Source organism: Serinus canaria, chromosome 2, assembly GCF_022539315.1.
Source record: "Serinus canaria isolate serCan28SL12 chromosome 2, serCan2020, whole genome shotgun sequence".
NCBI lineage: Eukaryota > Metazoa > Chordata > Aves > Passeriformes > Fringillidae > Serinus > Serinus canaria.
Window position 1 is genome coordinate 61,737,449 of NC_066315.1, and position 72,089 is coordinate 61,809,537.

The following is a 72,089-nucleotide window of genomic DNA, read 5'->3' on the forward strand; positions in this document are numbered from 1 at the left end:
TGTTTGCTATTACAGCAATTGCACTTATTACACTACACCTTTTTCACAGTTAGCATGGGAGAAGGCAAAGAAAGAAAATCCTCCCTTCAATCACTGACACCTCAGCTGTTTTGACTGCAGCTGTTGAATCCAACGGATTTTGCATTCAAAAATGTGAGTGAAAGTTGTGTTTGGCAAAAAAGGGCACAGCCATTTTGAGACATGGGAGATCCATTGCCTTTTAGCCACAATTTCACAAGCTGTGGGTGCTCCAGTTTTCAAACATGCTTGTTACAGTTAGCTCAGATCCCAAGTTCTCTGGTGTATATAATTCCTGAGAAAGCAGTTCTTCTGGCAGATTAGGGGAACAGTTTGCTTTTGCCTGAGGCCATTAACATTTTAATAAAATGGTCGTCAAATGTGATAACAATTTATCTTTAGGGGACTTTATCTATTATTAACCTTATTAAGTAACAAGTTTATTTTTGCTGACATGTAGATTTTCCAGTCTTCATAAGACTGATTCTGGTGGGGCTTTTTATTTTCATGTTCCATTATGTTGTGTTCTGTTGCTAAAAGTATGTTTTGTGAGTCATTTTGCCTTTGCACTGATTTTTTAATGTTTTCCATCTCCTCTGACTTAGGAGAAATTTATGATCTCGTTAGAAGTAGATACAAACAGTCTTTTACTTCTCCGTCAGCCATTTCTATACAGGTAAAATTCCAGTTCTTCACACCCTGATTTCTAAGGCACTGGATTGTCTAAAAATTATTTCTGTCCCCTAAAATCAAATTCAGAGAACTAAAATTTGTCTAGCAGAAGCTATAATTATCCAAGGTTTCAGATGTCTGCCAAGATTACCAGGGTTACCATTATTCAGTGTAATTAATGCTTTCACCAATTTAGAAGACTGTACAAACACCGTGGCCTCATGCTACTAGACCATGAGCACTTTCTATGAGATGATAAGTGTCTTTCCCTCCTATAGATTCGTCAGTATCTTGCAGGTTCATGATCCATGCTGGTCACATTTAGGAAAGGTTGAACCCGTTAAGAAAAAAGCAGCTTTCAGCCCCAAGTCTCCAATGTGCCCACTGAACAGAAACCAGTCTATTACTAGAAGTAAACACAATCATTTTAAAATATTTTTTTTAATAGAAATGGGATGATCTGGAAATTTTACAAGAAATAAAAGTGCAAATATATGTTATGAGCTCAAAATGACTTGATAAACTTCAAGGTGTTTATCTGCATACCGTTTACATTATTTCTATCTTAATTGACAACTACTCTTTCTAAATGCAGCCAATAGGGAAAAATAGGGAAAAATAAGCCCTGTGCAGGGCTTGTTGTCAGTGAGTGTACTCCCTCCCCCTTGATTTACAGGTGAATTCAGTATCTGCTGCATGCCAGACTTGGTTCTCCTAGGTGGAAGTCTGCACTCTCCAGAGTAGGTCTCTCTGCTCAGCCATGAAGGCTGCAGTGTAAACTGAGCTGACCCTCTGCTACAACTGAAAAAGAAGGTAAAAATCACCAGTTTCTAAACAAAATCCCCTCTCCTACACCATCTTAACTTTTTGTAACCTGTCTAATAATAGTCCATGAATCAACAGCAGTGGAATGAACAAAAACAGTGAACAGGTTCCTCCATAGATTATAAATAGAGATGAGTTTGAAAAGATTTATGGAGGATTTTGGGCTTAAAAATTCACAGTGATAATGATTTGTTATTAAAAAGTCATAAACTGTGACAAATACACAGGAAGCTCATTCAAACACATTCCTTTCAAATCACTCTGCATGAATCACTGACTTTGCAGAAGATGGCCTCTTGAGTCAGTAATAAAAGGCTGAAGACTGGGATGGCATTCCTAAATCTACCACAAAATATGTTTCTGGCATTACTTAAAAATTGCTCTGTGGGCTTCCTCATCAATCAGTGTTGGGTGAACCAAGCCTCTGCCAACACTTTTATAAGAATATTAGTTCATTTGTGTCATTAAAGACTGATCTAAAAAAAGATCTCTGAATGAAAAGCATTTATAACCGTCCTAAAAATCCAAATTAAAAGCTAAAGTCTTTTCCCCTGAAAAGATTCCTGAAATTGTTTAGGTCTGAACATATGCCTGTTCCCTCTCAATCTCAGGAGACAAGTCATGGGTCAGGTCCGTGTCAGCCATGAGCTATGAAGGAAGTCTACGAGCAAGCTCCATGGGCTGTCGAAACTGCCAATTTCAGTTCTGTCATAAATTACCAAAAATGAAGAGTCTTCAGGGTCCTCTCTAAGAGGACAATTTAGCAGGCAGTCCTTCTCTTGGCAGCACTGTTCCCTAGGAAAGTCCTCAAATGGAAGCTGTTGAGACTTGAGTGCTTGGCCTGTCTCAGGAGAGCGATGAGCGGAAGACCTCCCTGCCAACACTCTTCCAGACACAATTGCTAATTGATATTATTTGCTCTTTAAAATTCAGTACCAGTGAAGCTGCCCTCACCACCGTGAGCAGGCAGAACAACCTACATCTACTTGATTTCCTGCTTTATTGCCCATTGAAAAGAAAGGCAGTTTGCCCTGGTGCTGTACAACAAGTGGCTGCAAGAGAGCAACCGCCCATTTCCATGCAGCGCTCAAGTCTGATTGTGTTTGGCTAATTATCTCATTAACCTGTGCCTCAAGATCTGATTACTGTAGTGGTGGGTGACTGAATAAAAGGCAGCAGCAGTGGGCCTGGACTGTGGGATCTTTGCATACATTCTTTGGGGTGTTTATGTCTGCCTGAGCCAAATCATCGTTAAGAGAATCAGTAAAATTTAGATTTTTATTATGATCAGCAACAAATAGCACCTCTCCCTCTTTCTCTCTCTCTCCCTCACCCCAAAGTCATTCCCCCCACTCCCCTTTATTTTTTAGTTAAAATTTTGCTAGTGTTGAATCCCTCGAATAACAAAGGCTTGAGTTCAAACGCAGTCACAACTCGTGTGCAAGCGTGGCCTGAATGGCTTTGTGGCAGAGTCCATTTGTCCATAACATTTGCCAGAATAAGGTTGATGCCACTTGAATGGTAGATGTTGATCCCATCACTCACACAGAGTTACAGGAGGCACAACACTATGAAACTACCTGGTCTTTATTTTCACAGCAAGTTCTAGAAGATTGTGAAAGAGAATACAGGTGCAAAATGCGTGTGCTAAAAATCCCAGTGGTATAAAAGATTCATAAACCTAACCAGTGCTCAAACCTAACCAGTAACAAAAGGTTGACATGAGGACACAAAGGGACTGTCTATAAAATCAGTGGTGAGGAGTAATTATTTTGAATAACACTATAGAAATTATTTAGACATAAAAGAAGAAAAAAATACTAATTACAATCTATAAACTGTTTAGGGAGGAAAAGGTTCATGAACAACCAGTATTACCTATAGGAACTTTTAAACCAGAAAAGAACAGGGCTGGTGGAAAAGCATACTTGAGATTAGCTTGAAGAAAGGGTTCATGATTTTTCAGAAAATATCTTCAATGCCTTACTAAAGAATATTCTGAGATAAGGAATCCTGTTTCTCCAGATAACATTCTCCATTGCAAAGAATATTTATGTGATCTATTCAGTCAGAGACAGAGATTATCACTACCAGAAACCTTCACAAGTGATTCTGGGAATTATAGCCTGGGTATTCAAAATTTGGTGGAGTTTTTCTTATTTGGCAGTCAGCCTACAGAGATCAAATAATTTACCCTTCCCTATTCTTAACAGCAGAGAAGGAAATCCAGACAATAAGCAGGCTTCTCCTTGAGACAGTTATTTCTCCTTGGGACAAATTGGAAATATCTTATTTTTTGCCTAAATAGGGATCAGCAAGGACCTCAAAATCTACATTCCAGCAAGCAGCTCTTTTAATTAGTCTTCTCTTCTGACTATCCTTCTGCATTAGTTTTCAGAAAACTTAGCAGACAGTGTTTTTCATTACTTGTACTCTCCCCATCTGTCCTTGGGAATAGGATATCTGTGCAGGAAAAGAATTTGCAAGGCTGAAGCCAGAGAGAAGCCTGCTTGGAGATCATTATATTGGCAATTGTGGACAAAAGAGAGGTCTAAGTCCCTTCTATAGGGTGAGAGTTATCTGCGGGTTGCTCAGTGACAGCTTGATTGACTGATTTTATTTCTCTTTTGGTAATGTTTTTGTAAGTTCTGGGCAGTGTTTCTAATATCACATGGTCACAGGTTGGTGATTTTTTTCACCCTTGAGTTCCATTTCTTGTGCCTAAAGGCCACAATCTGGGCATGTGTTAATTTACAAAACAGCTGAGAAACAAGATTTGCAAATGAAACCTCCCCTCTTCTACTTTGTATCTGGATGCTTTTGTTGGGATGCACACAGTGTGGGGTTTTTTTTATTATGGGCAGCAGGGATTACAACAACTGCACAGTCCACCTTTCCTACCTGCCAGGGGCTTCCTGCGAACACAAGGTGTCACATTTCCCACTCTCACCTCCCTTGCTGTCCCTTGCTCGTCACTGCTCAAGATGTCAGTGATAACCCTGAATTTTTCAGAGTCTGCTGTAGGAAGGACACCACCTTTGTCTGTACATCTGCCACCTTCGCCCCCCAGCCTTCGAGATAAGTGCAGCTTATGGGGTCCGGCTGTCCGTCTCTGCTCCCACACACGCTTAGGATGATTTGACAGGCTGGGCCTCAAAAGATGAGTCTGGACTCCAGGGTTTTTTCGGTCTTCAGAATTGTTTATTATATCCTATCTATAAAGTCCCTTCTCTGCCCAACTGGGATCTGACCAGCATGGCAGCCAAAGGCACTCTGACCTTCCCCCAAGGCAGGCACATCTTTTATATCAAAAACTACGTATATCATATTTACCTTTTACCCCCAATACCTATCACCCTCGTCACCGGATACACTCTCACCCCAGACCAATCCCCAAGTGCCAACACCACACCAGAAGATGGACGACAAGAAGAAGAAAGAAGAGTCTTGTGACCTGCCTTGTTTCCTCCATCTTGTTTCCATAACCCCCCTGTACCAACACCCCAAAATCTGTAACTTACCCTATAACTACGTTTTCCCTTCACCATTCACACCCGGGTAATTTCCACAGGTTCCATCTCCTCATACATCGGTGGCACATCCCTAGATGGATCAAAATCAAGCCATCAAGTGCTTTTGGCAACATTCCAAGGCCTCCGAGCCCCCCAGGGGTTCTCTCGGTAGCTCTGGACATCAGGACTGATATGCTGGGTTCCCACACTGCTGAGTAGCTCTGGTTGTCAGTCCCTGGAGCTATCAGGCTCAGGGACAGTGCTTCCTTAGGCAAGGACTTCTGTCTGGAAGGCCTCCCTTTGATATGCCTATTGATGCACATCTTCATGAGCTTCAGAGCAGTTTATATGGTTTAGACTACCATGATTCTGCAGGGACTTCTGCTGTTTGGTTTTTAATTTATCAGAATGTAAAGCAAACAGAAGGGGGACAAATTTAACTGTGGCCATTGAGTGTGATGAGTTTTTGCACTTCATTGTTTTTATGTGAAATGTTCATATTCAACCAATTGCTCTGCCAAGAAACTCTCCAAGTCTTTGAATAAGAATGCAGCAATATATCCAGGTTCAAGGGTGCTTGTCTCTTTTTATTTAGAAGCCGAAAGGTTGTTATATTGCACAGTGACCCAGGGCATGTCACATCATACTGTATGACATCATTTGACTTAACCTCATAGCAGCTGAGTGGCATTATCCATGAGCCAGCACAAAAGAATTATATGGGATATTTGGGATAGTGCAAGAGTCACTGGTCCCTTCAGTATTAAAATAAGTATGTGATGGACAATAGGCTAGGGATTTTGCCAGTTCCTACTCACCTATTGCTTTAAAACCAACTCTATAGTTTGCCGCATCATTCCTCCTTTATCACGGGTGAAAGAAAACCTGATATAATTTGTAACACACAAGCTATTCCTAGGCAGGAAAAAGGGAAAAGCTTTTTGTTCATGAATTTTTTTCTGACACTACCTTGAAATTTTCTGACCAGGGTAATCCAGAAGTGGCAATGGTGTTTGGTAACACCTAATTGACACAGTTTTCCTGAACTGCAGTTTAAGCTTTATCATTATGCATTTTCTACAGGGGCCAACACAAGTCTTTAATTTCTTTTTTTTTTCCAATTTACTATTTCTTTCTGGCGCCAGACATACAATAGCACTTCCATGAAACAGCTCATACAACACTTACGGAAACAGTGAAAGAGTCCAGAAATATCACCTACAGTGGGGTGAGCCCTGCTTATGCTGGAAAGATAGATCTCTTCTAAGTGAAGATGTCTGTTGTGAAGCAGCAAATTCCTGCAGGACATCAGCATGCCACAAAGCACCCAGGTGCTGACAATCCTCACCATGTGTGCTTCCATATCTAGGTTCCCTCTGTTCTTTTCTAGGCTCATGGAAACTGATGCAGAAGCAAGCTTGGGGGAATACAGAAAGATGCACACCTTCCTTCCAAATGTCTTGAAATATTTAGGAACTGACAACAGACATGCTGTTATGGCAGGATTTGATACTGAACCACAGAAGCAGACACCAGTACAGCAGCTTCAGAAAATTTTCCAGTGAGCAGTACAGGCAACAGATCTGCTAGACATCTTCATGTTTCCATCTATTTGGACCTGGGCCATTTGATTCAGGTAGCCTTGTTAAAAAGGGATTTGCAGGTCTTTGTGGTGTTACATCCCTGCCAAGCTGGAAGCTTAGACAAGGTCAGTGTCTAGGACTCTCTTGTATTAAATGAGCAAGTAAGCTTATATGCATTGCAGATTCCCTGCCCATGAGATCTCTTGTCTGAAGCAATCTGCTGAAAGGTGATAGGGTTGAAGTGTAGGCTAGACAACATGCATATGGCAGAGGGTTTGTAATATTCTAAATAGCATCCACTGTGTTTTCCTGGGTCAACATACAAAGGGTGTTGGTAAATCAATAGTTTAATCCAAGTGTGACAAGACAATTTATCAAATCCCTTAAAAAATTGCTTCTCTGTGAGACAAAGCAGTGTGGCTGGCAGAAGCTGTTTTACACCACACGGTGTAACACAGTTATAGCCAGTGAGAGGTGCCTGCAACCTCGCCTTTCTGTGCTGAGAGGAGGACGAGCTGGGCCACCCTACTGTTTGTGCTGGGGAAACACTATTAAGCACACAGTGACATCTTGCATTATAATATTATAACACAGAAGGGGTGGAAACAATGGCTGTGTATTCAGCCTTAATTACATGGGGGAATTTGTTTTGCTTTCGGTTGAAGAACAGGAGCAATTGCTTCCTGGGCATTATAAAGACACAACTCACAGATCTGAAAGACTTCATCTCTTTCAAAGGCATAGTAGGGATGCTGCTGCAAGCAAAGGGAAGGATATCACTGTGTAACTGTGACACTTACATCAGGGAATAAAAGAATGGGGCACTTGCATTTCACCATTTGATAGCTTTGTGTGAACCAAGAGCAGCATTCACAAAGCCTGGGTTCCTCCAGTTCAGTCCCGAGCTCTGTATTCAGACATTAAATTCCCTCAGCTTCTGAAATCAAAGGGAACAATAGGTACATGCAAAAATTAGCAAATGTGTGTGATCACAAGCGTAAGGCCTGCAGGTTCGAAAGATCCAGGCTGAGACTTTGCAGGCATACATTTCCACATATCAAATAGAGGTGCCTTTCTAAATTCCCAGATTCAAAAATGTGCTCAGAGCCCCCATCAGGATACATATATTAAATGTAAAAATTCTTTGACCTAAGGTCTGAATAAAGCAAACTAAATTAAAGCCAATGGAAAAGAACAGTAGGGGAAAAAAGCTCCTATCCCTTTCAAATATATGTGTAGTCTGATAGAAGCCAAAGCTTTTATTCTGATAAAAGTCTGTGTATTTTTTTAAAGAATTCTTGAAAACAGTTTTGTGTGCATCAAAAAGGGGTTATACCTTGTGCACATATAGAATATTCTTATTATAAAATAGCTGTTATAAACATAGAACACTGAGAAAAGATTTTTGCAAGACCATTAGAGCCTAACAGCTACTTTAAACCCACATATAATTGCTCACAGGATAAGAGCCTCTATTCATATTACTCAAATACCTTGCCTCAGCAGGAGACAGTTGAAAAGAGTACAGTGTGCCACAAGACTGAGTGAGTGAGCTCTAACCTTTCCTCACTAAAGCAAAGCAAAAGATACCAGGCTTGTTTCACTCTGTGGATAATGAACACAGTTCAATCTCTCCTTCAGTTACCTTCCTCATACTCCAGGCTATGTGTCATTGTGCAAAAGCTGATTTTTGATTATTTTTAGTGGGTTTTTTTCACTTTTTCCCTCAGAGAAAATTATGGATGAGAAGGTAGGAATTCCATCTAGGAGAACACCTTGTTCTTGGCTCCTTCTGGTTCAGCATTTTAGCAGCAAAAAGCTATAGCTATTTCAGCATCCTTTACTGGGATCAGCTGGTGTCAATGCACTTTCTCTGAACATACTCCACCTAAAAATCTGTGTCTGTGCTGTGGGACAGGTATGACCCACCCCATTCTGCAGAAGTGGTCACCAACTTTTTGGAGGGTATCACAGTTCTTTCCCTGGTTATGCCCCAAATTTCCTTCCAAAGGAAGGCAGGGTGAGTGAATGGAGGCTGAGCAGCACAATGCCCCAGAGCATCCCTGCAGACACTGCAGACAGAGCACGTGCACCTTAAGGAGAGATGTAGTTCCTCTTTACCACAGTTATGAGTTTTCTAGCTGGTTAAAACCTAACACAGTATGTAAAAGTTCATCATGATGAGTTAGTACAGAGTGAATAGGAAAAAAAAATTCCAGGATGCAAAAAGAAAACACCTTGCCTTAATTTTTTCACTGAAACTGAAACACCCCAAGTAGCCAGTTGTGATCAGTGTGATTCTGTACAGCTCAGGGAATGGCAGCAGTTTTAGTCTTGAAAAGGTTATTAAGGGCTTTAAAAATAGATGCTTCTTGATTCATGTTAAGTTTTTCCTCTTCCTTTCTTCTTGATGAATGTTAAGTTTTCCCTCTTCTTTTTAGTTCACAGATGTGAGCTAAATGTGCAAGGAAGAAGCCTCCTATTTATTTCAGAATCAAATTCTAGTTGAAAATAAATTTCTTTTCCCTGTTGTTTCCTAAAATGCACAATTCAGCTTGGAGCAGAGATCAGCTGATGATCACTTTCATGTTTTACATATTTCCTCCAGAAAAACAATTTAGTATTAATGGATATTCACGCAGCACTATAGAATAACATTCAGGAATTTTACTTTACTGAAATCAAGAGGACAAATACAATCACTATTTATTTTGCACATGTTACATATCAACCACATTAAAAAATCCCATCATTTCCCAACATCCTTCCCTCAGAGGAAAAATCTATATAGATAGTTTCTGATTGTTTTTTAGTGAACCAAAATATTTAAATTCAGCTATACTGCATTTAGCATTCATTGTCCTTGGGGAAGTGGAGAAAGAACCCAAACTGAAAGCACCAAGAAATGGAAATACTTACTTTTTGTAATTCCTAGTGCATTCAAATATCATGGAGCAAGTGTTCAAATAGTCAGGTATCAGATTCTCATCCCAGTGAGGAAAATGGAAACAAAAAAAAATAGGCAGGAGAAAACCAGAAAAAATAAATGGAAAGATGGCATGAGCAGATAAAACTAGATAAGGAGAGAAGGAAAAATTGTGACAACAGGGGAACATCCTGTGAAATGACATGTGGAATTTTACATGCTGGCCTCAGAGACGAACAAGTCCCGAGATGGTTCCTGGGGTACAATTCTTCTCCACCTCCCTGCTACCACAGTCACCTGGTAACATGGTAAGTGGAAGAGTTGATCCCTGTCATCTTTATTTAGCAGTTTTCCAATTCAGTTTGTATGCAGCTGCCTCAAAGAACAAAGCCTCTTGAAGGACAACACTGCAGAAGGGTAAACAGAACTTTTTGAGGACCTAATTTTTGGCAATATCTTTCACCTCTTGAGTAAGATTTCCTCAGAAGCCCAAAAGTTTTACACACAGCTGCTACTGCTATTGAATAGCTAATGGAAACAGCCACAGTCACCTAAAGAGATCTCATTCTTGGCTAGGAGGTTGTTGGAGAGGAAGCCACCAAGGTAAACCATTCTGTTATTTCACCCTGGGCAACCTGATCCAGTGGGGGGCATCCCATGGCACAGGGGTTGGATCTTTAAAGTCCTTTCCAACCCAAACCACAATATGATGCTTCTATGCTAATTCCTAAGACAAAGGGCTGCACTTTCAGAGAAATAGAACAAGTGCAATGCCCTGTCAGTAATGACATTTTCAAGAGTGTATGAAACAGCAGGGAGGAGAATGGGAGACTGAACAAATACTGATCAGTTTCCCTCTAATAACTATGCAGCAGTAGTTCTTCTTTTTGAGGAATAAAATAATTTCTGGAAGTATTTTTCCCTCATAAGGTCGTAGTAACCATAAGTATAAATTCAGTGATTTTTCCACTGTTTGTTAAGCAGGACAGATTTTTTTCCTTTCCCTGAGTCCTAAATAGGATGTGTAGTTTCAGCTCCCATGTGTTCCAGCTCTAGAAGCAGTTGCTCTAATCATGGGATGTGCTAGAAGCCAAGGTCATCAGCAGAGAAAGCCTGTGCCTTTGCAATCCCTCACATGTGTCCCTCCGGCTCCTGCAGCTTCCTTTCCTGGCAGCAGCTGCTCCTGCTCTTCACACTGCTTTTAAAAGCAGTAAGGAATGGGAGAGTGAGGGTAATACAGGTGAACAGCAGCAGCACAGTCTTGCAAATGAGCCATCACAACATGTCCAGCTATCATGTTCTGTGTAGCTCCATGTTGGATACACATCTAACAAATAAACTGGCAAAAATCTAAAATACCTAGGAACTCCTTCTCCTACATCAAATTCATTTGAAATGAGCAAAAGTTATCGGAGGGATGCACTGACAGGTAAACACATGGAACATGATTCTATACGTTCTGTAAATGGATGTACAAACCCAGTGTTACTGTGGAGCTGTTGAAAGGTGCTGTCTTGGTTTAGCAAGTTCAGCTGGGCAGCCCCAAGTCCAGCTTTCCACACACTTCAGTGTGACAGCTTGGTTGAGGCCAATATTTCCTTCAGAGGCATCTCAGCACCCTGTGCAGTTCTTGTCTTTCTAGCTCACCCTAGGAAAGGGAGCACAAGACATGGCAGGTTTTTCTCCACCCTCCAAATTAACCTCCTCCCAGACTCTCCCAATGGATTGAGGGCAATCTGAAGTGGTGCTGCCCTGAAATTTGCAGTTTCTGCCCATAATGATTTACCCCCCTGTGCTAGTCACAGTTCATGTTTCACCTCTGAGGATGAGGAGGGGTTAGAGACCAGGCTGCTGAATAAGATAGGATCTAACTCTGGACTTTCTTCAGCACAAGCAGTGTAGCCTGTTGGATTTCCAGGTTCTCTACACAAACTCCTCAAGTCATTCAGATAAGTGCTTCTCTAAAGATAGTTTTGCTTAGGCTGTGTCATACAGAACACACACATAAGAGTGAGTGGTGAGAAAAGACTCTCTCCATGAGAGTTAAAGCTGCAATGACAAGTTCATCAAAGTTAAGGCTTATCATCCTGAAGAGTATCAAGATGGTGGCTTGGTACCATTTGGGATAAAACAGGACCTACACCTTTCATTGTGCAGCAGTTCCAGCTTAAACCAAAATGCACATTGCCTCCCAAGAGCCCGTGCCTCCAGAGATGCCCTTCCCAGCACTGTGGGAGTTTTAGCTCAAACAGGAAATTAGTCCCTTGCAGGAAAAGTGGAACCATAATGCTCCTCATCTTCAACTTCACCACACCATGGTCAGAAAATCTGTTTTTCTGGTGACCAAGAGTGGTTTGGTTCTGTTTAATTTATCTCTCAGCTTGTTTCATGGTTTTTTTATGATATAAAAAATGTTCCAAAGGCACTTTTCTGAGAAAATTCTATTGGACTTTTAATTCCAAAAAAAGCTCAATTTCTTCCCCCCCCCCTTTTTTTTTTCCCTCCACTTTTTTTTTCCCCTCACTTTTCAAAAATCGTTAACACTAATATCAGATTTCTTTTTTTTCTGTGGGTTATAAATTCCTGGCTTTTTTCTGCAACTCTAACTACCTGTTAACATTTTCTTGCAATATTCCCATCTAATTGCCTTTCTGTAATTAAATATAAAATTTTTCCCACATGAATTATCACTAGGACCTAATCCCAGATCCCCAAATCCCATAGTAAAGATCTGTTCTGTACAAGCTGACACAACAGTAGTCAATTCATTGAGCACAGACTCATCTTTTCCACGAAGGCATTTAGCATCTTTGCTAAAACTGTCTCACTGGCAATTTCAGCTAATAAGAAAATGAAGTTAGCGCAAAGCTCGTGAAAATAAATTCTGCAGAAGACATCCCTCTGCTTTAATAGAGATTGAATGGAGTCCATTTCTCTTTCCCTGTGTCCCAAACAACACATCAAAACAACATTTAGCAAGTGAGCTGCATTTCACAACACCCTTGCATCAGAGGTGGACTTGGCAGCATAAATGCACTAGAGAGGGGAAAGTTGGTTGTTTGGGGTTTGGGTTTGTTTGGTTTTTTTCTGTCCAGCCTGTTTTCTCCCAGTACTTTAGGATTACCCAAGATTACTCCATTATCTCACTTGGGTCTCCAGTGGCTGTTAACCCTCTATGTTGCCTAAGTGCCAACACCAGAGACCTTTTCCCCTGCCCCTTGAACTCAGGTTGCAGAAGTGCTGGGGAGCCCTGCTGTTAATTCCTGGCATATCCCAACCTAAGTTTGGCTCAAACACCATGAAATCACAGGTGGGAGAGAGGGAGATGGGTGCTTTTAAAAACAGGCATTCCAAGTCCTCTTTAACCAAGCAAGGGGAGAGAGCTGGAGACATCACTCAGAGCAGGTCATCCATATGATGATTTCCCCCCATTTTTCAGTTTGCTTAATGGTTTCAGAGCTACTATTTTCTCAAGTGCAGTGGTGGTTAAATAGTGTATGGAAAATGTTATTTAACTTGAAACGTCCTGCAGGTCTTTCTAAGTTCCTCCTGTGCTCTTTGGTAGGAGTAACTGCAGGCCAGGTATCACCCTGTTTGGTGTGACTCACGGAGATACATCTCAGAAAATGTGGCCCATAAAACTCCTTCTCAGATTTCTTAGCTTTTCTGCCCAAGAATATTAGAAATGTGACACTTGAAACCCGTTTTCCCTAAACATTTGGTCTCTTCAAGCGCCTTCACACAATGTATGTGGCAGGCAGATGCAAAGGGGACACAGACATGGCTGAGACAAATGCTTCCCCATTCAGCAGGGGATGTGTGGATTTTTTCCTTTACTTCTGCTAGACTGCTCCACACTCTGCTGGTAATGACTGTATCTGGGTTTTTTGGGGGAATTTTTTGTATGCTTACTTCTTATCCAGTAGCTTTGTTCATGGAAATAAAAGTATTCTTAACAGCTTGGAAAACTTCCTTTGCTTTAACTTGGAAAGGCTGAATTCAGTTCCCAAGCACCTCAGTGGGAGCTGGATAAAACAAAATCCTTTACCTCTTACCACGCAGCCACTGCAGCAGATGCTGAATTTCCTCTTACTGATTGGTTAATTTATCCTTTTGTGATTGCAATGTACCAAAAAGTCCTACATTTCTTCCCATATGCACGGTTTTAATGAGCTTCTGCAAAGAGACCCAGACCTTCTGCTCCTTCCACAGTCTCTAGACATTTTAGAGCCCCGAAGCTTCAGCCTCCACAGGATCTGTCCTGCACCAAAGAGCTCTCTGTGCCTGACAAGGAGATTTGGGGTATTTCTCACTCGTTTTTCTGCATACTCCATCTCCAGAGTGTGTTTATCCTCCCTTATGACTATCTTGCCTAGCCAAATCATAGCTCTGAGTAGAACTGCAAACAAGGACATCATGTCCTCTTACAGCCCAAGGGGGAAGAGGAGCAACAAGGACTTTACAGGTAACGTTTTTGTATGAAATCTAAAAAATAAATTGTGTATTTACCTTAGCTAGCAGCCATTTTCAGTTTGATAAATAGGTACAGCTATCCCCAGGACATCAGGTTAGTAGACATAGCTTAAAAAGAAATAGAACTATGCTGTTTCTTCCTTCATAAAGAGCTCTGCCAGTCTTTGTTTTCCTGTCTTTCTTTGCTTCTCTTCATTAGTTTGATATCTTTGAAGATCTTTTTAAAAACAGTCTTCTATTTCGAAAAACCATGTCAAACTGAGAAGGAGGCTCCCCAGAAATAGAGCACTGTTTCTACAGAAATAACTCTAATTGATGAATTCTACATAAATCACCAAATAAAAATCTTTTCAGATAATTAGAATGCCAAGGGATGGCAGCTCATCTGCTGAATTTAATAATTACATTTAAGGGCCCCAATGTTCATTGGAAAGATAATCTTTGCATGCTTTGTGGTGATGTTCCCTAAGATATCCAAGTCAAATGTGCTTGTGTTTGTTATTCTTTTCAGAACATGGTGGTTAATTTAACTCTTGTTTGATATGTGCTGAAGTACCTGACGTGCCTTCAGGCACTCCAAAGATTTCTACCCTCTGATAATAAGACATGAGAGAAAGACTCATGATATTTACAAATTGTGAAACTAATCACACCCTAGACATTGTTACTGAATGGATTTTCATAAAGTTACTCTGGATTTATGCCTCTAGAGGTTAAAAAGCAAACCATAACTTTCAGACAAACTTGCCATCACAAATGGCAATATTGCTTTGAGCAGGGCAGTTAGAATCTGTATTTTGGGCTTGCTCTGTTTTACAACACCTTTAATGAGCAGCATGTAACCACAGGCAGCTGCAGATCTAGTCTCATAAAGCATGCCAAAATAATTAAAAGAAAAAGGGAAAAATGCTCATGTTCCCAAGTTTTGTCATTTTCCCACCACTGGAAAAAGGATTTTTTAAACAAGCCCTCCATAATGCTTTGAATGTTCAAATACAGGGCTGAAACAGAAGCTGTAAGCACTCACCATGCCTCAAGAAAAAGTGAAAATTTTCCATTCAAATCAGAAGGAAAAAAAAAAAAAATAATAGGAAAAGAAATTTCCTTCTCTGTTTCTGTGAATTAATTTTAGAGATTGGCAGAAACCATAAAACTCAGATTCGGATATAAACCTGGGATCATATGGCTCAAAATGGAGCTGGGTAATGTATCCAGACCACCACAGTTGCTGTCAAAAAGGTAATAACTGGTTAGTGGGCAAAGTCCCCTATCTCACAGCATATTTCCTGATACCACTACATCTTATATCCTGTATTGATGCGCCACAGATATAACACCTTAGGACCCTGCGACAGGTATAACATGTTTTTTTAAAACAAGTACATAGCTGGGATAATAATTTTCACTAAAAAGCTTGAGCCTCATTTATAGAATTTCCTAAAAATCCATTTCAGTCAGTGAAAGACAAATTCTACTTAAAAATCCAGCAGGAATGGATATTTAAATACAGCGACTCACCCAAAATTTGACCCAAATCCCAGTCTTTATGTTGACGAGTTCCTGACAATTCCAGTTTAGTCTGGGACTAAAAACAGAAGCAGACAAATATTTAAATACATGAGCTTTTACAGAAAGCATTCATACTGGACAAAAAGGACAACATGAAATGGATATGGTAATATTTTTCATTTTAGGAAAAAGGAGTTTATTACAGACTATCATTCAGCTAATCTAATGTGTTGCCAATATTTTTATTTGATACCAAGGAAATAAAGGGACTCAATAAAGCCACTTGGATGATGACAAGTAATAGGGAGCTAGGTCCTAGACATTCATATTGCCTCCTTAATCATAACAGTTCCTACATTGTTTAAAATATAAATCACACAAAGTGGTCAAATAGAGCTTTAATTCTCAGTCTAATGATTACATTGGTCAATTTCCAAGACCACAGCTAAAGGCCATGAGAACTTTTTAAATATTTTCCCAGCCATATACATATTGTCCCGAGAATAAAATAAAAAAAAAAATTAAAAAAAAAGGCAAGCAACCAAGAAAGAAAAAGAGCAGAAACCATATTAAAAGCACAATTGTGAAATAAAACATTCAACAAGGAGTTACTGCTCTGCAAGTGAGCTTTGAAATTACCAGGAGACATGAACATTTTGGTTCAGCATCCCACTGAATTTTCACGATCATTTTGGAAGGTAGAAGAGACCACATAAAGCCGGATGTCCTTACAATGGGCTTGATGGTTTCAGGTTTCCTTCTTTCTTTCTCCCCCCCTCTTTTTCTTGTGTGAAACAGACTGTTCATAGAAAATTATTTCAAGAGCTTTCCCTTCATTTTCCTGTGCAGAGCTACAACAGAGTGCTATTAGCATCTGGCTCTGCATATGCCTACAAGCTCATTCATTTCAAGCCACTTTCAAAATCAGGGCCTTGACATGTGATAATTCCCTAAAAATGTCTGATATGGATGGAGTTTTTTTCTTAGAATGTACTTGAAATTTCAAAACACTCCCAACTCCCTGCAAGTCTCCTCTCAAGAGACTAACCTTCTGGGGAATCATTCCTCATAGTGTTCCAATAAAGAAGCAGCCTGACAAATGCTTAGTATGATGAAAAAAAAAACCTGAAAGACATCAAAATAAAAATATGAATATAAATTTACAAGCTGTATTAGTCATAATTAACCAGTCAGGAGAAATAGCAGTGTATGAAGTTCTGCAATGTAAAAAGAATTGAATATTTTAGCAATTCTTTAGGAAGGTACTGAACTTTCCTTGCGATTAATTATTCATCCATAAAACTTTCCTTATTTCCTCCTCAAATTACTGCAGAACTTTCTTCTCCTCGGTGAGATCAGGAGTGTAATCACATGCATGTATACAGTGCACAGACAAAAACACATACCCATCAAAAAAGCCACACCAGATACCACCCCCAGCTTCCCCCAGTTGTACATTTGATGCTTGCTGGTGCCATTAAGCAAACACAAAACAACAGCAAGCGCATTCTGTTGAAATGTTTAGCTAAATGGAACCAAAACAGTCACAGTTCACAATTTCATAAATACATTAATTAGAAGTGTCTCCAAATAGCATGTGATTTTGAATTATTAACATAAAACACTGCATTATAAATGACTGCAAATTGCATTCCTTAGTGCTCTCCATGCTTAATTTATTATGCTGTAGAAAAATTTGCAAATTACTTCACTGTTTTATATTTAATGGATAGTTTTATATGTATATTGTTTCATTAAGATAAAATTAAACCACTGTGTATGTATTATATGCCTTTCCAGTGACATAAATGTCACTAGAGACCCTCAGACTTTGTCAGAAGGGGAGTGTGCTTTCTGTCATCTCCTGGATTTAATAAAGTGATGAAGAGAAGTTTTGAGTTTCTGCCCTTTCCATGCCCATCCATAATCCCTTCTTCCAGACAGCCCATTTCCGAAGTTTGCAGATGGCACTGCTGAAGTTTCCTGCATTTTGAAAATATGGAGGGTGTTGGTGGAGAAGCCAGGGCTGCTCCGTGGTTTGAAGGCAAAGGAGTTTTTCCAGCAGTGGCCTCTGCTGCCAGGGCAATGCAGGTGCCATGCCAGCTGTGCTCTGGGGGTGAAAACGGAGATAGCAAGCCAGGTGGTCCTCCTGCCCTGACCCCCACAAGCACAGACACCTCTGGAAAACCCCTTCAGTCTCCCAGGAAGAGGAAAAAAAAAATGGCTGCCATGGGCTGGCTTGCTGTATTACCAAGGTTTTTGCTGTCATATCTTCCTTCATTAGGGAAAGGATGGAAACAAAGCATATTAGGAAATGCTGGTGATGCTAGGTGGGGATATGTGCCAGGAGAAACACTGGGGAGGGAAGGTGAAGGACACCATGTATGAAGGGAAAATTCATTAAATATGTAAATACAAAGACATCCATCTTTGACAACTTCTTTGCATGCTGTCTCTTCTTAGCCATTTGTCTTCCCTATTTGTAAATTCCTCAGAAGAGGAGCTGCCTCTAACCATGTGCTTGTTGAGTGCCTGAAACAATGGGGACTCAGCTTCCCTGAAAACCTGAACTGCAAATAGACCATAAATAATAGATATTATTTATGATACATAAATAAATAGCATTAGGCTATGAAGATGCATGCTAGATGTGTTTAAAGTGGCTGTATGATTCCCTGTTTTCTGAGAACTAATAACATTTCTTTGGTGGATGTCATAGATATTCATTTGAACTAACTTTCAAGCCTTTTCAAAGGACAACAAAGTTACTGGTTACCTGAGTGCATGGGTTCCATGTAGTTTTCAGAGGTGCTTTTGTTTAATAAAAATATAGCACAATAAAATACTGCAGTATGGGTAGGAGGTGGAGAGATGGCCTATTTGGGAAATCTAAAAATTCTGCTGTAAGTTGAAATTGTATTAATGAAATTGAAGCTACAAGACGATTCATGCAAGAGAGAGAGAGAGAGAGAGAGAGACAGACAGCCCTCTGAGCTATTCTTTTCAAGTAATGAAGATGAGACTGTGTCAGAGATTGAGGTGTCAAAACTGGAAGTGCTGGAACAAATTCACAAATTAAAGAGCAACAAGTCACCATGACCAGATGGCATACATCTGAGAGCTCTGAAGGAACTTAAGAATTAAGTGGTTGAGCTGCTAACAGGAAAATATGCAGCCTTTCATTAAACTGCTACCATGCCAGAGGACAGGAGGTAACAAATACCTCATCTCACAAAATCCGGAAGGTGTGTTCCTGCAAGCTTGATTAAAGCTGCAGATTGCTTTTCTCTTTTAATCATCCTGGCTTCAGAGTGAAGTTGGGCACATCCAGCAAAGAGAGCTGCCCTCAGCTGATGGGAGCCCCTGGTGAAAGCCAGCACAAGCGTTTTGCTGACTCAGCATACAGTGCTGACCATTAACCTGGCTATGGCTGGGGGGCCTTTCAAGGACTGACTTCAGTGATAATTAAAAACCAACTGCCCTAATTACCCCCTGCCTCCTTAAACAGCATTTAGATTCCACAAGTCCCTCTCCCTGGCAGTATTTTCAGGATAGCTTAACTCTTTCCTGGGCACATTTATGAATGTGATGAGAGGACAAAGCTATCACCTTACCAACCCAGGAATATCCTGGGTTTAAATAGTGGTTTTACCTTCCACATCTATTTCCTTATGATCCAGATTAAAAAAAAAAATCTTTGTGGTAACATTCAGAGGAGAAAGCACAGAGAGGAAAAATAATAGTTCAAGATCTACCTGTGCAGAACCTACCATGTATTTGCATCATTGTGTAGATTTTTGGGGGTCTGTTTGATCACCTAGTGCTGTAGAGCACAGCTGCTGTGCTGCTCCTCAGAGTGCACACCAGCACAGAGCCCAGCTGATGCACAGGATTCCGTGCAGACGTGGCCCCACAGCCTCAGGTACACCCCATGGATCATCAGTGCAAAGCCTCAGCAGAGCACCCCTGCCTTTTCCTGCCAGGCAGGCAGGAATCAGGAATGCAGGCGGGAATGCAGACAGATCTCGCCTCCCCAGAGGCAAGGCTGGGGGATGCAGAGATCTCCTATCACATCTTCTGGGTGTTACAGAACAGAGAGCTTTTGCATTGTTATGCTCACATCAGATTGACTATAGTATATCTTCCTGCTAGGTGCTTAGGCTGTGACAGACAATTTCAAGATTTAGGTAAGTCATCTGTACCAGTGAAGGTCTTTACCAGTCACTGGTACTATTAAAAATACATCTCTCTTCCAGGGGGAACACACTCGACCTTCATGCCCAGCCACTTTTTGTGTTCTTACAGTTAATGAAGGCCCTCGGGAAACAAGTTATCTCTTTGAAGATTACAAATAGATTTCAAACTATCAAAACAAGAGCTGTGGGAGAGCAGCTTAGCCATCCCCCCAAAAAACCCATGTTGAGAGTAAAAAAAAAAATACAGGAAAAAAGAAGATGGGGTTCTTCTGCAGCAGAACCTGAACCTTGTAAAAGCTTTCATGTGTGACAACTAGAGACTCTCCTGCCATTTCAAAATATTCAAAACTGGAGAACTGTTATCTAGGATACACAGAAAAGGAGGGGGAATATCTGCTTGAGAATAACCAGACACTTGCTGCTTCAGACACATATTTCTAACCTGTAAGAGTGAGACTTACATCTCTAGTTCTAGTGAACACCACAAGCCATTATTCAGGGTGAAAGAAGCTCTCTTTCTAGTTTGGAGAAGTTGAAAATAAAACATACACACATGCAGGAGGCTGGAGTTTTTAAAAGTATTTTTTCCCACAAATTAAACATCTATGTAAAAGAAAACTTCTGGCCATGAGCACTCTTGATTGCTTAGGGGCTTCTTAGCATCCTGAAACCACTTCTCTTGCACTGGAGGACAGCTGTAAAGCAGATGTTAAGAACCCCTGATTCAGATGCACGGGCTGGGGGCCAGCTCTTACCTTGTCATGTTGTTTAGCCTGAACACTTGCTCAGTGTTGTGCAGGCTGTTGTCCAGCCCCCACTGGAAGGACCAGTGCTTGAGGACTCCTCACTGAATGCAGGACTGTGAGGTGTGCGGGATTTGTTCTCTGAAGTGGGCGGTCTAGAGAGCAAACCCTTTTCATCCACAGATGCAGGGAAGTCTTGGCTGCATCATCTGCACACTATAACAACTTTGGGATTATGATGCTTTTTAACCCTGGATCATTCCTAGCTAGAGCTGATACATCAGTACAAAGAAGGAGGAAGACTGCTGCTGTCTTCTGACAACAGCTGACAAACCCGCTTTCTCCTTCCAGTGCATGTATACTCATATTTTAAAGGAAAACATGGTCATTTGTTCAGGAAATAAAATAGTAACAACAAGCAGTTTAAACTTTGACCTAATTTCTTAGTATTCTTAAAATAAACATCAGTGAGTGAGCAGCAGGGGATGAGAAGTCCAAATCCACTAGCAGCAGTTTGGGTGGGCTGGAGAAGACCATTGTGTCTCATGTTTTCTCCCTCTGGTGGATCTGCTGGAGAAGGTCTATTTTTCCCACTATCTCAAAAGTCTTTACTTTTCTTTCACAGTTACCAAAGGGCCATTTCTCCCTCATCTTTACATCAGTTTCCACCTTCAGAGAGGCAAGTTTAAGCAGATACATCAAAGTTCTTTGGATGGTCAGAGCCACTCAGTCTTCTCCTAGAATGGACAATCCCAGGTTTTAGGTCATGATGGAAAGTCCCATCATGAGTGACTTTTGTATTTTCAAAATCTGTTGGAGGAACTGCAAACAGATGTTCTTGCAGAAGTGTGGAAAACAGGATATGCGTGGGAGTCCTTGCTGGGACAAATGGTGGCAGTCCTGTGGATGAAGTAATGGCCATAGGCCTTACACTCAGCAGAAACCATCGGTTTAAAAATATCTAACCCTCCCAACTTATTCCCTGTGCATTCCTTTCATGGCAGTCACTTCCTTATCCTAAATCGGGCAATAAATATGGGCAAATTCACAACTTGCTCTAGTGACTTTTAACCTAGAATTCTATGCAAGCTGCTTTCATGTTTTATCACAAGTGAATTCCACGCATGATTATGAAAACCCAAGTTTTCCCATGCTTGAGTCAAATCAAGGCCTATGCCAACATTTTTGCAGTCCCAAGGCTGGAGCAGTACAACTTTTTCTTCCTGAAGCCATCACAGGAAAACTCCACTTGGTTCAGAAACCAGATGTCCTTTAATACTCTGCAGTGGTCACTGGCTGCTTTCAAGCAAACGTGTGGTGCTGACCAATACTGACAGATCCCTCCGTGTCAGGCACCCACTTCACAAAGAGACAGACAGTTTCTGTATGTCCCTTGCAGCCACTGAGCTCTCTGGGCTTCCTGCAGATCTTGATGCTCTCCCAGGACACAGTCCCAGCCAGCTGCCATCTCTCTGGCTGCATCTGCTGCATGTTTCATAGTCACTTCCATCTCTACACTCTTTTGGAACCACCAGAAGCTCAATTTGATAAGCTTCGAGTTGGCCTGAAAAATGCAACTGTTTTTCAAATCTCTAATTGGCTTTTGGCAAAATTTACCTCAGGCTCTATTTTTTATGGCATCTTTACTGCTAGCATTATTTTCTTCTGGTTGAAGTGATAGGCAGGCAGGCAAGTGACACAAATGTATGAAACTCTCAGGAAGCAGACAAATACTAAATGAAACTGAAATTATTTCTTTTGTGTAGCTTAAGCAGGCTCAAACAACAGAATCAAGCTGACCTTGAGTGAAAACCAAGTATGGCTTCTTGGCTCACAAGCTTAAGTAGCTTCAGGACTTTCGTCTTCCCCTAACAGAGTTTGGACACAGAGACTGGTGGATGCAGAGTGTGGCCCCAAGCAGGCAGTAGGAAAGCGGGTTTGGGAAAGCCAATGTAATCTGTGTGTTCTTACCACTGGGACAGCTCCTGCCTGCTGGAGTTAATGGAGGCAGCAGCTCTGGTATGGTGCCAGGCTTCTCCCCAACTCCCTGTCCTTCTCAATCCAGCCAGAACTGTTCATCTGGAAATTTGGGGGTATGATGAGATCAGCCTAAAGCACTTCTCCAGCCAGTGCAAGAGAATTCCACAGCGGATGGACCAGCTTGCTTCTGTTTGATGTAGCACAGCACTTAGGGTAAGGTCATTAACTTTTCCAGGATGTAATTTCTTTCATTTTGTGGAAGTCTCAGGTCCCTGAGCTTTGCTCAAGACCCAGAATCTAATGTCTTTTTCTGTTTTCTCCCTGACAAGTCTCAGAGATATTAAAAATCAAAAGAAGACTCTAAGGAGCAAATAAAGTCTCTTTAAAGCACTGTTCCACTTTTGTGTTAACTCACTGAAGGTTTTTGCTCTCTCTGCCTGGCCCCAGTCAGATCTTGCATAAAAGGGAAAAAATGCACTTTAAAGTGCTGTTTTCTTTCCACTTCCCTCTGCACCTCAAATCATTAGTCTTTCTGCATTTCTCTTTTATTCCCAGACTGGCTTGTGCCGAATCAGATTATAATACATTAAACCTCCAAGAAACACAAAGCTCTCCAAAGTGCTCTTTGGGGTCTCCATACATGTGTTCTCTTGCTCTTTCCTGCAATAATTGCTGCCATCCCAGGGTCAGCTCCTGCGTGCAGGTCCCACTCCGACACACAGCCTCACCTCCTATCGCTGCAAAATTAATTCAGGATGGGGTCTGCCTGCACATCGCCGCTGCCTTTGTGCTCAGAAGCAAGGGAAATGCCTTGCCTGCAAGGATGCCCTGCCCTACTTTTCCAGGTTCAGTCCCTTTTCTGCAGAAAAGGGGTGTATATGGGCCTTCTTCAGCTTCTTTGAAGAAATAGGGATGATGGTATTCCAACCCACTTCTCTGGAACATCTTTATTCCCTCTGCTAAAGGCAGAGCTGTCAAATCACAGTCCTGGCCTGATTGGCACCTATGCCAAGGCTCCCTTGATTTCAGCAAGACCATGGCCCTCACACCTGTGGAGTCTAGTGATGACAGCCAGTGCTGGGAGAAGTTCAGCAACACTTGTTCTTTCCGAAGGAAACACTGTCCTTAGCCTGGCCTTTACTCCGAGCAGAAAGAAGGTTGTACAGGGATCTCACTGCTGTAAAGAACAGCCTCATCCTAGGACAGCACAGTGCAAAGAGTTGAATACAAGGCTGTTGCCAACCACATCGACATCAGTCAAAAAGCAAACAGAAATAAAACACAGTGAGGCACTACCCTGAGTGTGATTAGACTCATTAGTCACAGGTTATTGGAGAGCAATAGCTCTCATACTCCCAAGTAGTGCTTCCTGCTCCCCATAGGAGGAACATAAGGAGCTCCAGGAGGGGATCAGAGGTACAAATAGCCCTCATCTGTGGTGGCCAGGGCTGCTTTATCATGTGGCTGCTAAAGCTCCTGAGACATTTGCTGCTGCAGAGGAAGTCGAGTGAAAGGAATGAGCCACAGCCGTGGGTGAGCTCTGCAGCTGGAAGCACCTGGGGACCACTTCTGCCCACTCAACATCATTATGGCTCAGAACACAAGAGCGGTTATGAACCTACAGTAAATGAGTCATTGCAAGTTCTGCAGAAAATTTATTACTGGGGGAAAAAAAAAAAAGTATCAACCTGAACACTTGACTTCCAAAGAATCAATGTGCTCTGGAGCCATGTACCAGATTTTTTTGGCTTCTGCAGGGGCAGGACACACCAAAATCCTTGGTATCATCAAAACTGGAGATATGTTTTTCCATCAGGCCTTACACACAGAATATATTTGTATGGAAAGAAAAATCTTTTTCTTCCAGCCATCACCTCAGTTCCTTTCTTTCTTCCGGAGAAGTTGAGTCTACATTTCTTCTGAGGGTGTAGGGAGAGCAACAGTGAACTAATGCTTCCACTACAGCTTTGTTAGATAACTTGAATTCCCTCATGAAGTGCTACTCTCCTCCCCATCTTGATCTCTTCCTCTGAAAAGAAGCCTGCTTTCATATTCTTGTGGTAGTTTAATAATGCGGGGAAATGGGTCCACGATGGAAAGAGGTAAGGTTAAAATCTGTTTCTACTCTTGCCCTAAGCAGGAAATGAGCAGATGCCTCCCAAAGTGAAAGCCTGGTTATCTAGCTTGCTGCAATGCTATGCCAATAAAGAAGCCTTTTTCCTATTTAAAGAAGTAATATAATAAAATGTTGGTTCATTTCATTATAATAGCTAGGAAGGATTTGCTACTTTCACAGCATAAATTTAGATTAATTTTTTAGATTTGACAACGTTATAAAAATTATATTGATTCTGAAATTATAATTTTAGATTGGTTCTGTCATTTTAGCCTATTAGCAGTCTTTAAATGAAGTGATCCAATGTTACAATCAATCTTATCTTCCATTATGCACTTCCTGGTGCTAAAAAGTGAGATCGATTCTAATTAACTACACTGGTTCAGTCATTTGGGTAGTTTGTTCAGGAAAAAAAAAAAAGTTACTGCCCTAATCACTAAACAATTTGTTATACATTTATGTACTGAATTAATAACCAAAACAAATGTCACTTCTGTGGTAAAAACAGTATGGTTGCAGCTCTCTAAAATATAGGATGGCAACATTAATGCTACTGGTTTAGCCAGTGCAGCACATGAAATATTTTCGGGGTCCACTTGAGGTTTAAGAAGCAAAACAGGGTCAGCAAAAAAAAATACTTCCTCTGCAGCACAGGCTGTAAATCTATATGTACATTCAAATCAACTTGGAAAATGGCATTTCCAACATGCAGCTGTGGCTGAGAGGACAGGCTTAAATGCTGCTTTAAGAGGCCATGATGGTGAAAATAATGCTATGAAGCAAGCTCATGTGATTTAAATATGAATCAGCTCAAACTCACTTATTTCTTCCAGCATTTCCTGGCTTCAGCTTGCACTGGGGAGACCTTGACACCCACCTTGACTTGTGCCAGTCTCAGAATCCATAGACCACTAGCCTTCAAATGAACTCTATAGATGTTGGCATAGGTGCAGGGCTGTGGGGGGCATGTATGCTGTGATCCTACATCAAATGAGCCTGAAAGTCTGATGAAATCTTGGAGAGAAAAGCAGAAGCCAGAAAGGTAGACTGATTTTAAAAGAGACAGCAAAGGCTGACCTCTGGGAAAACTTGAGGGATCATGTACATCTTCTGCAATTTTATTCTTTAGTATGTTTAAATCACTCTCTTAAACAAAACACTATTACCTCAAGTACAAATCTGTTGATTTTCTCATGCATAATGCTTGTGCTTGGACTTGCTTTTCCCAGCTGCAGCTTTAAAGAAATGCAGCACATACACCCTCACCACTAAATCAGCTTGTCTATCTGTCACATTCAGGGCAACTTGGAAACAATCTACAGCACAAGGGATGCTAGGCTTGCTTTTCCAGTCACTACCACTACATCCCTTTGTGTGCATCAGCATGCTGGAAAATGAGTCAAGAATAAGAAATGTGGGCCTGGCATCCTGCTGCAGGGTATTTCTTGACTTCCCTCCCTTTATAGGCCATCAGGCATGCTTTGTTCCTATTCTCCTCATGACATCATCTTACTAAGACGACTAAGTGGTGAAAAGAACTGCGAAAGGGAGCTGTAACTTTAAAATGTTTCACTTATTTATGGCTGTTTTGTTGTTTTTAAGATCTCAACCTTGGTCATTCAATGGAAAAGATAGGAAAATTGCTGTGAGCACCTGTATCTGCCTGCTTTGAGCTGAAGAAGCATCTTGGTCAGGGGAAGAGAAGTCCTGCAGAGATAAAACAACCAAAATGGCAAGTGGACCAGAACTGTACTTCCCTTTAGGCCCTCAAACACTGCTGCCAGTTGTCATGAAGCTTGCCAATAATTCTTAGGAAGGGGAAATCTCCGAACCCCATTTCCTGATCGGCTCCCTTTATCCTTTCCTTGAACATGTCTCAGCACTGAAGATGTGCTGACTGAAAGGATTGACTTTGGATTCTGCGACAAGCCAATGCAAAATTACCCTGGGTGATGCTGGAAGCTTTTGCATGGGAATATCCTTTTTATGCTGGCAGTTTGTTACTCGAGTGACAGACAAATGCCTGGCAAGAACAAGCCTTGATTTCACTGTTCCTGCTATTGCATTTGTATTGCACACTATCATTAATTATTTGCCATCTTGTCAGAAGCCCTCGGGAGCCCGATTCTCCACTGCCTCACACCTCATGTAATCATTTACATCAGAGCAAAGTGAGTGCAAAACACTCTCACACATCTGCACACAGCGAGGTCCAACTCCAGCTGGCATTCCAGCAGACAGGACAACGGAGGGTGAGTCTGGAAAGCATCAGAGGGTGCACATGCACACCACTCTTGTTTGCACATGACAAGCGGCATTGGCTCACCTTTAGCTTGATGCCACTGGCCAAGCAAGAGGACAGACAGACTCCTGACTGCCTCACAGCAGTGCCCTAAAGCTTCTTGAATCTCAGCTGCACAAGGCGCTGCAGACACTTTGTGGTGCGAGTCTGTCATTGACAGCGGCATGTGGGACATGCACCCTGCTCATGGTGCTTTCTGGGGTGACAGGGGTTCCTTTCTGCTGCAGCCCTGAGGAGCTGCTGGGGCATACCAGATCCCCCTCCATGGCCAGGGTTCCTCCCAGCAGAGCCAGGCACCCTCAGGAGCTGGATTCCTGAACACAGGGTGGCATTGCTAGCTGGGCTGTGGATGGGAAAGGCCAGGCCCTGGGGCACCCGGAGGAGGAGATTGTGATAATATTCACAGGGGTCTCAGGATGAGGGAAGAGACGAGAAAGTTGACTCTGTGTTCAGAAGGCTGATTTATTATTTTATGATATATATTATGTTTAAAACTATACTAAAAGAACAGAAGGAAGGATTTCATCAGAAGGCTTAGCTAAGAATAGAAAAGGAATGAATAACAAAGGTTTGTCTCTGACCAAGACAGTCTAGACAGCTGGACTGTGGTTGGCCATTAATTAGAAACAACCAGATGAGACCAATCATAGATCCACCTGTTGCATTCCACAGCAACAAATAAGAATTGTTTACAGTTTCTTCCTGAAACCTCTCAGCAACTCAAGAGGAAAAAATCCTAAAGAAAGTATTTTTCATATAACATGTTGGTGACAGGAGATGGCTGGGGTGATGTGGAAGGAGACCATGATGTGTGGCCAATGTCGCCCAGAAAGAAAAAGGGTGTGGTAGCAGGACAAGGTGAGACATACTGCAAAACAGAGGAGGTGACATTTCTGCAGAAAAACTGCTTTTGTTTCTTTCCCATTTCACAGGCAGCATGTCTATTTAAATGCGGCTTTTGCTGCCAAAGGACTTGTCATATTACATTAGGTTTAGCAACTTCTGCTGTGGCAAAGTGTGCAGCGTCTCCCTTCACATAAAGAAAATATTTTCACAAGTCTGTTCAACCTGCTAACTGTGATTACAGACAGTTGGCCCCTGACATGACATTTATTGCTCCAGCCTCCAAGTAAGAGCCTCACAGCACTGCCCAGCCAGCTACCTGAAGAGCACATATGTGTGTGGAGCTCTTAAACAAGTTTCTGCTAATGGCTTCATTTTGTACCCTTTTAGTAGGTCTTTAGCAGCTTGACAGAATACACGGTACAGTAAAGTAGTAAAAATAAAAAGAGCATGTGCAAGCCCCCTCTTTTTGGGCTGACCTTGAAATGTATATGATACAATATATTATATTCATTTGTTGCTGCAAGTGCTTTTTGCATATTTCTACTCTGCTCAGCAATATTCATCATAACTGAGAATCACTGCAATTGTCTACCTCCACTTGAGAGACAATCTCACACAGAGTGAAAATAAAAGAGAGTGAGAAACAACACCAAAACCGGAGACCTGCAACACGTGCTGACAACAAACACAAACAACAGGTTGACCTAGTTGGGCGTCTACGTCCAGGAGTCCAAGAGGCAACTGGCTAGAGGAAAGTTTGCCATGAAATGAAAAAAAAAAAAACAAAATAAAAAATGAGCCCCAAGAAAACCCAAAGCAGAGCAAATGAGCAAAGCAGGTACTTCCCTGTTCCCCACAGGATATGCTGATCACGGTCACAGCATCCACTGGAAACAACTGAGAGACCAACTTCTCCATCACTGCCTCCAGTAACTGTGCAGGCTCCTGCAAGACCTATCTATGTATTTTCCTGGCATTTGGGAAGAAAGCAGGCATAATGAAGGCTTTGTCAGTACAAGAGAACATAATCTGGCAGTCATTTGGTTATTAATGATTGGGCTTTTGGGGGGAGTGAGTTGTTTTAAATTGGGTTGGTTATTTCAAATATTTTGTATGAGTGTAAATCATTTAAAAATGTGTTAAATGGCCTGGCTTTTTGCCTTCACTTTCCTTTTCCTGCACAAGACATTTGCAGGGCCTGGATTCTTACATGACTTGGCCTATTCTGTCTCACTTTTTGGCAGGTCACTTTGCTCTATTCTTCTCCAAACAGAAATTAAGCTCTGGCCAAGGGAAAAGCAGAGCAGAATGCAGCCTGCTACAACAGCTTGCAGTGAGTTGGAAAGAACTCTGTGTTATAGATGAAAGCTGATCAAATACCCTTCTCTTTTTTGTTGTTAATTTCACTGTCTTATTTTTAAACTTGCATATGCATCTGCCAGCAGCATTGCATCTTGTTATAATATTCTTATTAAGCAGGTGGATGAATCATGAGCAGACAGGATTTAGTTCCATTTTGGTTAAGGGTTTGCTCTTCAGCCATTAAGTTTCATCTACATCTTCTGCTGGATTGAGAATTTAACTGATTCTACAGCATCAGTCTGAACAGCCTCCCTCAAAGTTTTGTTTTCTATCATGTTAGAAACTTATTTACAAAAAGATCATGTAAGATTCAATGCTGGGCACTCATAAATTCTTTAGCCAGAGTTGTATCTCCCTTGACAATGAAATAACTCATGCCCAGGAAGGATAACTAAGAGCTGTTGTTAGAGCTCTATTCTGCTTTCCTCATTTGCACTCTTTGTTGTTGGTGGTGGGTTTTTTTTCAATTTTCCCTTTTATCCTCTGCTTGTATTGATATCTGAAATGGGCCTGGATAACCAACAAGAGGTGGGTGTCAAAACTCGGGGACGGAGAGCTGACATTCCGAAACAAAACCATTTTTCTTTCTCCTTCTTTGCCCACGGTTCAATTCAAAGAAATCATCTGAGAGCAGCCTACCCTGATGCAGAGAGCCTTCCCTGGAGATTTCTAATAGACTACAGTAAAAACCATTTTTTCCCAAGACCCTCTACAAGTCCCCAGGGATTTTCCTTGGTCCAGTCTTCGTTAAAATAGAAAGCATGTTCAGGGGGAATGACTAATCCCCTGCCTGAATGCGACATGCCATTTGGACTCTTTGTGATCTGGTACACTAACTCTCTGATTTGTTTGGCCTTGTGAAAACCTTTCAAGCTAGGCTCTGGAAATTTACCCCTGAAGCCTCTTCTGGGGCTTGCATTTTTTATTTTTCTTCCATTTCCTCAAATCTTTCCCTTGTTCCTAAAGAGTGCCATCGTCCGTTCCTGAGCCCTCAAATCCAATTACCAAACAATGTACAAATATATGGCTGAGCGTGGTCTATGGGAACAGCTGCAAAATTGCTAATATTAGGTCTAATTTAGCTACAATAAATTAGCAAGTGTGTGGAAGCAAAATGATGACAGCATAATTATAACAAAAGTCGATGTGTTGAAGTATATGGATGACAATACATACTAATTTTAGCGAAAAAACGCAGCAAATGAAATGCATGCAATGAACAGACGGGACTAATAGCTCAGACACATATACTTAATGTGACCAGTCAGTGTAAAAACAAAAAGATAGATGAAGCTGTTCAGAATCTAGTGCTAACAAGCAGTGTAGTCTGAAACCATTAACTGTCAGGGGTAATAACACTCAAAGTACTGAAGTGCAGTAAAACAGCAGCACTTTTCTCGGGATGATGTGCTGATGTACAAGCACACACCTGTGAAGAGGGTACTAAATCTATCCTCACGTTTATTACTATGGAGGGAGGAAAAACAACACTAATAATGTAAAGTATAAACGAAAATAGCAGACAGCAGAGAGTGACATTTGCATGGTCCCAGTCAGCTTGTTAGCTGAAGTGGGTTTTAATTAGCTATTTTCCAGCAAGCAAACGAGCAAATTAGTGGCAGCCATAAACAAGCAGAGACAATCAGGCCCAAAGAAAAAAAAAAAGATCGGACCTTTTTCTGTGTGTTTTCCTTTTGGAAACACAATGCCTTCATGCTTCAGCTAAATATTTCTATTAACCAAAAGAATGTGGTAAAGCAAAGACCTTGGCAACTGTGCAAGTTCCCGAAGTGGCTCAAAACACAACGTTAGCAGTACAGCGGGGACACAAAGCCCTGCTCTGAAGAAACCAACATTGAAGGCTAAACCTTGGGCCTCCCATGCAGAGCCTCAGGGCTCCAGTGCACCTCGGCTCTGGTGAGCTGCCTTCTGCTGAAGACTGCCCACCCATCCTCAGCTCTTGGGACAGCAGGGCCCCAGCACCATCCCTCACTCCCGCTCTGGATGTGCAGCAGCAGGTGCTTCAAAAAGTGTGATGCAGGGTGTAGGTGCCACCTTCTCCCTTGCACCTCAAAAGGCATAAATGGGTGTTGCCAAAGGGGTGCCTGAAGCTACCAGCTGCTCCTGCTGCAGAGGAGGAGGGATATAGCTCTGCAGGGGCTGCAGGAGACAGGCCACCAGGGTGACTGTGAGGAGGGGAGTGAGGTGAGCAGCAGGGACAGCCCCTGTTGCTAAGCTATCTTGCTAAGACAAGATGCTTATCAGTGTAGGATGCAGCCCTTGGCAGGCAACATGGATTCAGGCAGTAATGAGCAAACCAGTTTTGGTGCTTCTTTTATTACCACAGTATTAGTGGCTGCATAATGAAACCTGCCCCGCTTTTACAGCAACTTGAACATGGGATGAAGATCCTTCAGAGCCTGGTCAAGCAAGGCCCAAGGTTAAGTAATTCACTGTAGAACTTTTGCTACTAAACTGATTATATTAATAATCAGCCATAATGAAAAACATGGCAAGCTTATCCCTTGAGTCAGCCGTGTTTACCCTCCTGTTCCCTCTGATTTTAAGAAATGCTGATGCGGCAAAGATGGGAAACCCAATACAAAGGACAGATTGCACACTTGTATCTTATGCTAAACATGCCCAAATCCTTCAGGTGTAAAACCTGACAGCCGAAAAGTCACTTAGCAGTGAACAACTACTAGACATTGTTGCTAGGCAGAAGAGTTCATTGGTTTGAGTACTAATCTAGACCTTGGGAAAGTTGAAGTTCATGTTTCACTCTGTCAGAAACTTCTACGGCCATGGGTGACCCAGCTGATCTGTCTGGGGATAAAAGTACTTCTGCCTCAGGAATTTGCTGCAAAATGCTCATTAAATATTGCAAAGGGCTCAGATATTATGGAGAAGGGGCTAATTAGTTGGAAGGAAGGAAAAACACCTAATAGAAATTAATCTTATTTATGCATCACTATTGGTACATGTGGCACTAGAGAAAGACATTGCAGCAGGCTTTCGGTTGGTATAAATTATCAGAGAGCTGCAGGAGAGACTCTCTTGCCTCCCTGTCCTTGTCTTGTGCCAAGGGTATTACAGTCTAATTAATACAGATAACATGAGTGCAGACGCCTACCTGTTGGGCGCCGTTGGAATATTAACACAAGGGGAGGGCTGGGGGAAGGCTCTTAAAGAAGGCTTATTTTATTTAGTTCATTTGTTTAGTAATGTTTTGATGGTCAGAAAACCCTGGCAATGAGTAGAGCCCAAGAGGCAATTAGCAATGGGGCAGAAAATGTAATGAGCCAAAAAACGAATTAACTTGAGCAGACTAGGCACAGACACAAGGGGCCAATGCTTTTTGCTAGTTTATAACCCTGCCCCTCTGCTGAATTCAAAAAAGTAGGAGGAGGTGTGATTTAACATGGAAACAGCCTGCAGGATATTTCCTACCACACCCGGGGTAGCTCTTCTCCACACAAAGCACCAGCTGATGTGGTGCCATGCAAGCAGGCAGCCTGGATCAGCTCTTGCCTAAAGCCAGCCTCTCTCTGTAAAGTTTCCTTCCATTGCCACCACTGAGGAGGGCAGAACACAGCACACAGCAGGTTGTCACCATGCTCAGGAAGAGGGGGCATGGGGGTGTACCCTGTCAGACAGCAGCCCCCAGCATTGCCCTGGCAAGGCAGCGAGGTTATTGGCAGCAAGTGGGGGCTTGCAGAGTACAATGAGCCAAATTTTGCTCTTTTTGTCCTTTGTTTATTTTTTCTCTTTAATGGCTTTCAGTTTATGCTATTAGCAAACATAACTTGCTTTGTATCAGAATTCTTTCAAAGTCACGGGCTGATACTGTTTTCAGCTTGTACAAAATTATAAGCACTTTCACCACACTCAAACTGCTTGCACATTTCTTACAATGAACTTGTTTCCCTGCATCTGATAGAAGTTCATGAACATCACAGGGAAAAAAGCGCAGGCGACTGCTCTCGCAGGCACACAGGGATGGTAACTATCCAGTTCCACAGGGGCCACAACAAGTAACTTTCACCCAAATTGCCACATTAGCCATCCTGCTAGCCCCCAGAATTAAAGATAAGGATTTGTAGTTTAGAGAGCTGCTTGACTGAATCACGGAAAAACACAACTGCCCCCAAGTGTGTGCTAGGGTGATTTTCAACGCGTGCTGCAGTTCTGCAACGCTCGGTCTTACACAGCCCATAAGCTTTGTCCCGAGGGAGATTATTTGAGCAAAAACCTAAAGTTCTTATGTGGAGTTCAGGAAGGGAAACTTTGAGGAGAAAAAAAAAATGTTCACATAAATTTGAGTCCCTTCTTGCATGGATAGTTCAATGCCAAATGAAAGAATAGGAAAGCCACAAAGCACACACACTTCAACACAGGTCCTTTCTCCCTGGGTCATGCCCAGTGCTATTTCATCATGGCTAGGGGACTTTGGGAGAAGCAGGAGCAGAAGGGAAAGAAGACAGATGATCTTTAAAAGAACAGAACTGTTGAAAATTCAGAGCAAACGAGTCAATTCATAGCTTTATCAGCATAGAGCAAGTGGAATAGCAAGATATTCCTCTTCAAAGAGGAAAGTCCCCAAATGGCTAAAGGTTAAGATAAAGGGGCAGAATTTCTGCCTGGCTCCATGCAGCTCACAACTGCTCTGACATTGGCTGGATTTTTGGTCTTTTTTAGGTAAAATATCACTGAGCATAGGAAAGTCATGACCAGCTTCCCGAGCATCACAACTGAAAAATAAAAGTGAGGGGTCTAATCCAAATCCTCGGCACTTTATATCAACAACTGTAAATCTTTGCCTCAGCTCCTGCCAGCCTCAGAAGTTAAATGGACAGCACTGTTCATTTCTTATGCCTACACTGCTCCATTGCTTTTAGTGAAGTTGCAGGTTGTAATTGAGAGTCTGGTAAGGATCCCTTTTCACTGAGTGATGTTACAATCTTCTTTGCTGGAATTATTTTAGCCTTGTAATAGCTCTTTTTAAAGAACAGCCTGATCTACTTTCCAAAATCTTCTGCAGGAAATAAGTTGCATTCATAACACAAGACTGAGGTTGAAATCCAAGGCCTTCCCCAGCAATATATCTCACTCGCCTCAGGAGGTGTCTTGATGATCCCTCTGTGTGGTGGTGCTTCAGCAGCAGAAGGAGAAACTGCTTTCAGCATGGATCCTGACAGATCAGAGACAATAAGCCTTCAGCAGCTCAGGGAGGTTGGGCAAGCAGGAGACAAAGAGCTCAAAGTTCAACCCCACACACATCCAATCTGCCTGGAATATCTGGGTTACCTACACCTGGGCACTGGAGTAACACCTGTTCTCTTTGTCTTCCCTGCCTGAAACGTCCCATACAGACATTAAACATTAAATGGGAGGAGTTGTTCTGCTCACATCCACCCCCACTAAGGAGTTAGTGCTCATCTCTGGGGTCTTGCCTAAACACAGTGGTGAGACTGGGATTTTCTTTACTGCAATAGAGATCCTGCACCAATGCCCACAGCAAAACTGAATTTCTTCTCTGTTTTTCCATCCCAGTCTCTCTTTCTCCTTCATTTGCAATCCTCCTCTGTCTAAAGTTAGCTCTGCCATCATTACTTGCACTGAGTGCATATTAGACTAGGCTCTCAGGAATTAATGAGAAGGCTTAGCAAAGGAGGATAACATAGGGATCAGGGTGGCAGAACTGGGTGCTAAATAGCAGTTTCTTTAGGGCTGGATATTGAAGGCACAAATCTACCTTCAGTTCTCTCTGATTTCACAAAGAGCTTCAGGAAATGAACTCTCGTGACACAACTTGTTTTCCACTGGGTCGCTGTAAGAGAATCCCTGATGGACACAAAGAAATGAAAGTCTAAGCAGGTACATGCTAAACCCACAGAAGATGAAGTCACACCATAGCTAGCAAGGGGATAACTAGCTTTGCTAGGCTAACATGGTCCAAAAGGGTGAGCCATGGTGTTGGTTTTGTTAGAGGAAGCAGCCATGTGCTGCCAGTCTGTCACAATGACAAAGAAATTGCCATTTTGGAAAAGGTAGCCTTTTTAATAAGGGTTTTTTAAGCTCTCTCTGTAATATTTTTACAGTGTTTTGTGATTAATTTCCCTTATGACAAGGCAGAAGATGTATTTCTGTAGGAACTGTGGCCAGTCTGACTGGTAAGAAAGGAAAGCACCTGTATTTCTGCATTGACTATAATCAGGAAGAATTAATCCAGTCACACATTTTCATAGGACATAGGCCAGACTGAACAGGTATCTCTTCTTTCCCTTCCTGGTAGCTCTCCCGATAAATAGGGGAAGAGCCAAACTTCTAACTACAAATGTTTCCCACCAGGTAATGGAGAGAAACTGAACACCTCATTCCATTTCTTCTCATCCTCTTTGACTGTTTTTCTTCTTGAATGGAAAAAAGGGGACTCATTTCAAGCATCTTACAGCAGAGCATGAAGGATGCCTCAGGCTGCTATTTTGCAAATGAACAACGAAGCCCAGATAGGAACAGAGGATCAGACTGTATTCATAATAAAACTACTGTCTGCATATGTGATTACTGGAAGCAGTGGGAACATGAGAAATTCATAGGCTGAGACACAATGAGCTCCCTTACAGTCTGAGCATTCCTCTGTAATTTAGATAGATTAGGGGTGCAAATCCCCCAGGATTTAATCTCACAAGGACATTTTCCTGGCACTTCATACTTTGCCAAAAAGTGCTTCCTAGAGGTGCCTTTTCCCCTCCCACTTTTTCTATCCTTCTGCATTTAGTTCCAGCAGCAAGCATGGGAAGAAAGGGGCAAACCCAAAAACTGTCTTATTTTGAAACTCACTGATCCCCTTTGGATCTGAAAGACTGGGTCAAGCTGTACGCTGGAGAAAATTATTGACTTTCCTTGTAATTAACTAGTCCAGTCAGTTCTTTCTTAATGCTTATTTCTATTTCTTAAAGCTTCCATCACAGAAAAGATGCCTGTAGATTTCCTGACACCCAGGTGTAGCAGTGATCTTCTTATAAAAAATATCTTACACTGAAGTACAGATAGCTCCTTTTTTTTTTCCAGATACTGATACAACTAGAATAGTTTCTTGAAGAATAAGTGGGATATAGGCACATATATATATTTTTTTTTGCATTGCTAATATAGAAGATCAGATTCCAAACTGCTGAATATGATATAAATATAGACTTTTACAGTCTAAAATTAATGGAAATACATAGTCCTGTTGACTTCATTTGGCTTTGGATCTGCCAAATGGATCGCTATACATGTCCAAAGCAAAGAAGATTTTGACATAAGCAAAAAGGCTAAACACAAGAACCAGAAATTTGGAATCTAGAAGATAAAAAAGCCACCCAGATAAAAATATGCTACGACTTTTCATGCTGCAAATATTTGCAGTGATGGCTTTTCTCAAGATTTTCCAATGATCTATGTGTTCCCTTAGTTTCATCTGCTTTTCTGCCATGACCTTAATTTTATTCAAATTCAGCACACAGAAAAGAAATATTGCCTTTTTCCTTCCCTTGATTTTGCCATTATATAACAGACCAAAACCCATGAAAATGGGACATGCAGAAGAAATTCCAGACCACAAAAAAGCATTTGTGCAGAAATGATAAAAAAATCAACTGCTAAAATTACTTTCTTGGTATTAGGTTTTAGGTAGCAGTGGACAAACAGAAGAAAAGAAAGCCTCCTTCTAACTCTTATCTGAAGATAAGAATGCCTGAGGTATTTGGATTTGCAAAGCTATGCTGGCGTCTTATGAATTCAGGGTTGCACTGAGTCAGTCAAATCCATTCTCTTCTAACATCAACATTTCCCCTCTCTCTCGTGACCTGTAAGGGATGGCTAAAAAACAACCCACTTAGGGAAAACATCAGTGGTGTTTCCTCACCAAGTCCCCTGCTGCAGCCTGGTCTTCATCTTGGCTCTGCTGTAAATTTCCCCTGTAATTGCTGAGCACTCACTCCCCAGGCCACCAGCAACAATGCTCCTGGATCTACGCACAGATCCAAACAGCACAAGCCCCACTGAAGAGCCTTGCAGGTTGCTTCATCTGTCTCCTTTTATTCATTTTTATTTTCCTTACACATTTCTTGGCCTTCCTATGGCATAGCAATGTGATAGAGAATGTGCATATCAGACAAAAACTGCAGAGTAAAGTGAGGCATAAAATTTTAGAAAGGCTTTTTGCACTAAATTCATAGTCTTCTGCTGTAGTAAACATTTCTGCTATGCTGTATTGATGATGATTAATAGAAGACTTGACAGAAAACAAACAAGATAAAAGAATGGTTGTCGTTGTCCTTCTCTCAGCATATTTTCTTCTAAGATCTTTACTGATTAGAAAAAGAATTGTTTTCCAGGACTTAGGTATTTCCAGTTGTGGAATCAAAAATTATATGAATCAAATTACTGAGAAATATTGATGATATCTCTGAACATACAGGAATTTTCAAGCTGTGACTTAAAGGCAAGAGAATTTTTTTTTTCCTACCAGGAGAGTGTGAAGACACAGCCGCTTCCTTTGAAGGACAGTGTGAAAATTCAGACAGGCTTCCATGCTGCTCCAAATGAGCGCAGAATAAAGTAGGCACTCCAGATCTTCTTGGGAAGAGCATCAGAGAGAGCTGAAAAAAGAATCATACTTCTGGAGCAGGGATAACTGGCTTTCTGAAGGGGTCTAAAGACAGATTGATTCACTTCCCAAGGCAGTGCACCAGGACAAACATAATCTATTGGATGTTAAGAGTTAATAATGCCATTAATAGCATGGTAGTGGCAGATCACACCTGACCACACCACAGTAGCTGGGAGATGGAAGTGACAGGCTTTCAGAGTAAAACACTTCAGTGATATTGTGCAAGCTGGCCCTAGAAGATGGCTGTAAAAACTAAAAGCCTTAACTGCTGATGAAAGTGGGAGCACCATCCAAGCTGCATCCCCAAAATATCTGATCTCGGTGGGAGAGCTGGTGCATTTCTGTCTCCCAAAAACTCTGGTTCCTTTTGCACAAATTGCTTTAGTGTTCATGGGTCCTGTTCCTCCCTCCTCAAACAAGACAAACAAATCTCTCAGAACACCTCTCCTGACACCCTTTAGGAAAGCTGTCCTATCAGAGGCCACTTTGCTTTTCAGTCCTGACTTCTCTTCCAGGACATACACACACAGAGGAAGGACAGGGACAAAACACTTCAGATTTCAAATCACTGACACAAATGCTCTTAACACAGACTCCTGTGAGCCACAAATATTCCTAGATTCCTTTGCTTTAAATCAAATACTTTCATCCTTAGAAATTTCTAGTGGTGCCCTAATTCTGGAACATGAAAACTGCCATTCACAGAGTATCAAGGTTTGGGACCTAGGCAATCCTTCCCAACAGAGATGACAAGGAAGCACCTGTAATAGTTGTGTGGTGTGTTTTCCTGTACTTTTTTTCTTTTTAATTAATATTTTTTTCTTTTTTATTTTCTGTAATGAAAGAGAGAGCCTAGGAAATAGCAGGAACCAAGGTTGATCTATCAGGCAAACACAATATATTTGTCATAGTTTTCATGTTATATTTCCCATATGCATATTAGTGCTCCCTTTCTATCAGTAGAAGAGAGGAATTCTTGTCCCACCACATTGTTATTGGTTTCAGCAGCATAAGCTGAGCTTTTTATTATTAGAAGAAACTATTCATGAATTCATCTCATTTGTCTTTGGTTTGGATGGGAGCATCTCTCTTTCCCCAGCAGAAGAAAAATGGTCACTACCTTTATTTTTCACGATGTCTATAATTGGTTATCTCCTTGTTTGGGAAGAAAGGGGATAGATCCTCTTCTGCAAAACAAGAAATGACCCATTGCTCAATGGATTTAACCCAGGCATAAGACCATAATTGCTAGAATTTTCTTTATCACTATTTCTTTCCTTTATCACTGCCTTTTCAGACAGAGGCCTCCTGAGAGTACCCTCATAGCTGGCACCTGAACATGAGACCTCTGGGTGCAAACATATGAGCCCTACCTGTTGCTTTAATGTAGGATTCCTATCAGCTGTCACTTAGAGCAGCCCCTCCATGCTCCTCCAGGACTCCTGCTCTAGGTTAGAGACTGCTGCAGTCCTGAACAGCAGGAGTCCATTCTTGCATATTTTATTGATCTCAGTATGCACTTAGGCAACACATTTTTGGTTGGTTTTTTTTTTTTTTTCATTTTACATTTATTTTACAATTGCTTTCACAACCTGGCACAAAGGTGGAGATTTGCTCTCATGTCCCCAAAGGAGAGAGCAATCTGACGTGGTAGAGTGGATGTAGTGCTGAGGGCAGTGCAAACGGGCTCTCTGAATCCCAGGGGACTCTGTGTGTGTGTGTGTGTCTGTCTGTCTGTCTGTGTGTCTGTGTGTGTGTGTGTGAGGGGGGACTGGGGGCTGCTGCAGCACCAGGTGCTGGGAAGACACAGATCAGCAGCATCCCATACCCTTGACAGTCACACAGAGGCAGCTGAAAAAACCTGTCAGACTGGGAAGGCTCAATAACAAAAATATTCTTCTATTTAAAGAATGATCTCATTGGTGCCCTTGGGCTTGCCCTGGAAAAAATCTCCTGGTCTTTTACCTTTACAGCTGGACAGCAGCCACACAGGCATCACATTGCCCAGCATTTTATTTTCACACATCTTTTTAAAGAGAGCTGCTGTAAATCATTTTCAAGTTACAGAGTATTTTGTTCCCCAGACAATACTTCAGTTTCTTATAATCACAGATAAATGAAGTATTCTGGTAATTGTACCAGCAAAGAGCATTCACTTTCAAAGAAGGATATTTAAAAAATATTCTGGGAAAATGCAGGTAAAGAAAAAAAGCTTTGCTTGGTTTGCTCTCCCTTCCCCAGCGCTGGTGAGGATTGCAATAACCCAACTCAGAGCCTGGGCTGCATTCAAAGCAGCATGGCCATCAGGGCAAGGGATGAGATTCTGCTCTTCTACTCCTGCAGCACATGCACTGCTGCATCCAGCTCTGGGGCCTCCAGCACAGGAAGGATGTGGACCTGTTGGAGCAAGTCCAGAGAAGGTCACAAAGATGATCAGAGGGATGGAACACCTTTCCTATGAGGAAAGGCTCAGAGAATTGGGTTTATTCAGCCTGGAAAAGAGAAGGCTCCAGGATAAAGTAATTGTGATCTTCCAGTACCTGAAGGGAGCCTGCAAGAAACAAGGTGAGTCTATTTACAAGGGTATGAAGTGATAGGAAAAGGGGGCATGGCTTCAAACTGAGAGCTGGTTTAGATTAGATATTAGGAAGAAATTTTTTACTCTGAGAATGATAAGGCACTGGCACAGGTGGCCCAGAAAAGCTGTGGCTGCCCCATCCACATTCAAGGCCAGGCTGAATGGAGATTTGAGTGACTTGGTCTAGTGAAAGGTGGACTTGCTCCTGGCCTTTCTATGATCCCGTGATCTTCCTCAAGAAATGCGCAGCAGGTTGGGGGCCAGCACCTCCCACTGCCCTTAGTAGGGCCAGAGCAGGACTAGAGAGCTGCCCATGAGCCAGCAAGTGGGGCTAAAGCCCCAACACTGAGATGAGGGAGCAGGAACCTCTTTGAAGGAGTCCCTTTGCAGGTGCTGCTTTGTGTATCTGGGCTCACACTGACCTTCATCCTCCCTGCCTCAGCCAAGAAAAATGCAGTGCGGCGCTGCCAACAAGTCAGCTGCCCCAAAGATTTCCCCTCAGCTCTTCAACAAGGAGCACTTATCTGTCTGCTCCACTGGGGAATATAGACTCCTCCCAGGTCTAGGCCCTGATTTACCCCATTTGTACCCACAAGCAAGTGGCCAAATGCTATGACAGCACACAACACTTTTACATACACCTTGCACAAGTGGTTGTGGGAAAGGAAAGGAGATGCAAGCTCAGGCTTCAGCAACCTATTAACCAGAGAAGCTACAGAGCAGGAGACTGCAGATCATCTCTCAGAAAACCAAAGTATTGGTTTTCATTAAAAATGCTCAAAAATGCTGGTTTTGTAGATTTGAGGGGGAAGATGGCAGAAGCATTTCTGTTAATCTTCAGTATCTTTGCTGAGACTATCTGTAATAGAATAAAAAAAGGAGGGCACATGAGACGCAGCCCGGGTGCAGCATGTTATAATGATGCATCTCCTGGAGACAGCATTGCCTTCAGATGAGACATCTCCCCAAGAACACTGTCACTCACGGCTTACTGCAGGTGTCAGGTGCCCCAGCTATTGTTATTATTATTATTAGGTATTTGCTGAGTGCCAGCGGTGCACCTGGTGCTCATCATCAGCTCAAACAAGCTGCTGATTTTTAACAGTGGACTGACTGCATTTCCACTTGTGAAAATTTGCCTGTTTGCTTCTTCAGGCACTATCTTCTCCAGGGGGAATTATGCAATATACTTTTGTTTCCTTCCTCCTTGACTTTTGGTACCTGTTATTTTTTTCAAACACACAACAGCCCAGCTCCTCACCACTGTAAGCCGGTCTTTTTTATCCGTCATCTCTTCGGGATCAGATCACTAATTCACGTACAGGATAAGACAACTGCCAAATTATTATACTACAAAGAGAAGATCTTCAGACACCTGTCATCTTGATGAAAGCAGCACCATCAAGTGACCTTTGCCAGTTCAAGGTCGATAATGAGACAAGTCAGGCAGGAAGAGCAGCGTGTGCTGACTCCATTAACGCTGGCTGTGTGCACACTCAGTAGCACTGCGTCTCCTGTCAATTAGTGTGGGTAAACTAGGGACTGCTGATTGCCAGAGACACGGCATAGCGAGCTGCTGCTACCTTTACTTCTACACCCTGCTGCATTTTAATTAGCTCCGTTCCCCTGACTATTTCTTCAGAGCTTCATTACTGCCGTCTTCAAGAAAGTCAAGGCAAGCCTTTTACATTGCACACCACTAATGAAAAGAGATGTGAACATCTCACCATGGAGCTGGATAATGCCGGACTGTCTGCCTGCGCACACGAGGGGGCATGGGAAGATTTAAGGGGCTTCTCAGCACAATGCAGTGTAAACGTCGCTCAGAGATGGCAAAAGAATAGAATGAGCCAGAGCCCACCAGGGAAGGTATTCCCAAAATGACCAAAAACATAGGATGGAAAAACGGTGCACGGTCCATGAGGCGCGCAGGTGAACACGTGTGTGTGCTTGCATAAGGTGTGGGTTCAGGAAGGATTTTTAAAGACCACCCACACCCACTATAGTTCAATAGCCTGAGGTTGTAAATTTGGAAATGGAGAGTTGCTCCAAAGGCCACCATCTTTGGCCACCACAGACAGCAGCCATGAGGAGCTGACAGACAAAGGACCTGGAGCATTACTCAGTCATTTCCAAGATTTCCCATGGAGCCCACAGCTTTTCAACAGAAAACCAGCTGTTTGTGATAGGGGTTTTTTGCTGTATTTTTAACCTTTTTTACAGTCAGTTAGGTTTTTAGTCAGATGATATCAGTGTGGCTGTTCTAATTTTCCTTGAATTTCAATTTTATTTGAAGCAAATTGTGATAGACAATTGTTGTCTTTACAGACAAGTGCTGGTCAGACTGACTTACAAAGAGCTTCAGCTTAAAATATCAGGACCTCTACAGCTCTCCCTTCCCAATACACAGATGTGCTTGGTGCAGGTCAGCTTGGTGAGGGATCCATGTCAGCATTTTGAGTCAAAGTCTCGATCCTGTTGTTTTCCTAGCTTGCTGTGGTGAAGCCTCATTTCCTAGCCATGGTGGTTCTGCTGCTCCTTGGCCCAGGCAGATATATATCTGTTATAGTGCAATGTGAATATTACCTGAGTCCTACTCCTATCCTGTATGACCACCAGCATTCATTCCATCCTCCCAACAACAGCTCTTTTAATTAACTTCTCTCGTACGTCACTCATGTCCTTACAGACTCGCAGCTAATGAGCCAGCAAATCTACTTTGGGATTGCTTTCCTCAGTGAGCACTGGCACAAATCTTGTAGACGCCACAAAAAGTTGTGATGAGAGCGTTCATGCTGGAAACACACTGGAGAAGTCATGGGATGGTCTGAAGAAATACTGTTTTCTACATGGCTTCAGGAGCTTCTGGATTAGAGGTGGAAAATTAATTAGGCTGGGGTTTTTTTCTGACAGTCCTTTTATTCTCAGCAACTGTTCAGAAATAAAGGATGTGTTTCCTTCAGTTCTGTAGCTGCTTTTAGAAGAAAAGGTTCCTCAAAACAAAATGTTCCTGGGAAACCTCCTTTACAATCAGTGACCCAGCTTCACTTGCTGTTTATTGCTGTCTCTGCATTGAGCAAATTTAGGCCTAGAGACAGCTGTGGATTGAAAGTGGCTTCAAGATCCTTTCAGCTGCATTTGAACATGCCCAGCAACAGCTGCTGTCCTCTAAGTGACTGCCCATATGACAAGCCAGCCTTTCAGGAGAGGATGCTCCCATGAGTGTGATATGGAGGGAAGAAAGCAAACCCAGAGAAGCTGGCTGGACATAGGGGAAATCTCTCATCATCCTGTCAGGAAGTGGAGCAGGACTGTGCCTTTGGTGAGCCTGTGGCTCACCACAGAGTTGTTCTACAATGGCACATTCTGGCCTCAGAATACACTTCCATCATCAAAAAAAAAAAATCTAACCCACCTCAAAACCGAAACACTGCCTTCCCACACACACACCTGGAGTTCTTTATTTTATTATTTCCCTTGAAGGACTAAAAGAAACCTACTTTGCACACAGGCATGAAATATCATTAAAAAAAAAAAAATCACGTCACCACAACAGAGTTTGTTTTTCTATAGTGTCTCTGCCTGATGGGGTTTTTTGTTTTCTCTGAAACAAGAGGCTGCTGTCAGCCTCCGCACAGCCTTCTGCATTCTCCCAAAGCTAAATGGAAAAAAATAGTCCTTTCTTTCTTAAGTCAAATAACCATTATCCAGAAAATCCTGGACACCCAGCACTGCTTCTCCTTTTATTCCTCACCCACGAGCAGTCAGATTGCTTCAACATTCATGCTGTGCCATCTAAAAAATGCTTGCTAGCCACCTGTGTGGATATCTTTGAAAGAGTAACTTTAAAAAACACCCACCAGCATCCAAACATATGGATATGTGCCTGAGGGTTGGATACATTCTGTACATACAGTTATTCTCACGCCTGGTGCAATCTGATACTCCATCTATGCTGTTGCAGGGACACCTCCCTGCATCCTCCCACAGGCTCCTACACAGCAGTTCAGGATCAGCCAGTGGGTATCAGTGGCAGCAGCAATCTAAATTCCCTTTATTATCTCAGTGTTTGCACTTTATCGTGCCACCCTGATTGATAAAGATAGAGCTGACATAAAGGAATTGCATTTCAAAGGAAATGCACAAAGTGCTACAGATGAGGGCAAGGACGGGAGTGGGAGTGTGGCTGTTGCCACAGGGGAGCATCGCATCACAAACCTCTCAGCAGAGCAGGTGAAGCCACTTTTACCAGCCCTGGCTATTCTATTAGAAATATCTTTTTATTTATTTTTCATAATGCTCCAGCTGTGCATGCCCACACAGAATGAGGCTGACTTGAGGAGCCTGAAAATATTAGCATTAAAGCTCAAAATAGAAGCAAACCACTCCAGATCCCAAATCTCTTCTCTACAGGTGACAGGATCGCTGCCTAGAAAAGTGCTTCTTTTCCCACGCTTGATTATAATTTTTCCATTAAGATGAATTAGCTTCTTGACAGAAAATAGTATTACTAATAGAGATAAGCCTACTTATTCCCCCACAAAATTGCTGTATTTTCACTGGGAAAAAAAATAATTAAAAAATATATTTTTTTGCCACATACTTCAGTGAAAGGAAAATATTTCTGACATGCATTTCATTGAAAACCAGAATTTTTTGACTGGAAATATGTCTGCAGTCCCTCAGGAGATGTGCTAGTTCATTGACTCCCTTTTCCCCAAGGGAGTCTATGCGAAGGGAGTATAGAAAAATAAATCCACTCACATTTGCACAGAGTCTGTATTTCTCCCTTTCCCCACACTTCCTCAGACCACATTTGTTGACAATCCAGACAGCAGGCAAAGGATATCCCTTCTCATTCCCCAAGCAAAATGCAGCAATGCTCACTGCACATCACAAGGTATCACAATGGCCATGACAGTTACACGTGAGAGACCAAGAAGCCAAAGGAAATTTTCCCATGACTCTCTCCTGACTGGGCTGTGCCATTTCCAGCCTGCACAACAGCATCTCCTTCCCTGCAAGACCAACGAGACAGGACTCTCAGTGCCTGGATCACAGCTCTGGGGATAGCAGCTCTTTTGCCCAAAGAAAACCATCTTGCAGCTTTTCAAGCTCCACATATCGATGTAAAACTGTGGATGCCCGTCACACCTCATGACTCACTTTGGGGCTCTGGCACATCCATGAAGTACACTCAGAAATGCCTGTCACTCTGCATCTCCTCTGCTCGCCTGACAGCTTAGTGAGGGGCTGGACTCTAATAAACAGAAGATAGCACAGTGGCAGCAGCATCCAGCCAAGGCATCTATTGTGCCTTTAAAGACAGACACACATAGAAGGTTTCTGTCTTGATCATAATTAAAGACTGTTTTCAGTAAAAAAATAAGTAGCAACTGAGGCAAAAATTTGCTGTAGTATGCAGGTGTCTGAACAAGCAAAATAACAGGATTTTTAAAGCATGGTGGCACCTTCCACCCCTTAGAAATAAGCTGACAAGAAAAGCAGAAGAAAGACAAAGCAATGCTGATCAAAATAAAGGAAAAGAAGGATTTAGGGATTTATGTTTGCCCAGTAGTCAGCTACACAAATTGTATGTGAATAAGGGTTTAAAATGTTTTAAAATGTGTTTGAGGCATATCTAGGCTTGCTTGTTTGCCAGGGAATAATATTTATGAATTTCTATCTGTTCTGTTCTAAATCACCCAAAATAGACTGTAATGTTGCTAATAAAGCAATATGAATCCAAAAAGAGCAGGAGCAGAAAAAAAATCCCCAATTAAGGAAATAAGAAATAAAAGATATGGATGTGCTCTGAAGCTGAGAGTAATTCATGCAAACAAACAAATCACCAAAAGCATGCTAAAGAAGCAGGAAGGAGAAAACATGTGGTGTAGAAACCACCATGTGTCCATAAGAGATTTATCTCAAGAATCTCTCAAGCACCAGTGTTATCTGTCTGCTAGGACTGTGGGGATATTTAGGCAACACGAACCATTAGCACAGTCTCTCCAAAGAAAGAACCAAAGAGGAGAGAGACCAAGTGGAAAACTGTATGACTTACTCTTTCTCCCAAGATTTACCAAATGCACCTTGGAACAGAGCCAGGAAAGAAACAAACATGGCCCTTTCTCAATTAAAAAATAGTAGCTGAGAGAGACCTAGGCTAAACTTGGGAGCTTCAGGGCCAGGTTGTGGCCATCATTTCACAGCTTGGTACCCATGCCATCTGCCCTCCATCCTGCCAGCTTGCATGGTTTCATTTCGGGGCGAACCTTTTAAGATTTGGTAACAGTGGAAGAAGTTTGGTAACACTTGAGGATAAATGCTATGTTTTGCTAGGTCATTAACCACAGCTCATGACTGGACTGTGAAAAGTCTAATTTCAGCATGTGTTAAAAATATGAGGGATAATTCGTGACGCTCACTTTCCTACCTTGGCTACCAAAATGGAAGCAATATCAGCTGGGCTTGTGCTTACAAACATCAGGTCCTTGCTGTAAGGCTAAAAGCAGCTTCAAATGCTCTGTTCAACTCTTATTTCAGCAAGGCAAAAGTATTAGACAAGCAGCCAAGTACAAACCACATTCTGCCTTCCCCTAAACTCACATAAATTTGTTTGGAGCATCTCCACTAGCTTCCATCCCAGCCTGTGTCTGTGTGCTACAGAGGAGGATTTGGGTCTGGTTTTAAAGTTGCTGGTGAGAACCAAGATTCTGAAGCAGCCCTAGGAAATGTGTGTGAAAGAAATCTCCTCGGCTTCTTTCTCCCCTAGCAACAAGGTAGTAAACTCAATGGATAGTAGTCTACCAGAAAATAAGATAAAGGATAAAAAAAGCCCTAAGAGCTATCAGAGACGGGATAAAACAGCATGATATGAGAGGAAAAAAAGAAAAAAACAAAGACCTCAAGACCCTAGCAGTGCTCACTAGGCAAAGTGAGAATGGAATAAGTCTCCATTCTTTTATTCCCCATTAAAATGTGTTTGTTCCTCCCTACTGACCATATTATTTGATTTTTTTTTCTGGATGATTTTCTGTGATAATCACTAAGAAAAAAGAATAGAAATCTACTTGGTCTCATGGGCCTTGGCAGAATTATTTTAAATTCAGCAGAGCAGGGAAGAAGGAGGGAAGGTTTGCATTTTCTGTTTGAGTTCTGGATCTTCTATTATACAGCAACCCTCCATTATTTCAAACATGCTCATTAGGTGCTGAGCTAAAGGTAACTATAATTAAATTCAATTTTCTATCTAGCGCCAAGGCGCATAGGTTTCTGGGCAGCCAGCTCCTTGTCACCTTTCCTGTGTACTTGTGGCTAAGTATGAATATTAATGAATTCTGAGTTCTCCTCACCCTCCGCTTTCCCAATTTATTCACAAGTATTCTCTCTTTCTGCAATGAAAGAAGAAAAAAAAAAAAAGAAAAGCCAAATATAATTAGCTTCCCTACGAGAAGCCCTCAGTCTGCTCTGGCATCAGTGACTGAGCCTCCCACCTTGCTAGTGGACAATGTACTGATGAAGAAAAGAACCTTTAATAAGACAGGAGTTTGATTATAGTCAGAGACCCTGACAACCTTCCAAGAGCCCTAGAATGAAAATAAGATTTCTTGCTCGTGTTCCTGGCCATGAAAGAATCTTGCTCAGCCTAACAATAAATGTTTTACCCAAACTTGGGCCACACATTTCTCAATTGAAAATCAGCAGACTCTCGTGGAGAGTGAGGACAGAGGGTTTGGTCTAAAACTACCGGTGCTAATAAGAATAATGACATCTCCCCTCTGCCAAGCCATCACTTCTCTAGAGCTTGCAAATTAGGTCTAATACTGGAGTGGGAATCTATAATTATCAAGCCACAGACTTGCTGCAGACTGCCAACACCAGTCCTTCAGGCAAAGTGTCCTTTCCCCAGTCCCAGGCCCAGTGAGGGCACAGCGAGGTGGTGAGTTCCAGCACAGGCTGACCCCAGCTAGGGAGACAGAGGCAGAGAGCAGATGCCACCACAGCATCTGCTCTCCTTCCAAAGTTGCCACATCTCAGAGAACCAACTCCAGGACAGCACTTCTGCACCCAGGAGGGCAGGAGAACCTGGAATGGAAAACTGATCCCAGGATAAGGTCCAAATTGGATAGAACATCAACAGGGAGGGAAGTACACCAAAGAGGCAGCTGAAAACAAAAGTCTTTGCACTTACTAGCCTAGCCAGGAATGGCTACCTCAGCAAAAAGAAGACAAAGCTTCTATTTCTTCAGCTTGCCTGTTTTTCCTGGGCTACATCACCACAGGATCAGGTTGAGTCCCAACAGCTCTTGGGTTCCCAGCCCCACTGAGCGCCACCTCTACTGAGGCTCAGTACAACAAGAGCATCCATTTCCCATCTTCCCTTGACCCCACAAAAAAGGTTGGCCACCAGGACACCTGCAAGGACCTTCTGAGTGCCATGATTCATCCTTCATGCCCGGACAGCTCAATGGGCTGGTTCATAGCACACACAGGTACCCCGTTCAGCTCTCCGAATGGGGGATGGCAGATGTCACTGCAGCTTGAACTCCAAAAGCACACTCCTCCTTTCAGCCCCAACCCCAAAAGGTACAGGTTTGCACAGAGCCTGTCTGCATTTGGACTGATGAGTCTTCCCCAAAACAGAAGACAAAAAGCTGATTCCAGCCTTCTCCAAATTATTTTATATTAATAATGATTTGCATTAAAAATTAATTCCCTTTGACTGTGTTCACACCTCGGTGGTGTTTACAGACTGAAAGCACGCTGGTAAATGTGTTTGCTGAAGAAACATTCCCTGCACTGGCAAATTTTAGGCAAATATTTGTGGTAAGCCATTTTCAAAACTGCAAACCCAAATATTTATCCCAGAAAAAAAATTCTAGAAGTCCACTCAGAGGACAGAAACATACCACACAACCTCTGTCTCCACCAGCCTGACAGGCGCCCAGCAGCTCTGCAGACAAAGAATCCTTCAGAGGGGTACTGGGGACAGCTGACAAAATCCCAGCTTGCTTACAAGCAGACCAAGACCTGAAGGAGAGGAAGGACAAAATTTATGAAGCAATCAACTCATGGCAATTATTTGCCTAGCATACTTATCACATTTGGTGAAGTGAGGAAGAGCGCGTGAGGCCTGACACAGGTCCACTGAAGTTGAGGTGGAATGGGGTTTATTCCCTTCTGGTTTTGTGGCAAAAAACAGCAGCAGTGCTCCCTCAGATTGTGATTTGCAGGCTATATGCCCTCAGAAGGAGGGTCAGCTGGATGGTGGCCACTAGACCTCAGTTAGATAGGAAAATTCTATGTCAGTGGAAAGTTGTTCATAGCACAGCAGAAATGCTCTTACGCCTGCACAAACCAGAGAAGAAGAAAGCAGCTTAGAAAGCAAATTTTCTACTAGATCCGAGCCAAGCATCTATAATATATGTTTTGTTTGGTATTTACACAGAATCTATCTGAAAACGAAGGTGCCTTTTGTTGCCAAGGGTAGCAGATGTGTTTTCTGCAATCTACTGCCAAAAAGTAAGCTAAGAAAGGAGAAGAGGGAAGTTCAGCTCCTTCAGCATGGAGAGCATGGTGTCCAAATACTTCAAGTCAACCCACTTGCAATAAAATTTAGAGTATTTAACTCAGACAGCTGAGAGTGCAGCTGATTATTTTTAATCTAGACAATAGCAGGACGCCCAATGGCAGCGGCAGAGTTCAGCCTTCCTGGAGTGTACTTTTGCCTGTCACTCATAAGGGATGTGTGGGAACAGCCAAAAGACCTACCCTTGGCCAAGCCTGAGAAACTGCAGAGGCTGGACTTCAGGAATTTGCTGCTGCCTCCTCCAAATAAGCTGGGTGGTTCAGGCTACTGAACAACTTGATCCTGCAGCCCCGTCCTGCCTGACCAGTCCTCCCCACTGCTCCTGCTCGGGGCTCACCACAGAGGACAGGGCTTGACCTGCCTTTGGCACAATGTCCCCTGAGCAGGGCACAGTTACTTCCAGTTCAGTACCTCGCTGGGAGGGCAGGAGGAAATCTACATTGTTACCAGCCTCGTGCAAGAGGCATGCTGCACTCTTAAAAAACAAAGGATTTTAATTTTTTGAGTTCTCAGCCTTTCTGTCTTTCATGACCTAAAATTTCATTCTCAAAGGACTTCCTTGAAGGCATTTTAAACAGAACTACACATAAAAAGCCCAAATGGCCGACAGAAGATCAATAGTGTTTTTCCCAATGCAACCTGTGAAAAATTGTATTTTTAACGTGCACTTTTAACCTCTCTCAGACTCCCCATCTCAGTGACAACCACATAGCATATGGTTCTAGTCATCAGAAGAATTAAGCAAGTATCTATGAAGATAATAAAGCAGTAAAACCCGCAATAGAGATTAAACTCTCTGGAAACCTGTAAGTGGAAAAGGTTTAGAACAATGCTTCATTGCAAATTGGAAAACAATCAGAAGATAATTTTGTTTTAAAGCAGAAGAGAATATGAAGGCACTGTGAAATTGTAGAAGAATTTTTAATGTACGTAAGGCAGAGGAGTTGATCAACAAATGTTGGGAGGGCTAACTTATGCTTGCCAAGGGAGCAGAGGGTGATCAGTACCAGCAGCAAAACATCCAGTCAGATCCTGCTGGGGGAACAAATTCTTGGTGTCACAACAAGAGCTTGCCAGGTAAAGAAAGTTGCCCATTCTGGACCAGCGGACACAGTCCTCCAGCAAAAAGTTCAGTGCACCTAATGGGGAGCAGAAATACAGAGCTCAGAGCTGAGACAGGCGGTGCACTGTACCAGGCAGCTCTCACCATTTCAAGGACACAACACCATAAGTAGCCAGATAGGGAGAGAGGTTTGCATCCACAGCATGGTTTCTAGCAGCAGGCACAAGTCATGGGACATGGCATCTTTGTAGAGGCCACATTTGCCCAAAATTCGTATGGAAGGGAGGCAGAGTCTGACCCCTGCCTATTGGCCCTGGTGCAATCTCAGATGGGAGAGACTAACCTGAACTCCCACATGACTTCAAGTGGCACACTGTCAGACAGAATGCTGTACCATCTGCAGGGACACCCTCTGAACCACAGCATGGCAGAGGGCCTCTCTGAGTATCCATGGAAGGCACAAGGCTGAGAATCCCATTTTCCTGCCGGCCCTGGGAAGAAGAAAAGCACACAAGCATGACTTCCTGAAGATTCTGAAGGAACCTATGCATCAGTTGTGCTGCATGAAAATTCTCACGTCAGAGCTCTGGAAAGGTGGCTAATTGCTCATTTTGCTAAGATTGAGAAGGAAAAGCCATAGCACCTGAGTGATCCAAGAGCCACAAAAACTTCCCTACTCCAATCCCATAAAAACTGTATTTTAGCCTCTGATAATGGCTCCCAGCTCTGTAAGCCATTACATACATTAATAACCCTAATTATTTGTGAGTCTCTGTGGCCTAATCATTAACACTTGCAATTAATGCAAATGTCATTCATTGTGGTTGCACCTATATTGCCTGCTTAGCTCTCTGCCACAAGGTCTGGGGTTCCTAAGGGATCATGGTGTACTCTGCTCTCACTGGGCTTGGGTTTTCCTTGCAAAGACTAATTTTCACTAGTTTTATCCTAGGAAAACCTGTCCCCAGGCTCAGTAACTCAGAAGTGCTGCTATTCAATGATATGCTATATGCAAGGACAGAAAAGCTCACTAAATGCCCCACAAGCCCACGTGGAAAAGTGGACTCTAAAAACCACTTTCCATTGGAGGCCAGCAAAGAGAATAAAAACATGTTTTCTTTATTGCTTCACAAGGAATGAATGCTGTTGAAAAACGAGTAGCCAATAACAGTAGTAGCAGCAGAAAATACTTTCTGGGATTAAACTGTAAAGAAATATTTGCAGGAAACTGCACAGCGATTCAGACTCTGCAAGCCTCAGAGATTTTTCCTGGTTGTGAGTCCAAGCTTCCACCTCCACCCCACCAAAGCTGATGGAAATGGACAGTGCTGGCTATTCAAGAAGTTCTTGTTTTCAGAGGAAGAAAAATGACAGGAGAAATGTCTATATCAGCACAATCATTCCTTTGGCTCTTTCACCCTCGTTCTCCCAGTCCTGGCTATTAAATAGATCGTTCCAGCTAGAAAGCTCTTCATGCAAATTCCTTACCTATACACTACTGCTGACTGTTTGATGATGCTGTCGCCTTCCCAATGCCACAATGTTTTTTCAAAAAAAAAATGCAGGTATTTTTTTCTGATGACATACTATTTAACAAAAAAACCATCAAACCTCCAACTTCAGATAGAGCAGAAAACCATCCTGTGACCAAAAACCGCAGAATGCCTGAGGTAGGAAAATACTATTTATTCTTGTAATGGATTTTATGAACAAATCAAATGAGGTGAGATGTTTCTGAAAATTTGATCATTCATCACCAAAGCCTTTTCCCATCTTGTACTCATCATTTCTACTACCTGCCACTGCTGGAAATATGTCCTGCTCGTAGAAGTAGATATAACATGCACACGCTCACTTACTCATGTGTAAACACTCCAAGCAAGTGCCTGGCCTTCTTTGGAGAGCAGCAGATTTATAAAGATGCAAGGAACATTTAATCTGTCATTTTTATTTGCTTTTCTTTTAATTAAAAACTACTGCAGCTATGGAATGTGAACTTTTGCCTACTTCTTGAATGTCGGACTTAACCATTCTCCCTTCTTTTTTCCTCCATCTCAGAAATAGTCTTAATAAAGCTGCAGAGGATATGCATCATATTTCTCATGTTTGATTTTTGTCTGTCAGAATGGCAACTATTTTACCATTATGGAAATATAAAAAATCCCAAACACTTGAGTAAACTTATAATTTAGCTATCTCCATGCATTTTCTGAGGCTGTAGGAAATAAGATGCTGTGATCACAAAAAACCAAAAAAAGTGGTTTTAATTCTGGTAAAGTTTTGCACATGTGTATACATGTTTTTATATGTGTGTTCAAATGTCAGAAAATTCCAGAAAAAAAAGTTTTGGGTGTTGTGGGAATAAATTGTCAGCATTCTTGCTCATTTAAGGGCAGCCAAAAAAAGTGTATTCACAGAAACTTGGCAGCAATCCCTCATGGAGACAAATAAGTACATTACAAGACAGTGCTGTTCCCTTTCCACTGTGCAGCAATGTAGAATTTCACACTCTGTTCACATTGTAGAAGACTGAATAAAATTTATCAATGCTTGAGAGATTCATTAAAAAAAAAAAAAACGGAGCAAAACCCAATACTTGTTGTGTGAACACTCAAGGTTATCAGCTTTTGGTGAGGGGAGGTGCTGTGGTGGGCTCAAAGAATGGAGCACAGCTCTGCTAGGCTGTACCATTACAGGCTGCTTTGTCTCCTCATCCAGCAATGTGGTCATTCCTGGAGTCACTCCATGGCTTGCCCTTGGGAACTTTCCCTCAGTTTTTAAGACTGAAGGCATATACTCTTCTGCCATTTGTGGCCCTTGGGAATTTAAAAAAAAATTTAAAAGTAAAAGGATGTAGAATTTCTCTCATTTACTTTTCAGTACCCAGGTGGCCAGCCATCAAACATGACAGTTGATAGAAGTGGTCTTTGGCCATCCACCATCCCTGATTTTCAAGCCGAATAGAAGCAATGTTGCAATGGTAAACAATTTCAAAACAACTTACTTAAAATATCATGAGACTCCAGCTCCAAGATTACTGCCCCAAAAATAAAACCACTGGGGTTATTTTTCTCTCCTCTTACCCCAACATCCTCTTTTTCCCCTTGCTCTAGAAAATGCTTTTCCTGCATCTTTCCTCTTCCTTCCCTCTCAGAGCTATCTCCCTGGTGCACATAAATTTCCTTCTCAATATCATCTCTCAGATTTTTTCTGTCTGCCTCACAACAGTCTTAAAAAACACTCTCTCAGACATCAGTGTCCCTGGCCAGACCCTCTTCAGCTATCCTGCACCCCCAGAGACACTCCAGACTTTGTGGCTCTTACAGGATGTATTGAAACAGACTGCATCTTTCTGGCTCCCTGAGGGAAGCCCTGCAGCTTGTGGGGTAGTTAAAAAGCTGAGCTGCAAAATTTGGGAGGCAGAGGATCCCAAAATAACACCAAGGTACACATATTCAACATCATTCTTCATATCATTCTTCATATTCAATAGCATCAGCTTTGCCAGGAGTCACCCTAAGTCCTCACCGTATTTTCAACTTTAATTTTTATGTCATTGAGACACACAAAGATCTAAAATGAGAAAACATTAGGGTTCGACCCCAAAACTGGTCAAATATCTGTAGTCATGTGACACTACAAGATAATATAAGTGTGAATTTTTTTTCAATAAATGAAGTGCATTAAAACAAATTAAAGAAAAATAAAAGTAGAAGAAATCCCTACGGTGACCATTGCAATTTACTTTAAAATCTCAAAGATGCTAATGGCAATGGCTAGTTTGCTTTTAATGCATTGGGAAATAACAAAAAGAATATATATAAAAGTTATGAATTGTGCTAGTTTCAAGAAAATGGACCATTTTTCCTAGTAAGTGATTTGTTCGTGAAAATACTTGTCTCACTGCCCTTATGCTGTAACAATATCAGACAGGCTGATCTGTTCAGGCACTACTGAAGGAGGAATTTTTTATCCTTTTGTTTAAGTGTAATTCTGAAGTGGTTTCACAAACACACTCGGATACTAGCACATTGAGTGAGAGGCAATTTCTAAAATGGATGTGTTTTTTCCTTCTACTATTAGTACAAGATGGAGAGACTGGCTTGAAAAGGCACTTTGAATCCCCCCTGTGCCGTGCTGAGATGAAGACCAGACACACTGCATTCAGAGCTTAAACCAAAGCGGCTTCATCTTCTTTTGTCTGTTAGTTTTTGGCTCCATCTGGGTCAGATAGTCCGGGAAAAGCCATCCAGGCTGGGAAGCTGCTGCCAATCTGCTGAAGCTGGTACAGCTTGGGTAATGCATTAGTATCACCATGTATTGTTCTGGGAACTAGAGAGAATCTCTTCAGGACTACCTTTCTCTAAGTGAAGTCGTGCTCATTGTTGGATTGAGCTTGGAGAATCACTGCTCTCATGGCACATTTCTCTTCAATAGCAGCTACTGCTTTAGTGGAATTTGCTGACAAGGGAGGTGCCACCCATTCTAGTAAAAGAAGGATGACCAGCACCATCCTGGGGTAGTAAGAGCAACTGGCAGAGAATAGCCTGTGTCCATGAAATTGAATTCCCCTACCTTTTCAAAATTCATCCAAGCTGCCTGTTTCTGCAGAGTGTTGTTAGCAATGCTTGTTTCCCAGTACATACCCCATTACCTAAAGCACTTCTTTCTATTGGCACCACAACATCTACCAAAAGACCCATCACAATAACCTGGATGATGTGCAGAACAAATATTTTTACCTATTTAGAGAGACTGAAAAGAAAAGCAGCACTGCAACAAAGGCTCCTCAGAAAAATGCAAGACTACTGTGTGTGCAAGAAAGCTGTGGGAATCACCAGCAGGCTCAAGGGCATCCTTATGATGGCATAATTTCATTTATTTTTTTTTCAATTATCACAAAGTACAACACCAAAATGCAGTTCTACAATTCTAAGTGTTGAGGTGCTGTATTTGCTGGCTGTCAGTGGAAAAACTCTCATGAACATCAACACAGACATAGTGTGGCATGACCAGTTGATCCTCCGTCCTATGCTTTCTGCAAATGTGGCATCATTCCCGTAGCTTTCACCAAAACAGACACTGTGTGATCACAGGAGACAGAGCTGGAAAACACCTTGAGATGTCCCAGGGTAGGACAAGCTGTATCTCAATGCCATTCTTAGTGGTTGCTTGTCTCCCCTGCTCTGAAAAACACCTCACCTAGGAGGACAGCTCCCCACTTCCACTTCTTGTCCAGTTCCTTGCTATCCTCATATTTTCTCTTGCTTTCTCTCCCAGGTCCTTCTCTCTGCAGCTTATGACCACTGCTTCTTGCTTTGTCTGCCAGAGATGTAGAGAACAGATCATTCCCATCTCTTTCTGCTTGAAAACTGTTATCCTGTCCCATTTCCTTCATCAATCTGCTCTACCTTAGAGTAAGGAAGCCAAATCTTTGCCTTTTTTCTTCCTAGGCTATGTGCTTAGATCACGTTTTTTTAATAACTTAATCTGCCCTTCATCCCCTCCAAGTAATCAACGGCTTTCATGAAGCACAGTGCCAGACACTGGCCATGAAATAGCTTTAGCACTGGAAGCACCATTCCATGTATTTGTTGTTTACTCATCACAAGGTGGACTTTCTCCTCTTCACAGAAGGCTGACATTGTTCACATCTGCTTGGCTCGTGATCCAATGTCACTCTGAGATCCTTCCTGGAAGAAACCAACAGTTTCTCACCCATTATTTAATTAGTGATTTTTTATTGCCCCATACCTTGCACCAGGCACTGGGGAATTTCATCTTATATTTAGGAAAAATCTTCAGTTTTTCAGAATTACTTTTAATTCTAACTCTTTCCCTGTTGTGCTTGCAGTCATTATCAGATTTGTTTTAGCTTCAGGCTTGCTAAGCCTCACATGATCCAGGTCATTAAAGAGAGCATTGGATGAAAGTGGATGAAGAACAGGCACTTGTGAACTATTCACAAGGCAAGATTTTTAAATTGATGGCACTTTATCACAGTTTCATAATACATATTTTGACATTCCTTTCCCCCTTTTGCTATCAACCACCACTCTTCTGGGCTGTGAGTTTCAAATTTCCTCCTACACAAAGGCTGTAATAAGATCCTAGAAAGCATTTTCTAATTGATAACTCTGAACTTCAGCCAGGAATAAAAATCTGAGATCTTTAAATTAATCTAATTGATATCTGTGGGGATTCACACTTACGACTGCACATTTTATATCTCTTGCAACTAAAAAAAATTTCAAAATCCTGTGACCTTGTTTCTGATGCCCTGCATCCCCTTGCTGAAAGGTTAATTTTGTGCATATTGTGGCTTAACAGTGTGTTATTTATCTTTTACTTTTTTGACTGGCAAAAACTTGCTCTTTTTTCCCATGCTGCATTTCTTACAACCTGAGGAGTTCTGTGTGTTAAAGGTCTGCGACACGCAGGTAGCACATTCCTTGCTTTGAGAGCTGCTCTGAGTCAGGAGCTCTTGAGTTTCAACCCTGATTTTGCTATATAGGCAGCTGCATACATCTAGGAAGATATTTAACTCCCTACCTTGTTTTAGTACCAGCCAGTGCTAAAACAACCCAGCAGACAACGTTGTCTTCCTTGCTTTCAGTGAAAGTCCAAAATTAATACCCGCAGTGAATTGCACCCAGCTAAATGCACTTAGCTACAATTATTCTTTCAGGTTTTCAGTGCATATTTACAAACAACATCTTGGAAATAGGCTACCAGATCTTCAGCTGGTGTAACCGTGCAGCTCCACAGATGGCCAGGAGAACTGTTCACGGAGGCATTATGTTATCAAACTGTATTTTGTTATCGGCTTCTGTAAATCCTATTTGACAAGATCTGCCATAAAACCACTTTCTGCACCCCTGAGCTTTATAGCAAAACACCTGCATTTATACTTCTTTCTTCTGCTGAGGGCAAAATATTTTAGAAGCTGAATCTCTTAATGGAATTGATGTATCAAGAAGAGCAGGTGGATTTCTTGAAAAAAAAGATTTTAAAAAGCAAACAAAGGGAAAGGAAGCAAAGGAAGGAAAGTATGCCCTTCAAAAAAAGCTTTCCTGTAACAGAAGACTAAGGAAATACTATTATAAATCAAACACAGGAAGACTAGGGGTTACAGAAACTGGAGGCAAAGAGAATTAGAAGTAAAAGAAGCAGAGGAGGAATACGATCACAAAGGTCAATTGATAAAATACGTAGCAAGCACTGAACCAACACCAATCAATACCACCCAGTATGAACTGGATCACAGCCTAATAACCACATCACATCCACTTCATGGCACTATCTATCACAGCACAGCAGGAGGCACTGTCCAGTCCACTTTCTTCACCCTCACACGGACTGGCCTTGCCAAAGGGTCCAGAAGAACAAGGTGGGATGTAGTTCACCCTTGGCGCTCTGCCTTCAGTACTGAAAAGTGCCTAAAAAATGCAACACCACAGATCTACACTGCCCAAAGCAAGGTGGAGCTAGGAAGAGCATCTCTGAGTGCACTGCCTGCCACATCTTCCAGCCCAGAGGCAGTCCATGGAAGGGAACATCCTGATGCAGTTCCCTCCTGTGCACAGGGGTGCACCCTGCTCATCACCCCAGGAAGAACATAAGAGGCTTAGCCTCACCTGCCTTGAACTCTGAGTCAATCCCAGGGTTCCTCTGCAGGCTCCATCTCCTGAACAACATGCAGGTCAGCAGGGAAATTGCCACACCCAGGAAGATATGGTCACAGTGACTCCATTCCCAGGTCAGCTCTGGAGTAAAAGCTCTGCCTTCTCCATGTAGGAGGATGAACTCACATAGAAAATTGGATTGAGGAGAGACTTAATATCATATGCTGAGATCAAAGTTAAGTCTTTTTACACCATATAATGGAAAAATCTTGTCCCATTTCAAATCAGTAAAAGTCTCCAAGGTGTTTCAAAAGGCCCAAGAATTCATTGTGAACCCTGATATAAGGCTTAAGATGTTTGACCTGAATCTTTGCCAAAATGCTGGTGAATCTCATTCAAAGTTTTTATAAGGAGAGATAATCAGCAGTATATGCTCCATTAAGGTCCTGCACTATTGCTTCACCATGACAGCACATTTGGGGTAGGTTGCAGTTACTGCTGTGTGCCCAAAAGGAAGTGCTGAAAGAAAAAGACAAAAAACCTTGCTCGTTCTCCAGTTACCTTATTCCAGAGCAGCACTGGATGTTTTGTGGTTTCTTATCTATCCAAAGCCAGAGAAAATCACCTCTTCATCCCAAACCCTGCCCTGAGCCTGGAGCTCCTGAGGCTAGCACCATGGCAGCATGCAGGGGCTGGCACCGCCGCTCGCTCCCCTCCCTGCCCGAGCGGAGCCTGGGGCAGCGCTGCCAGGCACGGCACGGGCGCCTGGCTCCATCCCGAGCCAGCCTCGGCTCCAACACCTGGGCATCCGCTGGAGACGACTGCAGCCCCTCGGGCAGCTCGCCTGCCAATGCAGCACACACAGATGCTATCGAAGCAGTAGCCTATGAAAGACTGGGAGCTGGTTTCCTTGGTTTTCTCCATACCTTTTTCCTGTCTTTCAGCTGGTCCCGTGCCTGGGACAACACCTTTTCTCAAAGCGTGTGCTCTCCTCTAGCTTGTTTGATTTTACATTTTGAAGAGGTTAATCATCACTGTCTCACAGATACACCAAATTCAAGATTCTAAGAAGTCTTCAGGTTAACTCCTTTTCTAAGAAAATTAAATATATATTTAAGCCTCACATTTCAAAACATTTCATCTCACCAAAAACATCTTTCACAATCTTAACTGGTTGAAGCATGACCGACCAGCAAAGCAGGCTTACAACACTCCTAGACTATTACAGTCCTTCCTCATAGCATAACTAAACTTTCAAGAAAAATTCTCTACCCTAGTTTTTCTTTTTCATTTTCAGTAGCAAAGTGCTTTATAACTTAGAGGACACTTTTTAAGATTACCATGCATTGCTTATATATGATATATATTATTATTATATATACTCATACAACACTTATACCAGGATCTCACAAATATAAAGAAATAAGTCTTACCACATATGTTTTCAGAGCTGTTTGCAAGATTTTGAAGGCTAATTAAAAGTTCTCCCCAAATGAGAAAATTAAAAATCACAGGGAGATTGAGAAGTGGCACAGGAGTGGAATTGTCTCAGGAAATTAATCAAAATGTGCATAACCAATTATTTGACAGATATTACTTCTTCTAATTATAGCCAGATATTGCAGCTGACAGAGAAAGTAAGGTAGCTTTTTACATAACAGCAGAGCACAGGACATCTGTCACCAAAATCTATTCTACAGCTAATTCTCTTAGTATCTCACTTAAGGCTGTCTCTGATCAAAATCATAGAAAAATAACTTTGTACATTTCATATTCTGTGGCTTTGTAAGCAAGTGAAGTCCACAAGCTGCTAAGTCTGGAAAATACTACCCTGTGTGCTCAACTACCTGCCCACATTCATGGGGAAATCCAGCTGAGATTGGTATCTTGACCCATGCCCAGCTTGTGCTTGCAATAGGCTTTTGAGCCCACATTATCCCATGCCACTTGAAAACACAAAACCACGTTGCTGAGTTTCTAACATCCACTATTTCATCATTTTATGTGCTCCTAATCTTCAGGGCTGAGGATGACTTTGTTTTGTTTCAGAGTCATCAAACTAAACTCAGTCCTCTGGGGTTAATTCATCACCAGCAGTGCTGGCAAGATTTTTATGCTGCTCCAAATACTGCCAATGTACAGTTCAAACACACAAATATCTATGTTCACACATGCCCACACACACAAAGGTGTGTGTGTATGAACTTATGGGTACAGACACACACTGAAACAAACACAGTTTCATCATGCTTTCTTTTAAAAATAATTTTAGCCAGTGGCATTGCAAAATCTGCCTGGCCTGTAACCAGGAGCCTGCACCTGCACAGATCCCAGTTGCAGAACCCATCCTGTAATTGTTATGCAATTTGCCTGTTAAACACCACTGGCAAGAATCTGGCAGATCTTACGCTCAAAAAAACCAGTATTTGTTTGGCTTATATGTTACTAAGACACTGCACTTCTCCTCAGACCATCTAGAAAGCTGCTGTTGTCCTTCTGGTAAGAGGCTTTGCTTTTCCCTTTAAATTAACAAAACGTTCCCTAATGTGCAAGGAGCACAGCTCAGAAGTACCAAATCCTTCCTAAAATGATGTTTCTATCCTAGATGTTCTTCCTATATTTGGAGACGTAGGAAGGAGCAGGGCTCATCATTCCCTGTTCCCACTCCTACTCTTTTAAAGAGGACCTGACTCTGGAAAAGGAGGTTCAGGCTTTTTCCCTTGGAGAAAACAATTACTTTCTATTTCTCCTCACTTCACTCTCTTGCCAGACTTTTTAGTTACTCTTTCGCTGATGTTAACATGGGCAAGAGCAGTGAAAATGTACTGCAGCTCAAGCTTCAATATATGACAGCAGCCAGACTAAAGATGATCCACAGACCTTGGTTCCCAAGGCTCTCTAAAAACCACATTGCTCTGTCTTCACTGCTACTGCCCTGTTAGCACATGCTACTTTTGGTGGAGAGCAGAAAAACACATCCAAAACCACCAGAAAAACAAGATTTGCATAAGCACTTTAACAGGACTGCAAATAAAGGCTCTCAAGGATGTCAGGGAACTGCTGGCTGAAGAGGTATAGAGGTGAGATTTTCCATTCATTTGATTCCTCATGTTCCAAGAAAGCAGAATTACTTATTTAGAAAAACACAAATGTTGATCAAAACTACTTGGCTGGATACCTGGCTATCCATTATACCTAATGTCCAAGGCACTACATTTTAGATGACTGCTCAGCTCAAAAACAGACAACAAAAATTCGTCATGTTCTCCATTTCCTTGAGCTTCTCTTTCTGGATTCCTCCCTTCTTTCTGGGTAGGACAGAGAAAGATCAAAAATAGGCAAGTGTGCAGACCTCTGTTGAAAAATTTTCAGCATTTTCTGGAGACAAATGCAAAATCACTTCTCATTAAATCTCAACCTAACTCTCTACTTAGAAGCACATCTGCTAACCTGAAACATTTGTCCTCTCCAGTCAGAACAGGGCAATAGGTTGACAGATTAACCCTTTAGAGGTTAATCTTTAGAGGTGCCCGACTCAGATACATGTCCTGAACAAGATTAAACAGATTTTGGAGATGCCTTTTTCTCCAGAGTTGACTGTAGGAGGATCCTGGAAAACTTTGGTTTATGTACATTTATAAGGGCAGAAATATATGAACAAGTGGCAGTGAAAGAGCAGAAGTTGGTGAGAGGGGTCCTGCCTTGAGTATCTTGTGGCAAGCATAAAGCACACACAGGGAGTCATGGCAAGCCTGGAGTGCTGATTGCTATAGAAACCATAGTACCATTTCTGTGTCTTTTTTCCTGTGTCTTAATTTTTATTTCTCTTGTAAGTTTGGCATAAGTAAAAATCTGGACTACCAGTCCATTCCTTTGTGGTTTGTTTTTTTTAATGGAACAAATTTTAAAGCCATTCTTTGCTTTCTTTACGATTTCTCCCTGCATACACACCAGATGAAAAGCTTTCTACCCATGCCATTAATCTGCAGGTGCTTTAGTGAGGAGTTGATGTGCAGGTTTAACAAACTACTGAAGATCAGTGCTTGAAAAATGAGGACCATTATTATTCCATGCCTTGCAGATTATGAACTGATAGCTGTAGCCTCCATCCTTCGCTTGTGCTTCATAACTTGGAAATCTCTGCACACTCAGAGAAGCATTCAGTTAAAACGGAAATGGATTTCTCTGTCTAATTAGACTAAGTGCTCTCTCCTAGCCTTTGTCCTTGTCTTTCTGGGATCTCATTTACACTGCTATTTAAAAGGAGCCACATCTGTTACAATGAGCTGTCTGTCAACTAAACATCCCATATCAGACACAATTTTCTCTCACCTTTTACTTATACTTTTCAATAACAAGATAATAGATGCAGATTTTAGTCAGCAGTTTTTTAAAACTGCTGAAAGGAAAGTTTTCCCTCCTCTCTGTTCTCTCCCAGCTTGCAATATGGTCCTGATTTAGAGACACCATGAACACTGAATTAAAAACCTAGATTAGTTTGGCCTCTAAGTTTGCTTTTATTTAGACCACTGAAATAAAAATCATCTTGGTCTTTGTATGTTTTAATTGAAAATACTGCTAATCACTCAGTAGCAACAGACATATGCCTCACTGTAAATTTTACATTCACCCCCAGCAGCTGCAGCTGGTGTTGATTTAGTGTTACCCTGATAACCCTGCTGGGTGGTTTTTACTTGATTTACATTCCCTGTGAAGGGTGGAGGTAACATTTCAAGAGAGTGTGAAAACAAAGTGACCTTACAGCTAAACTCTCCTTCCTATAAGCAGCAAAGCAGTGTTTTTTACCATCTGACCTTTAAAAGTGAAATTCCAAGGGTCATCCTGAGCAACTCAGCTGCAATAAGCTTTGTTTTAACCTACCAGCCACAAGCATTCAGGGTCAGCTCTGAATGTTTGCCCATTACTTTGATTTTCCTTCACTGGTGTTTTTTGCGCTTGCCCAGGGGAAGGAGGGATCCCCTGCACTGCTGGCTGGCTGCAGGTGTGGCTGTGCCTTGGGGACACAAACACACACAGCAACATGCTAAAGGCTGCTGTGCCACCTCCAAGCCACTCAGTGGTGTTCTCCAGCCCAGTGCTGGGCAGAGAACTTAACCTGGTTCCTGCAGCTTCATCGGGGCTTAGCTCAGGGCAGCAATCACACTGCCCAGGCAGGGCTGCCACAAGGGCTCTGCTGCAGTTTTCAGGCTGGGTGTTCTCTCCACAGCAGCTCACTGTGCTGCTTTTTACAAGACAGCTCTTTCTCGTGGCTCTCCTGTGTATTCAAGCTATGAATTCTTAGTGTTTGTTGGGCCTGGTTCATCAGTGATCTGGTTTCACCAGGCCTTCAGAGGCTCACTCATGACACAAATAATGATTAATTGTAACAATAAAACCCTTCATCTGAAATACCTGTGTATCATTTGTAATGGATAGCTGGCCACTTTACTCTGAAAATTTAGCATTCTCCATGGAAAAGAACAATTTACTTTTTTTTTTTTTAATCCATTCCCTAAAAGCGTGTCATCAGTTACTTGCTGCTCTCTCGTGTACAAATTCTTGTGGATCTGAGGTCTAAGCTTTAGTCTAACATTTCAGTCTCAGCTGTAAAGCAGACATTGCCCTTCCTCCAAAATTGTACATTGAAAGCCAGCCTTAACATTCCCTGTGGAAACTGTGAGAAGAGAGAGCAGAAGCACAGCTCAGCCTTTACAGAGACCAAGGTGTGCCTCTGCCTGGGTGACACAGCCGTGACAATAGGTGGGACCAACACTCAGCATTGCCAACTGCTTCTTCATGTCATTTTCCACCATTTCCCTTCCAGGCAGCAAAACTCCATTGGCACCAACTGCTGCTCAACATCTAATGTTTTGAAAGATTTGGCCTTTTTGACTGCACTAGGATTTAAATTAAATTTTGACACATCATCTTAGCATACCCCTTAATACCTCTAGCTCTGGTTTACACCACAGAGGAGGGCATGATAGATGCAGCCCTTATCTGATCTGAGCCAGCCACAAAGCAGGCAGTCTTTGAGGCTTTTTATCTAACAATACAGATACCTTCAATTGGATTGTATTTTGTCTCTGCCGAGTTTAGTGTGAGGCACAGCGTACAGCCAGAGGGAACAAAATCTATGTTTTCAAACCTTGCTCTGTAATGAGCCTGCCCCAAATTAAAACAGCCTCTGTTATAACTTCAAAAACCTTCCCACTTCTCAGAGATACACTCACTGCATATATCTCAGAAGCAAAGTTCATGCCAAAGGGCTTTTTTATACTCTTTTTTTCTAGCTTAGCTGCCAAATGCTGCATTAACTCAGTAGCTGAAATGCTGACTCATCAGACCCTACTCGTCAGAAAAGACTGTGTGCTCTCAAATTGAGATTGCTTTCTTTTCTGAGAGGGTAGATGCCTCTTCTTTGACAAGTTTCAAGTTTTATGACCTCAAAAGATATTTTATTATTATTTGATTCTGAAATTGCCACCATAGATTTAGACCTATTGGCTACCCTTTCAAACCCTCTGATGTCTGGAGTGACATGATGTTATTATTATTATTTCTATTATTATTACTATTGTTGTTGTTGATATTTAACATTTTTATTGTTGAATGAAATAATTTGCTCTGGAGTTTTTACAAAATTTTCTCATTTGAAAGCTGGATCACAGGTGCTGCTATCTATCTATCTTGTGAGGGATATTTGTTTCAAGGGACCCCAGCTCAGTAGGCACATATTCTTTAATTGAAACCAATTTACGGTGCCATCAGCTCCCCTCTGAAAATCTGTATTTTCAGATTTCATTGAAATCACAGGATTTCAGCAGGAAGTTGGAAGTAAAGACAAAATTAACACAAGAGCAGAAATAATGAAAGAATGGCACAATGATGCTGAAATTGCAGGAGACAGCATTGTTTGGGTAGTTCAAAGCAAAATTAATTTCTGGGCAAAGACAGGTGATGTGGCCCAAAATGTTTCTAGTGGGGGGCAAAATCACCTTGCTCAATAAATGTAAGAGACCTGACAGTACTAATTTTCTCACAGGCATTAAATGCAATTTAGAAAATAATTACCACTTTTTAACCTCAAACATGCCATAAAATTTACAACCTGACTTATGAATCTTAAGAATTTGAGTCTGGCAGAATCTTTTCAGGTTGCTTCTCTTCTGGATCAATGAATCAAGAACAAAAAGTTTAGATTAAATTCACTACTGAGCAGATAGTATATAGGACATAGAATATGATAAATTTCAGAACATGAAAAAAACCAAAACTCCACATCTGATCCACACAAATCTGGTGATGAAGAGATTCCAGCAAAAATTCATTTTTACATTCAAAGACACTTGGGTTTGCCCTGAATCTGTTAAAATACAGCTCCTGTTGCTATTTACAATGTTATCAAGTGATAGTGGTTTTTAAAACATTGTAATTCCCCTTACACTGGTATTTTATGGGCTGAAGTCCCATGATCCCTCATGCAGCTGTCAAAACCTCCAACTTTCCCAGGACAACTGTTTCAGTTTATTTAAGTGCTGTCAGTGCCAAAATCTGGGGCATTCTGGAAATCTGATGGTAGCATAAAATAAACTGAAGCTGAGTGTCAGAAAAAAATGGAACAGGGAATATATTACTCACTCACTGAGTTAATAAGAAAATGAATTATATAATAAAAAAAACCTTCTTTGAAAAGAACAAGGCACCAGCAGAATTTTCTGTTTTACTGCAAAACTCAGTACTGAAAGACTACAAAAAGTAGGCACTTCACCCCAGAGCTGAGGGCTGGCTTTGCACCACTGTGCAAACACAGCTTTTGCCACAGAACAGTCATGTCCTTTTATGGCTTAATAAACGTGGCAGTCATCCAGTCACGTCCCATGCATGCCAAACCTTTACTTTCCATACTCAGCCCTCCCTGTCAAAGACTTTTTTCCTCTGGTGAGACCCCACCTGCAGTGCTGCATCCAGCTCTGGTGTCCCCAGCACAGGAAGGACACAGACCTGTTGGAGTCTGACTGACACCAAATGATCAGAGGGGTGAAGCACCTCTCCTATGGGGAAAGCCTGACAGAATTCAGATTTTTTAGCCTGGACAAGAGATGGCTGCAGGATGAACTAATTGTGACTTTCCAATACCTTTTCCAATACAAGATGGAGAGGGACTTTTTACAAGGGCAAGTAGTGACAGGACAAGGGAGAATGGATTCAAACTGCAAGTAGCTTTAGATGAAATATGAGGAAAAAACCCTTTTGTCAGGGTTGTGAGGAACTAGAAAAGGTTGCCCAGAGAAATTGTGGATGCCCTATCCCTGAAACTATTGGTGAGACCCCACCGATATTATTTAAGGCCAGCTGTTTAAAGCCAGGATGGGGCTCTGAGCAATCTGGTCTAGTGGAAGCTGTCCCTAGTGGGGCCATTGGAACTGGACGATCTTTAAGGTCTTTTCCAACCCAGGACATTCCACAATTCTGTACCTTTCAGGGGCCATTTGCAAGGATGGGAGAGATACCAAGATCTGACACTAAAGGACCCAAGTAAGACAAGCAAAAAATGAGCAGGTCTGAGAAAGATAAGAGCAAGACAAAGGTCACAACAAAAGTTTACAGAAGCCTTTGCTCCTTGTAGGTTTGCTTGTGACTTGGTTGAGAAGAACCTGGTCCACCCCAGTGGCACTTTGGAGGTCAGTGCTGGAAGGGAGTGATTGGATCAGCCCAGAGGCCACATATCATAAGGCTTTTCCACTGCATCTCTTAGATTTGCTGGCCTGCTGGGCTGCACAGCTTTTCTGATACAAAATGTAGCATCCAAAGAAAGCACACTAATCAGTCTTAAGGTAAATGCAGGGTTACAGACTTAGTTTTCAAAGTTTCCTTTCAATTTATTGTTAAAAAAAATTAAATTGGTGCCACCAAATTTAATGACAAGGCTACCCTGCTGAGTTTGGAGCCCAGAAAGCTATTGTCTCCCTGGTCTATGTATCCTAGACTGTGCTAATGTTTTCTATAATGCAGCTAATAACCAACCATCAGCAATAAATGCCTTGTCATCTCATTGTTGCACACAGCAATAGCTGGAGCAGTGATACTGACAAATGAACCTGTGTAATCACTTTAGATTTCTTTGTTACATTTCACAGTGTGAAGACTGCTTCTGCTCAGCACGTCACAGAAAAACAAACAAGAGCTATAGCTGTCTCTTCCATCAATCTCAGCTTATTTTTGTCAGTCCTCTGCCTGTACAACCACAACCCCACCACTGCTTGACAGTGAATGGGAGAACTGAGGGTTTGAGGAAGGGAAGATGGATGGTGGTCAGAGCGAGACAGATGGACCTCTGCACTCTATCTTCTCCTTTGTAAACATTTTTTTCCTTGAGAGAGCAAGCAGGCAGGGGCAAATTGAACTTTTTTCCTACTTTCCAAGGTTGCTTCATATGGAAAAAGAGAAAAGTGGGAAGGGGGGGACTCTCATTAAAATCCAGTCGAGTCTGCCATTTTCTCTTTTACCTTTTCAATCTTTTTATAGTTTCAAATCATTAACTATCAGCGTGAAGCTCAAAGGTAGCAGTAGCCGTCTATGAAACAGTGACACATTTGACAATAATGCTTTTGAAGAGCTTGTCACATCCTCTTCCCAAATCAGTCTCATTAATGCTCAGACTGTCTTCTCTTTTCTCCCTGCTTCTTTTCTCCTGATTTCTCTCTAATTAGCTTGTTTTTTTATGCTCTCTCGTTCCACAGTTTGAGCTTAAAAAAAAAAATAGAAAAAAGAAAAAAAAAAAAAGAAAGGAGGTGGATGTCATTTCCATGAACCCCAAGGCCAAGTTAATCAGCAGAATTAATGACTCTATTACCCATTAGACTTGGGGCTATGGCGCTTGTATGGCAGCACCCAGTGTTCTTCAATCCCACGCTTCTTCACTTTGCTCTCACAAATGTAAACTTTTGCTGCCTCCTGCAAGCACAGTCCCTGATCCAGCCAGCCCACCGTGCTCCCCTTTGTCACAGCAGCTGCCATGACCCCAGAGGCAGCCTGGGCACACGCTGCTGCCCTCCATTACCTCTGCAACAGGGAAAGGAGCAAAACCTAGCATCTGGGAAAAGGGAGATGGGGAAAAGGGAGGTGGTATTAATTTTTCTTCTCCCTTTGTCACATCTATCTCCACAGCACCGTGCCCAAGGTGCGTCAGTCCCGCTCCATGCTGACGTTTTGGGCTCCTGACTTGGAAAAGGGGATGGCAGATCACAGTGCTTCAAGCCCAGGGTGAGGCACAAGGCTCTGCAAAATAGGAGCCTGCAGGACTTATCTCCTCCAAAGTACTTTGGACCTTCACAACCCACCCATGAAATGGGCAAAACATCACTTATCTTTTTGTGGAACAGAAACGGGAGCATAAAGACAGGAGCAAGCAGAGGGTTAGAACTATGGAACTGAGATGAGAGCTCATGATGTCGGTGCCACTGGAGGATGACCATGAGGATGGATGGCAGGGAAGAGCTTGCAAAGGCCGGGAGTTCCTCTGTAAGGGCAGTGGGTTCCCCAAAAGCCATTTGCAGGGTTTATTCTGAGAATCCTGTCACAGCACAGAGGGCCTGAGCTGCCCTTGTCAGCTACCCTGCCAGTGCTGGCTCCTCCACCACTGGGAGCAGCAGAGCAGACACATCCAAACCCCTCGGCATGGGCAGCAGTGCTGCATTTGAACCTGCTTTTTTATAGCACCACTGTTCAGATGAGGCCAGGATTTAAACTGGGTCACCAGGACAGTTTGTTCTGCTGTTCCTCACTTTTTGGAACACTTTCACCTGGGAGAAAGTAACGATGTTGCTTGCATCACTGGAGAGAGGACATGCAAAGGCCCTGAGCTAACAGAGGATTGCTCTTTTGGTGTCACTGAGTTTTGCACGGAAAATTTGGGTAATTTTTTCTTCTGTTGATCAAATTGCCTGATCCACAGTTTTAACATTGTATGGCTACATAGGCAAAATACAGACAGCCCTGCTCCCCCTTACTCACCTACCTCTGCTCGGGAAACAGTGATCAGAAAAGGATATGATAAGAAAGGGCTTTACTCAGCTTGAAGAATGAGAGGGGCTTAAATTGTCTTTTTGAGAGGATAACCTTATTTTCACTATTGTAACCAAAATTAGGCATGATCCCTAGGAATGATTTGCACACCTGCTCTAGTCTGTAGCCACACAGCCTTAAAAATCAGTGTCAGCTATTCTTTGATCTTGCCAGGAGTGGACTGACTTCTGGCAGGCACCTTGTGCTGCAGCAACGCAGCAGGGCATCATCCACTGGACTGAAATCTCCCAGAAGGCGCAGCAGCCATCACAGAAATGTCTGTGTGCTTCTGGAAATACCTCAATCCTTTTAGCCTGGGTGATCCCTCCACTTGAAAGGAAGCAGAGAATTGAGCTTCTCCTTGCACTGTTTGCCCATTGTAGCCCTCTTGCCGATAAAAACGCAGCCTCTGCGCTGAGGTCAAAGCCTCTCCCCACAGGAAAGTGCAGCACAACAAACCCAAGCCACATGAGGTACAAGCTGCTTGCATGGCAACTCAACCACCAGAAATAGAAATAAAAGTATTACATGTGGTCAGCACATCTGAGAGCATCTCGAAAAGACAGATACCCCTTCATATACGCACCCCATTAGCTCACTGCACAGATTTCACACACAAACTTGTGATGTAGCACAGATGCAAACCAGGGGCAGACAAGACTGAACCCTCCCTTCTCCTTCTCTCCAGAGCACAGCATTTTAATGAAGGAGACGAAAACAGGGCAAAGCCTCCAAGTGGCCATGTGGGGTTCCCTGTTTCCTCCAGGGAGTGAAAAGGCTGGGAGCATGACCTCTTCCAACTCTGCTGCCTGCCCTGGACAAGCTCAGCCTCTTGCCAGAGTTTTCTTGGATAGCTTTATCACGGCCACCCTGGAGACCATAATGAGCACTCCTGCTTTCCAGCTCTGTCCCTGACCATTCCTCTCTCTGAGCACTCAGCAGAGCTGATTTGGGTGCCATGGCTCACCCGTGTGCCACATCCTCTTCCACTCAGGTGGGAAGGTTTATGCTGCAGCAGCTTGCATGCTTGCACCAGCTGCTTACACAGGTGCTGAGCAAAGGCCACGCTGAGCCCCAGCATGCCAGCTTCTTTCTGTGGATTGGAGCCAGGTGGAGCGTGGTCTCATCCCCCAAAGTGCCAGCAACAGGACAAGAGGAAATGACCTCAAGTTCTTCCAGGAGAGCCTTAGATTGAATCTCAGGGGCAAAAAGTTCTCAGAAAGAGATGTCAAGCACTGGGACAGGCTGCCCAGATAAATAATTGAGTCACCATCCATTGAAGTCTTTAAAAGTTATGTATTTGTGGCCTTGAGGGACGTGGTTTAGTGAGGGGCTTGGCAGTGCTAGATTAATGGCTGGACTCTATGGTCTTAGAAATCTTTTTCAACCTAAGCAATTCTATGAAAATTTTTCCTATATGAACTCCACAGTACAGCAGAAAAAGTTGGCCTCAGATTTCCCTGTGAAACAGAGCACAAAGTTACTTTGGTGGTCACTGAGGCAGAATAATAATCAGTGAAAAAATTAGGATAAAATCCATGAGTAAAAGCCGAGAAATAGCCCAGCCAGTGATTAGCATTAGCATGTATCCCACGTGGAGCCATAATTTTGCCACCATATCTTTTCATGCGCTGTTGTTTCAGATTCACTGGACCAATCTGACTGAGCAACTGCTCCCCACACCCAAAACTAAACTGACCTGAGAGAATGTCTTTGATTTTTGCCTGGCCTTAAATGCCTGCTCAAAATTCAGTGCTTTTTTACATATAGCTTTAATATGAGCTTTTCCAAAGTGCTTTCAACAGTAAATATAGTAGGCCAGGGATAAATTTGGCCCAACATGTTTAACCACATGCAATAGAGCTAAGGCACAGGAGACATCCTTGAATTCCAACTCATCTGACCCCAAAATCCATAGTAATAATATTTTTATTTTAGCACTCATACCTGAAGGCCTCCAGGTACTTTAAAAAAATGTATAGAGTAGTAAAAGCAATTTAGTCCCCAATACCTGCGTATTTTAATTCATGGGATATGATTATTCCTCTGCACACATATTGCTTTAGTCATCTACATTTTTATGTCCTTTCTTTTTACTGTACAACTGAATTCTTAAGTATATTTATGGACTGCTGTATTTTCCCTGTACACCTATGCATGTTATTATTTATTCATAATCTCCCATTTCCTTTTAAGCTATTGATTGCAGTATTTTTTTTAAATCAATAGTAAAGCTTAAGCTCCAGTTTTGACTTTTTAAATCAGAGACCACATCATGCTAAGTAATGCTTTATTTACACAAGAGAGTGAAGACAGGATTTGGCCCAAGAATACATCACTCCAGGTATGAGGGAAGCCATTAGGATTCACACTGCATCCTGCACCTCTGGCACACAAACAACGGGCAGACAGGTATCAGCCAACTCCACACTCACTGTGAGG

General features: G+C 42.2%; 1 long non-coding RNA gene across 1 annotated transcript; it reads right to left on the minus strand.

Moving 5' to 3' along the window:
• Positions 1-15,540: 15,540 nt before the first annotated feature.
• LOC127059314 (uncharacterized) lies at positions 15,541-49,321 on the minus strand. Its single transcript, XR_007777005.1, has 3 exons — positions 49,213-49,321; positions 16,567-16,643; positions 15,541-15,594 (listed from the first exon to the last, which is right to left on the minus strand). It is a non-coding gene; the product is annotated as an uncharacterized LOC127059314 (long non-coding RNA).
• Positions 49,322-72,089: the final 22,768 nt, after the last annotated feature.